At 40.7% G+C, this 72089-nt stretch overlaps 1 protein-coding gene, 2 pseudogenes and 1 gene segment (V, D, J or C); 3 read left to right on the top strand and 1 right to left on the bottom strand.

Annotated features, from left to right (window-relative positions):
* Nucleotides 1-27559: 27559 nt before the first annotated feature.
* LOC110496328 (Ig kappa chain V-III region MOPC 63-like) lies at nt 27560-40841 on the top strand. The segment is given in 4 exon segments: nt 27560-27635; nt 27801-28104; nt 38941-38978; nt 40280-40841. Coding segments are annotated over 4 exon segments (717 nt in total).
* A 685-nt stretch (nt 40842-41526) lies between these two features.
* Nucleotides 41527-47603, top strand: LOC149975557 (uncharacterized; annotated as a pseudogene).
* A 1990-nt stretch (nt 47604-49593) lies between these two features.
* LOC110496326 (uncharacterized) lies at nt 49594-55707 on the top strand. The gene is made up of 2 exons (XM_090206813.1): nt 49594-51359; nt 51457-55707. Exon 1 carries the CDS (start codon nt 49662-49664, stop codon nt 51357-51359), a length of 1698 nt encoding a protein of 565 aa, XP_090062939.1. The 5' UTR covers nt 49594-49661; the 3' UTR covers nt 51457-55707.
* Nucleotides 55708-67090: 11383 nt separating this feature from the next.
* Nucleotides 67091-68111, bottom strand: LOC149975556 (free fatty acid receptor 3-like; annotated as a pseudogene).
* Between the last annotated feature and the right edge of the window lie 3978 nt (nt 68112-72089).

Here is a 72089-nt window from a genome sequence, read left to right as displayed (position 1 = left end):
ACTTTACCTAGCAGGGTCTTGTAGATGACCTGTAGCCAGTGGGTTTGGCGACGAGTATGAAGCGAGGGCCAGCCAACGAGAGCGTACTATCTTCATCCATCCTTTATGTTTTATGACTTAGGAAGCTTTGTTATTTCATGCTGTTTCAAATCAAATCAAATCAAATCAAATTTTATTTGTCACATACACATGGTTAGCAGATGTTAATGCGAGTGTAGCGAAATGCTTGTGCTTCTAGTTCCGACAATGCAGTAATAACAAGTAATCTAACTAACAATTCCAAAACTACTGTCTTGTACACAGTGTAAGGGGATAAAGAAAATGTACATAAGGATATATGAATGAGTGATGGTACAGAGCAGCATAGGCAAGATACAGTAGATGGTATCGGGTACAGTATGTACAAATGAGATGAGTATGTAAACAAAGTGGCATAGTATAGTATAAAGTGGCTAGTGATACATGTATTACATAAGGATACCGTCGATGATATAGAGTACAGTATATACGTATGCATATGAGATGAATAATGTAGGGTAAGTAACATTTATATAAGGTAGCATTGTTTAAAGTGGCTAGTGATATATTTACATCATTTCCCATCAATTCCCATTATTAAAGTGGCTGGAGTTGAGTCAGTGTCAGTGTGTTGGCAGCAGCCACTCAGTGTTAGTGGTGGCTGTTTAACAGTCTGATGGCCTTGAGATAGAAGCTGTTTTTCAGTCTCTCGGTCCCAGCTTTGATGCACCTGTACTGACCTCGCCTTCTGGATGATAGCGGGGTGAACAGGCAGTGGCTCGGGTGGTTGATGTCCTTGATGATCTTTATGGCCTTCCTGTGACATCGGGTGGTGTAGGTGTCCTGGAGGGCAGGTAGTTTGCCCCCGGTGATGCGTTGTGCAGACCTCACTACCCTCTGGAGAGCCTTACGGTTGAGGGCGGTGCAGTTGCCATACCAGGCGGTGATACAGCCCGCCAGGATGCTCTCGATTGTGCATCTGTAGAAGTTTGTGAGTGCTTTTGGTGACAAGCCGAATTTCTTCAGCCTCCTGAGGTTGAAGAGGCGCTACTGCGCCTTCTTCACGATGCTGTCTGTGTGAGTGGACCAATTCAGTTTGTCTGTGATGTGTATGCCGAGGAACTTAAAACTTGCTACCCTCTCCACTACTGTTCCATCGATGTGGATAGGGGGGTGTTCCCTCTGCTGTTTCCTGAAGTCCACAATCATCTCCTTAGTTTTGTTGACGTTGAGTGTGAGGTTGTTTTCCTGACACCACACTCCGAGGGCCCTCACCTCCTCCCTGTAGGCCGTCTCATCGTTGTTGGTAATCAAGCCTACCACTGTTGTGTCGTCCGCAAACTTGATGATTGAGTTGGAGGCGTGCGTGGCCACGCAGTCGTGGGTGAACAGGGAGTACAGGAGAGGGCTCAGAACGCAACCTTGTGGGGCCCCAGTGTTGAGGATCAGCGGGGAGGAGATGTTGTTGCCTACCCTCACCACCTGGGGGCGGCCCGTCAGGAAGTCCAGTACCCAGTTGCACAGGGCGGGGTCGAGACCCAGGGTCTCGAGCTTGATGACGAGCTTGGAGGGTACTATGGTGTTGAATGCCGAGCTGTAGTCGATGAACAGCATTCTCACATAGGTATTCCTCTTGTCCAGATGGGTTAGGGCAGTGTGTAGTGTGGTTGAGATTGCATCGTCTGTGGACCTATTTGGGCGGTAAGCAAATTGGAGTGGGTCTAGGGTGTCAGGTAGGGTGGAGGTGATATGGTCCTTGACTAGTCTCTCAAAGCACTTCATGATGACGGATGTGAGTGCTACGGGGCGGTAGTCATTTAGCTCAGTTACCTTAGCTTTCTTGGGAACAGGAACAATGGTGGCCCTCTTGAAGCATGTGGGAACAGCAGACTGGTATAGGGATTGATTGAATATGTCCGTAAACACACCGGCCAGCTGGTCTGCGCATGCTCTGAGGGCGCGGCTGGGGATGCCATCTGGGCCTGCAGCCTTGCGAGGGTTAACACGTTTAAATGTCTTACTCACCTCTGCTGCAGTGAAGGAGAGACCGCATGTTTTCGTTGCAGGCCGTGTCAGTGGCACTGTATTGTCCTCAAAGCGGGCAAAAAAGTTATTTAGTCTGCCTGGGAGCAAGACATCCTGGTCCGTGACTGGGCTGGGTTTCTTCCTGTAGTCCGTGATTGACTGTAGACCCTGCCACATGCCTCTTGTGTCTGAGCCGTTGAATTGAGATTCTACTTTGTCTCTGTACTGGCGCTTAGCTTGTTTGATAGCCTTGCGGAGGGAATAGCTGCACTGTTTGTATTCGGTCATGTTACCAGACACCTTGCCCTGATTAAAAGCAGTGGTTCGCGCTTTCAGTTTCACACGAATGCTGCCATCAATCCACGGTTTCTGGTTAGGGAATGTTTTAATCGTTGCTATGGGAACGACATCTTCAACGCACGTTCTAATGAACAATGTGCGCGTAAAAATCCTGGTAGTGCGGCCATTTCTGAGATACTGGATCCGTTGCGCCTGGAACTGATGATCATACCATACACAAAGTTGCTTAGGTCACTCATTTGGACATTCTAACTTTCAATCGAACAGTAGCCTAATGCCTCAGTGCCTGTCTGCCTGCTTAATATAACAAGCATTGGCCATGTGCTTCACTGTCTGCATGAGCAATCCATTTTAGTGAAGTGGGTAGTTTACCTAATAAACTGGTCGGTGAATGTATATCCCAAATAATGTCAATTTTTTGTTCTCTCAATCTGATTGGGTGGGCACGCGCCCACCCGTGCCTACATCCCTGTTGTAGAGCGTAGTTTTGCAGCTGTATATCTGACACTACATTGAGACTCATATGGAGAGTCCATTACTGTATCTACTACAATATCAGTAGTATGTAGATAGTGTAGTAACTCTAATGGTTTGTAGCATGTCATAAATGTACATCAGTTTAGGTGCATGTGTCCATATATTTTTCAGTTTTGTTTTCTCTATTTTTCCCAACAGATCTGGATATCAATCCTACATAATCAGTAGCAATGTAGGAAATGTAGTTACTCTTTGAATGTTATGTAACATGTCAGTTTGCATATTCGTTTAGAAACATTTGGTCTTGTTTTTTCATGTCTCACTTTTTTTTTCAACAGATGCCCACATGGAAGTTCAGGGCTTTTTGAAGATACATGGAGGAAGCTGGTCCTCGTTGGGGGAGGGGCAGTAGCTATAACCCCCATCACATTTCTCTGTCTCTTTCTTTCTTTCTCTGTCTCTCTCTCTCACTCACTCACACACAGACAGAAACACACACACACACACAGCGGGGTTAGGTTGAATTGGTCACACCCCACAGGATGTAGAATTTGAGTTCTAGTGACAGGAAGTAGAATTGAATTCAGTGCAATTCAAATAAATTCCACTCAGTCATAGAACATGAGAGTTTCACTGTATCTGACAGTTCACACTTCCAGATACCAAAGAATATATCACTTTTCTCTGGAAACAATGTTCATATACTCTTTTAACCTTAGTGCTTAGAATAGCCAATTGCTGTACTTTATATTCCCAATAACCACATGATTTGTTTGGCTTCTTTTTGAAGGACTAAGGGTCAACTTGAGGGTTAAGCTAATGCATTCTGGGAAAAGTACTATTTTCCCCATATTGAACAAAATGTAAGTGATTAACATTAAACAACATGATCATGCTGTTTAATCAGCTTCTTGATATGCCAATCCTGTCAGGTGGATGGATTATCTTGGCAAAGGATAAATGCTTACTAACATGGATGTAAGCAAATTTGTGCACAACATTGAAGATAAATAAGCTTTTTGTGCATATGGAACATTTCTGGGATGTTTTATTTCAGCTGATGAAAAATGGGTCCAACACTTTACATGTTGCATTTATATTTTTGTTCAAGTTAATATAGAATAGAAGAGGCATTTGAATTTCACTGAATTCAATTCTATTTCTTTTCATTCCAATTCGAATTGCAATTCTGTATCCTGTTTACTACTCCAATTCAAATTCATGAATGTAATGAAAATGTATGAGGCATTCTCAATTCAATTCTAACTGAGACCAACCTTGACACACACATGCCTGGAATCTGGGCACAATATGTAATCAACCAAACTTGATCTGTTGCTCCTCTCCAACAGAAGCAAGCCCCTTATCGCCCAACCAGATGCATTTCCCTGGAAGGTAGTTTTGTGAGAACAAGAAAGATTGCATGGATGCAGAACAGTGTTCTTTAGGGATAAGCTTTCATTGGCAAATCTCTTAGGAAAAAATTGAAAAAAGGGACCATGGGGGAAGTGATCATCACTCAAAAGAGTAATATGTCCTCATGTTTATTTAATTATCTCCTCTGATGACTTTCCTAGCCTGAGGACTTGTCACAATACATTTACATTTTTACATTTTAGTCATTTAGCACACAATCTTATCCAGAGCGACTTAAAGTTAGTGCATTCATCTTAAGATATCTAGGAAATGCAAAAATGCTTCTAAATTTTGCAATTTCCATGTTGAAATTTCAGACCTGATTGTTATAACAAAAAAAGTATTGTCTATAAAAATGTCTATTAATTTTAATCCACATAATAATTCACATTTCCTGTCATTGCAGGACTCCTTTCCTCCTGTAGCAAACTGGCTCAAATTAAGATCCTACATTTGTACTTACTTTTTACTAATAAATCTGTGTTTATACACTGAATGTACAAAACATTAGGAACACCTTCATAGTATTGAGTAGCACTCCCTTTTGCCCTCAGAACAGCCTCAATTCGCCAGGACAGGACTGTACAACGTGTTCCACAGGAATGCTGGCCCATGTTGACTCCAATGCTTCCCACTGTTGTGTCAAATTGGCTGGATGTCCTTTGGGTGGTGGACCATTCTTGATACACACGGGAAACTGTTGAGATCGGAAAACCTTGCAGCGTTTCAGTTCTTGACACACTCAAACCGGTGTGCCTGGCACCTACTACCATACCCCATTCAAAGACACTTAAATATTTTGTCTTGCCCATTCACCCTCTGAATGGCACACATACACAATACATGTCTCTATTGTCTCAAGGCTTAAAAATCCTTATTTAATCTGTCCCCTCCCCTTCATCTACACTGATTGAAGTGGATTTGCAATTTCCATGTGACATGGAAATGACATCAATATGGGATCGTAGCTTTCACCTGGATTCACCTGGTCAGTCTATGTCATGGAAAGAGCAGGTGTCCCTAATATTTTTTACAGTGTTTATCAGTGTTATAAAGTACTTTGAGATTGTTGGCTGTTTGTTGACCAGAGGCTATAACCCATGCACCAGCCGGTTGAACTATATACTGGCTGGCTTATCTGCTCATAACAGTTGAAAAATCTTGTATTCGGGAGTTCACACTACTACAGACACACACTGGCTTTATTTATTCAAGGATCATCTGGGTGATTGTGACCCAGATCTCTGTTCTGCTAGTATCAAAGTTAAAACTCTGAAGAAGTGAGTGTCAAATTTTCACTTTAGTTTTTTAGACAACAACCATATCAAGAGTAAAATACTCCATCATTTAGTTCTAACATTATTCATTCTGAAATGGAAATGTCTAATTACAAAATTATACTTTGGTTTCCTTATCCTTTAAGCAGTCTATGGACAGGATATGACAGCAGTCAATTCTTTATGAAGGTTAAATAAATAAAATAAAATAATATTTGGTGATATTTATCTGGCATTGTTTTCAAAAGCTAATGTTTTAGCATTTTTGGCAAAAATTCCATTCAAGTCCTGGTACTGATATTAGCATTTTTCACGCATCATGTCCAAAAGGTATTTAAAATTGATTGTGAAGCGCAACAAAGTCATTATAGATTATTTTAACATGGATGCATGAAAAATAATAATATCGATAACAGGACTTGAATGGGATTTGTGCCATAAAATCCTAAAACTTTTACATTTGGAAAGTGACAGGGAAACTAAACCAAAGCATGGATTGATGTCATACCTTCTCCATAGCTCACGTGGCAAGGAAACCAATATGTTATTTTGTCATTTGGTTGAACTATACTATCCAAAAGTATTCACTCCCCTGGCATTTTTCCTATTTTGTTGCCTTACAACCTAGAATTAAAAATGATTTTGGGGAGGGGGGGGGTTGTATAATTGGATTTACACAACATGCCTACCACTTTGAAGATGCAAATATATTTTATTGTGAAACAAACAAAAAAGAAAACTTGAGTGTGCACAACTATTCACCCCCCCAAAGTCAATACTTTGTAGAGCCACCTCTTGCGGCAATTACAGCTGCAAGTCTCTTGGGGTATGTCTCTATAAGCTTGGCACATCTAGCCACTGGGATTTTTGCCCATTCTTCAAGGCAAAACTGCTCCAGATCCTTCAAGTTGGATGGGTTCCGCTGGTGTACAGCAATCTTTAAGTCATACCACAGATTCTCAATTGAATTGAGATCTGGGCTTTAACTAGGCCATTCCAAGACATTTAAATGTTTACCCTTAAACCACTCGAGTGTTGCTTTAGCAGTGTGCTTAGGGTCATTGTCCTGCTGGAAGGTGAACCTCTGTCCCAGTCTCAAATCTCTGGAAGACTGAAACCGGTTTCCCTCAAGAATTGCCCTATATTGAGCGCCATTCATCATTCCTTCAATTCTGACCAGTTTCCGAGTCCCTGCCGATGAAAAACATCTCCACAGCATGATGCTGCCACCACCATGCTTCACTGTGGGGATGCTGTTCTCGGGGTGATGAGAGGTGTTGGGTTTGCGCTAGACATAGCATTTTCCTTGATGGCCAAAAAGCTCAATTCTACTCTCATCTGACCAGAGTGCCTTCTTCCATATGTTTGGGGAGTCTCCCACATGCGTTTTGGCGAACACCAAACATGTTTGCTCCTTTTCTTCTTTAAGCAATGGCTTTTTTTCTGGCCACTCTTCCGCAAAGCCCAGCTCTGTGGAGTGTACTGCTTAAAGTGGTCCTATGGACAGATACAGATACACAGATCTCAGCTATGGGGCTTTGCAGCTCCTTCAGGGTTATCTTTGGTCTCTTTGTTGCCTCTCTGATTACTGCTCTCCTTGCATGGTCCATGAGTTTTGGTTGGCGGCCCTCTCTTGGCAGGTTTGTTGTGGTGCCATATTCTTTTCATTTTTAAATAATGGATTGAATGGTGCTCCGTGTGACGTTCAAAGTTTCTGATATTTTCTATAAACCTGATCTGTACTTCTCCACAACTTTTCCCTGACCTGTTTGGAGAGTAACTTAGTTTTCATAGTGCTGCTTGCTTGGTGGTGCCCCTTGCTTAGTGGTATTGCAGACTCTGGGGCCTTTCAGAGCAGGCGTATATATACTGAGATCATGTGACAGATAATGTGACACTTCGATTGCACACAGGTGAACTTTATTCAACTAATTATGTGACTTCTGAAGGTAATTGGTTGCACCAGATCTTATTTAGGGGCTTCATAGCAAAGGGGGTGAATACATATGCACGTACCACTTTTCCGTTTTAAATTTTTTTTAATGTCATGTTTTTCTTTTCACTTCACCAATTTGGACTATTTTGTGTATGTCCCTTACATGACATCCAAATATAAATCCATTTACATTACAGGTTGTAATGAAATAAAATAGGAAAAACGCCAAGGGGGTGAATACTTTTGCAAGTACATTCAACTGTCATCAAAACTGAACTACATTTTATTTCTCCCCTTTTGGAATGGGATTTAAATCAGAATTAAACTTTTAATTATTAGTTATATATAACTCAGCAAAAAAAGAAATGTCCTCTCACTGTTTAACTGCATTTATTTTCAGCAAACTTAACATGTGTAAATATTGGTATGAACATAACAAGATTAAACAACTGAGACATACACTGAACAAGTTCCACAGACATGTGACTAACATAAATGGAATAATGCATCCCTGAACAAGGGGGGGGGGGGGGGTATCTGTCAGTAACAGTCAGTATCTGGTGTGGCCACTGTAGTGATCTCCTCCTCATGGAATGCACCAGATTTGCCAGTTCTTGCTGTGAGATGTTACCCCACTCTTCCACCAAGGCACCTGCAAGTTCCCGGACATTTCTGGGGGGAATGGCCCTGGCCCTCACCCTCCGATCCAACAGGTCCCAGATGTGCTCAATGGGATTGAGATCCGGGCTCTTCACTGATTATGGCAGAACACGGACATGCCTGTCTTGCAGGAAATCACGCACAGAACGAGCTGTATGGCTGTGTGGCTGGTGGCATTGTCATGCTGGAGGGTCATGTCAGGATGAGCTTGCAGGAAGGGTACACATGGGGGAGGAGGATGTCTTCCCTGTATTGCACAGCATAGAGATTGCCTGCAATGACAACAAGCTCAGTCTGATGATGCTGTGACACAACGCCCCAGACCATGACGGACCCTCCACCTCCAAATCGACCCCGCTCCATAGTACAGGCCTCGGTGTAACGCTTATTCCTTCAACGATAAACACGAATCCGACCATCACCCCTGATGAGACAAAACCGCTACTCGTCAGTGAAGACCACTTTTTGCCAGTTCTGTCAGGTCCAGTGACGGTGGATTTGTGCCCATAGGCGTCGTTGCTGCTGGTGATGTCTGGTGAGGACCTGCCTTACAACAGGCCTGCAAGCCTTCAGTCCAGCCTCTCTCAGTCTATGGTGAACAGTAGGAGCGCTGATGGAGGGATTGTGCATTCCTGGTGTGACTCTGGCAGTTGTTGTTGCCATCCTGTACCTGTCCCGTAGGTGTGATGTTCGGATGTACCAATCCTGTGCAGGTGTTGTTACACGTGGTCTGCCACTGCGAGGACGATCAGCTGTCCATCCTGTCTCGCTGTAGCGATGTCTTAGGCATCTCACAGTACGGGCATTGCAATTTATTGCCCTGGCCACATCTGCAGTCCTAATGCCTCCTTGCAGCATGCCTAAGGCACGTTCACTCAGATGATCAGGGACCCTGGGCATCTTTCTTTTGGTGTTTTTCAGAGTCAGTAGAAAGGCCTCTTTAGTGTCCTAAGGTTTCATAACTGTGACATTAATTGCCTACCGTCTGTAAGCTGTTAGTGTCTTAACGACCGTTCCACAGGTGCATGTTCATTAATTGTTTATGGTTCATTGAACAAGAATGGGAAATAATGTTAAAACCATTTACAATGAAGATCTGTGAAGTTATTTGGATATTTACAAATTACCTTTGAAAGACAGGGTCCTGAAAAAGGGGCGTTTCTTTTCTTGCTGAGTTTATATATATATATATATATATATATATATACACACACACACACAGTTGAAGTCAGAAGTTTACATACACTTAGGTTGGAGTCATTAAAACTCGTTTTTCAACCACTCCACAAATGTCTTGTAGTTTTTACAAGTTGTTTAGTTCATCTACTTTGTGCTTCACACAAATAATAATTCCAACAATTGTTTACAGACAGATTATTTAACTTATAATTCACTGTATCACAATTCCAGTGGGTCAGAAGTTTACATACACTAAGTTAACTGTGCCTTTAAACAGCTTGGAAAATTCCAGATAAAGATGTCATGGCTTCTGAAGCTTCTGATAGGCTAATTAACATCATTCGAGTCAATTGGAGGTGTACCTGTGGATGTAATTCAAGGCCTACCTTCAAACTCAGTGCCTGTTTGCTTGACATCATGGAAAAATATAAAGAAATTAGCAAATATTTCAGAAAAAAATTGTAGACCTCCACAAGTCTGGTTCATCTTTGGGAGCAGATTCCAAACGCCTGAAAGTACCACGTTCATCTGTACAAACAATAGTACGCAAGTGTAAACACCATGGACCATGCAGCCATCATACCGAGATGTGTTCTGTCTCCTAGAGATGAACATACTTTGGTGCGAAAAGTGCAAATTCATCCCAGAACAACGGCAAAGGACCTTGTGAAGATGCTGGAGGAAACAGGTGCAAAGGTATCTATGTCCACTGTAAATTAGTCCTATATCGATATAACCTGAAAGGCATCTCAGTAAGGATGAAGCCACTGCTCCAAATCTGCCATACAAAAGCCAGACTACGGTTTGCAACTGCACATGGGAACAAAGATCGTACTTTTTGGAGAAATGTTCGCTGGTCTGATGAAACAAAAATGGCCATAATGGCCAAAATGACCATTGTTATGTTTGGAGGAAAAAGGGGGAGGCTTGCAAGCCGAAGAACACCATCTCAACCGTGAAGCACGGGGGTGGCAGCATCATGTTGTGGGGGTGTTTTTCTGCAGGAGGGATTGGTGCAGTTCAGAAAATAGATGGCTTCATGAGGCAGGAACATTATGCGGATATATTGAAGCAACATCTCAAGACATCAGTTAAAGTTAAAGCTTGGTCACAAATGGGTCTTCCATGTGGACGATGACCCCAAGCATACTTCCAAAGTTGTGGAAAAATGGCTTAAGGACAGCAAAGTCAAGGTATTGGAGTGGCCATCACAAAGCCCTGCCCTCAATCCTGTAGAAAATTTGTGGGCAGAACTGAAAAAGCATTTGCGAGCAAGGAGCCCTTACAAACCTGACTCAGTTACATCAGCTCTGTCAGGAGGAATGGGCCAAAATTCACCCAACTTATTATGGACAATTGTGGAAGGCTCCCAGAAACGTTTGACCCAAATTAAACAATTTAAAGGCAATGCTACCAATTACTAATTGAGTGTATTGTAACTTCTAACCCACTGGGAATGTGATGAAAGAAATTAAAGCTGAAATTAATCATTCTCTCTACTATCATTCTGTCATTTCACATTCTTAAATCAAAGTGGTGATCCTAACTGAACTAAGACAGGGAATTTGTACAAGGATTAAATGTCAGGAATTGTGAAAAACTGAATTTATATGTATTTGGCTAAGGTGTATGTAAACTTCCGACTTCAACTGTATAAATATATATACACAGTACCAGTCAAAAGTTTGGAAACACCTACTCATTCCAGGATTTTTATTTATTTGTAATATGTTCTACATTGTAGAATAATAAGGAAGACATCAAATATATGAAATAACACATATGAAATCATGTATAACCAAAAAACTATAGAATGCATTTTTTCCCTTGTTTTGCGATATCATAGATTCATCTGCAATTGCAGAAAATCTATCAATAAACAAGAAAATTAGAAAGTACACGTTCGATATTCCAAAAAGTTGAAAATATCAAAATGGTCAGAACAAATTATCTAATTAGAAATAAGATGTGGATAAACTTACTTCCAACATCCAATCTAGTACCTCCAAAAGTGAACCACAGTGATACAATCTCATTCAAAGGGCGTAAAAACCTCTAACACTACAGAGACACTACTCTTGTGCTTTGCCAATCAGATCTCAACAATAGCAGCTCACCGAATGCTGCTTTATAGCTAATGCCCTCTGCTGGTATGAAACTCCGGTAGACTGGCCACGTTCATGTTTGCTGTTGAACTTTCAACATTACGAAAGTGCTATGTTGATATCTGTAGCATGTTGTATTTTATAATGGAACAATATCAATTCAACGAATATCAGTTCCAACTCACTTGAGCAAATCAAATCATGAAAAGGAGCTTACATGTGATACTTCAAGGAGGTAATCCACATCCTTATGAAGTTTTCTGCATAAAGAGATACATCTTGTCTGTTTACATATGTTTTTTGTCATGATTTTTAGACAACACATGAAAGATGGTGGTCAAAGACGTTGTTGTCGTGGGTTTCTGTTGTCAGGAAGGACAGCTCTCAGTCATGAAGTGTTCAACTCACAGAGCTGTAAACACACCCATCTTCAAAATAGCTTCCAACACTCTACTCAGCAAACTGGATGCAGTCTATCATAGTGCCATCCGTTTTGTTACCAAATCATCTTATACCACCCACCACTGCGACCTGTATGCTCTAGTCGGCTGGCCCTCGCTATATATTCGGCGCCAGACCCACTGGCTCCAGGTCATCTATAAGTCTATGCTAGGTAAAGCTCCGCCTTATCTCAGTTCACTGGTCAAGATAACAACACCCACCCGTAGCACACGTTCCAGCAGGTATATCTCACTGATCATCCCCAAAGCCAACACCTCATTTGGCCGCCTTTCCTTCCAGTTCTCTGCTGCCAGTGACTGGAACGAACTGCAAAAATCGCTGACGTTGGAGACTTTTATTTCCCTCACCAACTTTAAACATCAACTATCTGAGCAGCTAACCGATCGCTGCAGCTGTACATAGCCCATCTGTAAATAGCCAACCCAATCTACCTACCTCATCCCCCATACTGTTTTTATTTTATTTACTTTTCTGCTCTTTTGCACACCAGTATCTCTACTTGCACATCATCATCTGCTCATTTATCACTCCAGTGTTAATCTGCTAAATTGTAGCTATTCGCTCCTATGGCCTATTTATTGCCTACCTCCTCATGCCTTTTGCACACACTGTATATAGACTTTCTTTTTTTGTACTGTGTCATTGATTTGTTTATTGTGTTATTGGCTTGTTTATTGTTTACTCCATGTGTAACTCTGTGTTGTTGTCTGTGTCACACTGCTTTATCTTGGCCAGGTCGCAGTTGCAAATGAGAACTTGTTCTCAACTAGCCTACCCGGTTAAATAAAGGTGAAATATAAAATTAAAAAATAAAAGCGGGAACGTGAACGTGTACAATTTTCTGGAGTTCCAGAGTGTACCAGTAGGGGGCATCAGTTCCATGTCTTTCTTATCATTCCCCTCTGTGTCTGTCTGAAGGTTTTTGTATAGCCAGTCAATCAGACTCTATCACTGTGGTGGACTTTTGGTGGAGGGACTAAACTGGCTCTAAGTATTCAATTCAAGATCTTGACCTCTTGACCTCTGTTACAACTACCTCAAATAGAAAGTCGAAATGTAGGCTCCATTTATTTGGGGAGAATTTGTGTTGCCTTTATTTACCTTCAGAATAGTACACTTAAAAATAAAATGTATATTAAAGATATAATATATCAAAAAGTGCTTATACAGTGCGTTCATTTCAACAGTTATTGTTGAACTCAGAGTGGTTTGGCTAAATGTATCTTTTCAAAGAGCTAGAGCTGTGTCTCTACAGTGTGAGGGTTTTTCGTATGGCCGCTGAATGACATTGTATCACTGTGGTATACTTTTGGGTGAGGAATTTGGCTGGATCTTGGAAGTACAGTGCATTTGGAGAGTATTTGGACCCCTTGACTTTTTCCACAATTTGTTGTGTTACAGCCTTATTCTAAAATGTATTCAATTGTTTTATGTTTCATCATCAATCTACACACTATACCTCACAATGAAAAAGCAAAAACACTTTTTATACATTTTTGCAAATGTATAAAAAATCTTTAAAAAACATCACATTTATGTAAGTATTCAGACACTTTACTCAGTACTTTGTTGAAGCACCTTTGGCAGCGATTACAGCCTCGAGTCTTCTTGGGTAAGACGCCACAAGCTTGGCACACCTGTATTTGGGGAGTTTCTCCCATTCTTCTCTGCAGATCTTCTCAAGCGCTGTCAGGTTGGATGGGGAGCGTCGCTGCACAGCTATTTTCAGGTATCTCCAGAGATGTTTGATCGTGTTCAAGTCCGGGCTCTGTCTGGGCCACACAAGGACATTCAGACACTTGTCCTGAAGCCACTCCTGCATTGTCTTGGCTGTGTGCTTAGGGTTGTTGTCCTCTTGGAAGGTGAACCTTCATCCCCAGTCTGAGGTCCTGAGTGGTCTGGAGCAGGTTTTTATCAAGGATCTCTCTGTACTTTGTTCCATTCATCTTTCCCTCAATCCTGACTTGTCTCCCAGTCCCTGGCACTGAAAAAGATCCCCACTGCATGACGCAGCCACAATCATGCTTCACCGTAGGGATGTTGCCAGGTTTCTTCCAGACGTGACGCTTGGCATTCAGGCTAAAGAGTTCAATCTTGGTTTCATCAGACCAGAGAATCTTGTTTCTCATGGTCTGAGAGTCCTTTAGGTGTCATGTGCTTTTTAACGAGAAGTTTATCTTTAAAATGGTGTAAAATACTTGTATGTTTGAGGAATTTTAATGATGAGATTTCTGTTGTTTTGAATTTGGAGCCCTGCACTTTCACTGGCTGTTGTTGACGTGGGACGCTACCGTCCCGAATATCCCAGAGTGGTTCAATCTCTGCACCAAGACAGTATGGTCCACAGTGTCAAACGCCTTTGACAAGTGCATGAATACAAATACGCAATGCGGCTTTCTATCCAGGGCACAGTGAACATCATTCAAAACCTTCACATTTGATGTGACAGTGCTGTGGCCAGACCTGAATCCTGATTGCACACCACTCAAAACATTGTTTTCCTGGAGATAGGCCTTAAGCTGCTTATTGACTAGGGACTCCAATATCTTTGCCAGAATAGACAATTTAGATATGGGCCGATAGTTATTCAGTAAAGTGGGATCACGTCATTTCAAAAGAAGTAGGACAAATGATGATTTCTCACAATCTGGAGATTTCATTACATTCTAGAGTGAGGTTCAAGATGCATGTTAAAAGAGGGTAGCAGCTAATTGTAGGGGTCTAGATTATCAGGGCCAGGGGATTTTCTTTTTTTTTTTTCAGTCAATTGCTTTCAGGGTTCTACGCACCTCTGAGACAGTGCTTGGGAGTGTCAGGTAATTTCACAGGGGGCTCATGTTGAGCTTTAACCCTATCAAATAATCAGCCTGCATCAAGAAAATGTTGATTAAAAGAGTTCAGAATAGAGGTTATCTCAGTTACTACCTGTGAGTCAACCAGCAGTTGTTTAGAGAGCTGTGCATTTTTTGTGGGGCACTCTAAACCTTTCACAACATGCCAAAATATTGAAGGATTATTCTGATTATCAGCAGTAGATTTGAGGTGGTGGTCTGCTTTCAGGTTATCGGCACACCCTGAATCTGAAGGCATTTAAAAGCCATACAATCAACTGAGTCAGACCTTCTTGCTTTAGCCTACATAGCAATCCTTATGATTTCAGCTAGTTCATCTGAGAACCAAGAGTTGTCTCTGCCCTTAATTCTGTATTGTTTGAAAGGGGCATGCTTGTTGCATACATCCTGGAAGGCTATATGGAAGTAAAGAAAAGCTAATTCAACATCAGGGATGAATTCAACTTTATTCCAGGCAATGTTAAAAACGTAATGTAACAAACCCTGAGTATCAAACTGCTTCAGTTTTCGTGGTGATGCGTGGAGATAATGTAGTTTAGGAGTTTTACCATTCCCTCACTTATATGATTTGCAAAAACACCAGAAGCATTAAAACGACGTGGAGTGTTCGTTAAAATAAGACCAATCAAAGAGGATTTTAGAGGACACTTTGCATTCAACCTTGTTACATTGTTTACAATCTTAGTAAGAGTGTATTGAGTTGATCAGAGTTGGTTGTCAACAAGTCTAGGTTCAGGTTACCCATAAGCACAAATTCAGATTTGACATTCTGTGATAATAATTAAAAAACACCATCCAGAGTGCCAGCAATAGCAGATGGGGGTCTATAATTACAGGATTCAAGGATGCACAGAGATTTATATTCAAAGCCAGATATTCAAATTGCTTGGGTTCGGTAACTGAAGTCAGAATGGTTGATAAAAACATGTATTTTATACATACAGCAACACCACCACCCTTAGATTTGCGATCTGACCGAAAAACGTTGTAACCATCAAGGCCAATGTCTTTGTCAGTGATAGATTTTTTTGAGCTAGGTTTCAGAAAGCATAAATGCGTCCGGGGTCTGCGGTTTTTATCCACTCACTGGTCTTTATCATGGTACTAATACTGAACCCATGTGCTCTAAACTCACTGGTCTTTATCATGGTACTAATACTGAACCCATGTGCTCTAAACTCACTGGTCTTTATCATGGTACTACTACTGAAGCCATGTGCTGTAAAATCATTGGTCATTGTGATGTTACCAGAGCCATGTATTTAGAGAGTTAGGACATTGAGGTTTCTGCTAACTCTCTAAATATATGTCTCTGGATGTTTCTAATACTGAAGACATGTGCTCGAAACTCAGTGGAACTCTCTGGGAACAGGTGAACATCTGGCCATGGTACTGCTGTATTCTGGGAGTGTTGTGGTCACCCTGCCCATGTAAATCTGAGTTTCAACCCAACCAGAGTTCACATTCACTCAGCCTCAAATCCTCTGGGACTGGGGCAGCTGTGTGTCTGACTAAAGAACTGAACATGGGCTGGGGAAGCAGAATTTACACTTAAAAAAAAGTTTTCCAAAATGAATCTTCAACTGTCCCCATAGGATAACCTTTTTTGGTTCCATGTAGAACCCTCTGTGTATACAGTATACAGTATGTAAACTACATTTGTTTGTGACATATATGTAGAATAATGATATCAAAGGGGTACTTCTTGAATGGAATCGATATGACAGTATTCACTTTCAGAGTTGGGGGGTATAGAAGTAGGCCATGAATATTTTGGAAGATGTGTTTGGACAGGTTCAACATTCATTCTGTTGTGTACTGAAACGGGTGCTCCTTATAATAAGAAAATAAATATCTAAAAAAACATATATATATATATATAAACCTTTTCTGAATTTTGTTCAACATGTCCTTTAAAAGAAAGCATTTTCTACAGTTCTGTATCATTACTGGTCAAAGTGTGTTTACAAAGATTTTTGCAGAATATATTGAGAGATATTGTAGGGACAGTATCATAGTCTATAGGCAAGTCTAGCCAATAAGCTACATTATTGTATTGTAGTCATATTGGAGTCATATTGTGAAGAATTGGTGTTTAGAATACCTTAGAATACGGGGGACTCTGTATATCTGCAGCTGTTGAGTCAGAGCAGTTCCTCTTTAGCTGAGGGAGGTTTTTGTACAATGCTCTAACACTGTGTGAATGGAAAGCTGGCACCCTGCTGACAGTAGTAATCTGATGCATCTTCAGCCTGGACTCCACTGATGGTCAGAGTGTAATGAGTGTTTGAACTACCAGATCCACTCCCACTGAAACGACCTGGAATCCCAGACTGACGGGTTGTAGCATAATAAACCAGGAGTTTAGGAGCTTCTCCAGGTTTCTGCAGGTACCAGTGGAGATAATTACTAGTACTTGAACTGGCTGTACAGCTGATAGAGACAGTCTCTCCTGGACTAACAGACTGAGATTTAGGAGACTGTCATTATTATATCTGCTGATGAGTCTGAAAAATAAAATATAAGTGAAGAAGGAATGATTCATAAGGTTATCACAACAAATAGACATTGCAAATATTCCACATTCTATCATGAAACATGATAAAACCAGATGATTAATTTAAACCAGATGAATTAAAACCAGATTATTTGTTTTTATTATTTTCTTCAATATTCACAAATTAAGTTGAATTCTGAAGCCAAATCAGCCAAATCATGAATCCAAGTTGGTCAAAGTGTCTCTCACCCTGAACAAGGAGCCCCAGTGTTACCCAGCAGTAGAATCAGTGACATCATCATTGTGCTGCGTGTCAGTGGCTCTGAAAGGAGTGAACTGTCACTGATCAACACTGGGGTTTTAAAAGTATGTGGAGCAATGAGGCAGGACAGCTATGCTATGTATTTTATGCAAATACACGCACCGCGCTGGCGCACACACACAGATGAATGAAGTCCGCGGTTTCCAAAGGTAGATCTACTGTATATCACATTTGAGAATACAAAAATCACAAACCACATATTGTAACAGCTATATCTTAAATGATGCATAGTTTGACCCACCTACATAGTGGTTTATGTCCCTCAACAGTGGTTGTCAGTCCCAGGAGAAGGTAAATGAAGCTGAACAGTAGAATTGCTGCTTCTGCAGTGCTTTCACAAAGTGTTCACACCCCTTGACTTTTTCCACATTTTGTTGTGTTACAAGTTGGGATTAAAATGGATTTCTAATTCTAACACGTGTTAAAAGAAATACATAAGTATTCAACCCTTTGAGTCAATACTTGTTAGAATCACCTTTGGTAGTGATTATAGCTGTGAGTCTTTCTGGGTAAGTCTCTAAGAGCTTTGCACACCTGGATTGTACAATATTTGCACATTATAAGTTTTTAAAATTCTTCAAGCTCTGTTAAAATTATTATCGATCATTGCTAGACAGCCATGTTCAAGTCTTGCCATAGATTTTCAAGCCGATTTAAGTAGAATATTTAACCAGGCCACACAGGAACATTGGATGTCGTCTTTATAAGAAACTCCAATGTATATTTGACCTTATATTTTAGGTTATTGTCTTGCTGAAAGGCGAATTTGCCTCCCAGTGTCTGGTGGAAAGCGGAGGACATGAACATTATGGGTTTTCCCTGGGTCAAACACTTTCTAACAATTAGCTAGTCATGTACTACAGAATGTATCAGATTGTTGGGTTTGTGGATTATTACCAGACAGTGCTGAGACTATGCCATTACTAGCTATACCCCTCGGTTCTTATGAAATATTGCTGTGGACCAAAGCAGGAAGTCTTACAGACATGGAGTTTGATTGGGTAGAGGACGAGGTGTTTTACATCAGAAGATTTGATTTGAATAATCCCACTTCTCTGCCCAAGCAAACCGTCACCATGGCCTACGTTTCCCCAGGTTATTTGTGTAATATAGCAAATGGAACCGGTCTCCAGTTGCGGGAAAAGTCACTGTAAGTATAACCTTTCTGTCTACAATAACATAACTCTGCCTTTACTGTTGAGAAATGGAACATTCCACACTAACATGTCGTTGGGAATACGTTATCAACTCAAGAATCACAATGTGTATGCTTAACCTACTTCCTCGGTAAGTGGAACTACGTTACAGCTACAACACCAGGCAAAAGTTTGCACACACCAACTCATTCAAGAGTTTTTCTTTATTTGTACTATTCTCTACATTGTAGAATAATAGTGAAGACATCAAAACTATGAAATAACACATAAGGAATAAGGAATAATGTAGTGACCAAAAAAAAGTGTTAAACAAATCAAAATATATCTGATGCAGCACTCCATCACTCTCCTTGGTCAAATAGACCTTACACAGCCAGGAGGTGTGTTGAGTCATTGTCCTGTCGAAAAACAAATGATGGGATGTGCAAACCAGATGGGATGGCGTATCGCTGCAGAATGTTGTTGTAGCCATGCTGGTTAAGTGTGCCTTGAATTCTAAATAAATCACAAACAGTGTCACCAGCAAAGCACCCCCACACTATCACACCACTTCCTCCATGCTTCACGGTGGGGAACATACATGCGGAGATCATCCGTTCACCTACTCTGCATCTTACAATGGTACAGCGGTTGGAACCAAACATCTCAAATTTGGACTCATCAGACCAAAGGACAGACTTCCAACTGCTCGTCCATTGCTCGTGTTTCTTGGCCCAAGCAAGTTATTATTATTATTGGTGTCCTTTAGTAGTGGTTTCTTTGCAGCAATTCGACCATGAAGGCCTGATTCACGCAGTCTCATCTGAACAGTTGATGTTGAGATGTATCTGTTGCTTGAACTCTGTGAAGCATTTATTTGGTCTGCAATTTCTGAGGCTGGTTACCCTAATTAACTTATCCTCTGCAGCAGAGGTAACTCTGGGTCTTCCTTTCCTGTGGCGGTCCTTATGATAGCCAGTTTCATCATAGCGCTTGATGGTTTTTGTGACTGCACTTGAAGAAACTTTCCATTTTCTTGAAAGTTTCCAGATTGACTGACCTTCATGTCTTAAAGTAATGATGGACTGTCATTTCTCTTTGCTTATTTGAGTTGTTCTTGCAGTAATATGGACTTGGTCTTTTACCAAAAATGGGTAAAACTGTTAATTGAAATGCATTCCAGGTGACTACCTCATTAACTTGTTTGAGAGAATGCAAAGCTGTCATCAAGGCAGAGGGTGGCTACTTTGAAGAATCTCAAATATAAAATATATTTAGATTTGTTTAACACTTTTTTGGTTACTACATGATTCCGCACACTGCATACCATCTGGATAGATGGGTCTCGATCAGTGGCTGGCTGTCAGTGCCGTTTAAGATGAGGGAGGACAATTTGTTTTTCATGAGCATGGCGTTATTACCTCAAATTGGATGACTGTCAATGCAACAGCGATAGGTTTAGGCTACGATATGATACTCAAATTGTCCCTATACCCATCATGAGGTTGCTACAACCTAGCCTATGAATGACAGTTTACAACGTAGGTGCATACAGGTCGAGAGACAAATTTGAGGTGACAGACAGTGACCTTCAATACCGCCTTGCACACTCTTGCCTGCATCTAGCTGATTGAGGGTGTAATCATTAGTCTAACGAGTTTCTATTGGACAAATTCAGGTAGGTTTATCCCTGTTTTGTTCCATTTGCTTCTGTTTTTAAGAAACGTTTTTCAACAGAATCGGTGGAATGAATACATCCTGATCTCACGCCTAAACACAGTTCACTTTCATAGCAGCCATGTTGTATTCCTTCTCGCATCTATGTGCTCTCCTCCTCTCATCGCTTCCCTTCTCTTGTGGACTTCAATGCACAACACATCTGCTGTATGTGACCAGGCGAAAGAAAACGTTCCAAGCCAAACCGCTACACACTGCCTACATAGTTGTCACCATATTAGAAAGTCACCTCATAGTCAGCATAGCTAATAGAACTAAGGCATTAGTAAACCCACTACAATCATGCAGTAATGTTACAGTGTACAGTCAGTAAACAGTTACAAATTAGTCAAACCAAAAGCTTACCTTGACTTGGTAGAGTTCCAGTGTTGTGTTGGAAAGTCATAGCCAGCTAGTTAACATAGCGTCCCTCAGTTTGAGCAGGGTGTTTCAGTTGGCTAAACTAGCTAACGTTCACTGCATTTGTTAGCTAAGTAAGTGACACTTACTTCTCTCTTCCTTCTCTTTCATTTTGGAAAAATGTATTTTGTTCAAAACTGTTCAACTACTGTCTTTCTCTATCTTTGAGTCAATTACCCACCACAATTTATGCACTGCAGTGCTAGCTAGCTGTAGTTTCTGCTTTCACTACTAGATTCATTCTCTGATCCTTTGATTGCGTGGACAACATGTCAGTTCATGCTGCAAGAGTTCTGATAGGTTGGAGGACGTCTTCTGGAAGTTGCCATAGTAGCTGTGTAAGTCTATTGAGGGGGGTGAGAACCATGAGCCTCCTATGTTTTGTAATGAAGTCAATATACCCAGAAGAGGATGGAAGATAGCTGTCCTCCGGCTACACCATGGTGCTACCCTACAGAGTGTTGTTGGGGCTACTGTAGACCTTCTTTACAAAATAGTGTGTTTTAATCAATTATTTGGTGAAGTATAGCTTTATCTTAAAAGTAACTATTTTTTTATGCTTTACAATTTTATTTTTAAGAAATTCACTGAGGAGGATGGTCCTCCCCTTCCTCCTCTGAGGAGGCTCCACTGGTCTCGATTGACCGTGACCAGTATTGACAGACCCACCCGCCCACATTGTGAAATCTGATTGGAAAGAACGGACTGGCTGTTTGAGATGGTGACAGTGACTGTAAAAGGTTAAGATTTTAACTGACAAAAGATAATACTTGGACAGTGAAACTAATTCAAACATGAAATAAAGGACAGAATTATAGAGGGATAGAAGAAGGAAAGGTCAATGAAGTGATGAAGGAGAATTCCGGTAGGCTACATATGAGAACTCGCTAAGTGTATCTACAAATAAATGTGATTTATACAAATGACCAGTTATTGTCAATAGCTTCCAAATGAAGATAACATCAGATAGCAGTCATCATGGTAGATTTATGCTGGAATCTGTGGCGGGGAGGAAATTAAACGTGCAATCATCCCACTGGGCACAAATGTCAAATCAACGTCTATTCCACGTTGGTTAAACATAGTTTCATTGAAATTACATGTAAACAACGTTGATTCAACCAGTGAGTGCCAAGTGGCATGTTTGAAATGTTCTTCTACCCGTATCACCCTTATTTTACCACTAGATGGCAGCACCGTAGCATGTCCATACATTCACAGACATGGATTAAATGCATGAAGAATCCGTTACTCCTCCATTTATCCTTCAAAAGTTTGAATCAACTTTTTACACATAGTTAAAATCACTGAACATTTTAGATTTTTCTATGGGGGTAAAAAATATTTAAAAATAAACTGAGAGGCTGGCCCCTAGAGACATCTGCAGTATAAGTTTTGCCTATGTCAGTGTTTCCCAAATTTGGTCCTTGGGACACCAAGGGTTGCACGTTTTGGTTTTTGCCCTAGCACTACACAGTTGATTCAAATAATCAACTAATCATCAAGCTTTCATAATTTGACTGTTTAGTGTTAGTGCAAAAACCGAAATGTGCACCTCTTGGAGGGGTCTCAGTGTCGTGTGCTACATTTTAAAATATCTATTTGTGAGAATCGGGTTGGCCGTAGCCTGAATGACAAAATAGGACGCATCTAACTGTTTATGGTTAGATACCAAACACATCTCTCTCTCTCTCTCTGTCACACACACACACCTCATTGAAAGAAAGTTGTCCAGAGGCAGTTAAACCATATCATTCCTATGGTAAGAGAAGAGAAGAAACTTGAGAGGATTTCAAGCAGTGCATAGACTGTTTTAACTGTATTTATTTTGGGGTGTCAAGCACCTGCAAAAAAATGGGAAACAAATAATTAGATGTCTAAAGTCTACTGTCTTCCAGATAGCCCTTGGATCTTTTATTTTTTTATTTCACAGACCGTGGAGAACCATAACTCCTCTAACACCTCCAGCTTGGACACCACCACCCCAGATTAGGGCCATCTGATTTTGAGCCTGGGGCTGTGCTGTGCACTGGTCCTCCCTGGTAACATAGTTGTCCTGGTTGTCATTCTGCTCTGCTCGTCCCGACGCCCCAACTTTACCCTGTGCCTCACGCCGAACCTGGTGTCTTCCGACATCCTGTGGCCTGGCCACGGTGCCCGTGTGGATCTATACTGAGTGTATAAAAAACATTAGGATCACTTTTCTAAAATTGAGTTGCACCCCCTTTTCCATCACAATCACCTCAATTCGTCGGGGCATGGACTCTATAAGGTGTTCGAAAGCGTTCCACACGGATGCTGGCTCATGTTGACTCTAATGCTTCACAGAGTTGTGTCAAGTCGGCTGTAATGGATCCCAAATCCGAATAGCTCGCTCCAACTCATCCCACAGAATCTCAACCTGATTGAGATCTGGTGACTGGGCAGGCCACTGCAGTAAGATGAATTCAGTGTCATGTTCATGGAGCCATTCCTGGACAATCCTAGCTTTGTGACATGGGAAATTATCCTGCTTAAAAAATACATTTGCAGATAGATACACTTCTGCCATGAAGGGATGCACCTGAATGGCAATGATGTTCAGATATCGTGAGGCATTAAAACATTGCTCCACTTTTATCAAGGGGCCCAATGTGTGCCATGAAAACACACCGCACACCATCACACCACCAGCAGCCTGTAATGTTGACAAGCGGCATGATGGATGCATGTATTCATGTGGTTTTATCCATATTCTAGTCCTCCCATCAGAGTGAAACAGCAGTTTTTCCACTTCTCCAGTGTTTTCATTCCTCAGCCCACTACTACTGCAGTTTCTTGTTTTGAGCTGAAAGAAGTGGATCTCTGTAATGTCGTCGGCTGCCATACTCCATTCGTGTCATGGTACGACGAGTTGTGCATTCTTTTATGGGTCTTTGGGCACCATTGTTGTACTGGACAGTCAGTTGACTGACTGTAGCCCGTCTGTTGCTCTGCACAATTCGTGTCAGCCTCCTTTATCCCCTTTCATCAATTACCATATTCGACCACTGGCCTGCCGTTGGATGGATGTCCTTTGGGTGGTGGACCATTCTTTATACACACAGGAAACTGTTTAGCGTGAAAAACCCAGTACTTGACACAATCAATCTGGTGCGCCTGTCACCAACTACTATACCCCGTTCAAAGGCACTTAAATCTTTTGTCTTGCCCATTCACCCTCTGAATGATACTAATATGCAATCCATGTCTCAATTGTCTCATGACTTAAAAATCCTTCTTTATCCTGTCTCCTCCCCTTCATCAACACTGATTGAAGTGGATTTAACAGGTGATAAAGTATCATAGCACCTGGATTCACATGGTCAGTCTAAGTCAAAGAAAGAGCAGGTTTCCTTAATGTTTTGTACACTCGGTATATACAGTGCCTTCGGAAAGTATTCAGACTCCTTGACTTTTTCCACATTTTGTTATGTTACAGACTTATTCTAAAATGGATTACATATAATATTTTTCTCAGCAATTACACATAATTAAAACATATGTAATATTTGAGCTTATACAAAGTAGCCACCCTTTGCATTGATGACAGCTTTGCACACTCTTGACATTCTCTCAACCAGCTTCATGAGGTAGTCACCTGGAATGCATTTCAATTAACAGGTGTGCCTTGTTAAAAGTTCATTTGTGGAATTTCTTTCCTTAATGTGTTTGAACCAATCAGCTGTGTTGTGTCAAGGTAGTGGTGGTATACAGAAGATAGCCTTATTTGGTGAAAGACCATGTCCATATCATGGCAAAAACAGCTCAAATAAGCAAAGAGAAACGCCAGTCCATCATTACTTTAATTAAGACATGAAGGTCAGTCAATGAGGAACATTTCAAGAACTTTGAAAGTTTCTTCAAGTGCAGTCGCAAAAACCATCAAGCGGCATCATGAAACTGGCTCTCATGAGGACCGCCACAGGAAAGGAGGACCCAGAATTACCTCTGCTGCAGAGGATAAGATCATTACAAATTGCAGCCCAAATAAATGCTTCACAGAGTTCAAGTAACACACATCTCAACATCAACTGTTCAGAGGAGACTGCGTGAATCAGGCCTTCATGGTCGAATTGCTGTGAAGAAACCACTACTGAAGGACACCAATAAGAAGAAGAGACTTCCTTGGGCCAAGAAACATGAGCAATGGGCATTAGACCGGTGGAAATCCTTCCTTTGGTCTGATGAGTCCAAATTTGAGATGTTTGGCTCCAACCGCCGTGTCTTTGTGAGACGCAGAGTAGGTGAACAGATGCTCTCCTCATGTGTGGTTCTCACCGTGAAGCATGGAGGAGGAGGTGTGATGGTGTGGGGGTGCTTTTCTGGTGACACTGTCTGTGATTTATTTAGAATTCAAGGCACACTTAACCAGCATGGCTACCACAGCATTCTGCCACAATACATCATCCCATCTGGTTTGCGCTTAGTGGGACTATCATTTGTTTTTCAACAAGACAATGACCCAACACATCTCCAGGCTGTGTAAGGGCTATTTGACCAAGAAGGAGAGTGATGGAGTGCTGCATCAGATGACCTGGCCTCCACAATCACCCGACCTCAACCGAACTGTACAATCACCCGGCCTCAACACAACGGAAATGGTTTGGGATGAGTTGGATCGCAGAGTGAAAGAAAAGCAGCCAACAAGTGCTCAGCATATGTTGGAACTCCTTCAAGACTGTTGGAAAAGCATTCCTCATGAAGATGGTTGAGAGAATGCCAAGAGTGTGCAAAGCTGTCATCAAGGCAAAGGGTGGCTACTTTGAAGAATCTCAAATATAAAATATATTTTGATTTGTTTAACACTTTTTTGGTTATACATGAATTCATGTGTTATTTCATAGTTTTGATATCTTCCTTATTATTCTACAATGTGAAAAATAGTCAAAGTAAAGAAAACCCATTGAATGAGTAGGTATGTCCAAACCTTTGACTGGTACTGTATATAAATATGAACATAAAATAGGATTTCATTGGTACCAGACAGGATGACATTGATTCTGCCTTACATATGTATAGTAGTAATTTTAAATATTATTTGAAACCTTTATACCATAACTGCAACACAGACTACATCATTGTAATCATATTAGCTATTGTCATAGTTAACTAAACTACTTAGTAAACCCACAATCCAATCCATGTGTACAATCACGCAGTACAGCAAGCAGTTTAGCAGTTACACCGGCGGGCCCCGGTGGCGATACATTTATAAAACCTAAAGCTTACCTTGACTTGGAAGAGTTGCAGTGTTGGATAGCCTTAGCCACCTAGATAACATAAATAGCATCCCTCTCTATTTAAGTAAGGTTGTTAAGTAGGCCAAATTAGCTGCATTAGCTAGCTAAGTAACTGAAAGGTAAACTACAACTACAGACAAATATAGCTATCTTTCTCTCGCTTGCTCACTCGCTCTCTCTCTCTGTTTCTGCTTCTCCTTAATTTTGAAGAGATTTATTTAAAAACTGTTAAACTATTGTCTTTCTCTCTCTTTGAGTCAACTACTCACCACACTTTATGCACTGCAGTGCTAACTAGCTGTAGCTTATAATGTCAATACTATATTCATTCTCTGATTCTTTGATTAGATGGTCGTAGTGTCAATTCATGCTGCAGGAGCTCTGATTGGTTGGAGGACGTCCTCCGGAAGGAGGCGAGAACCATGAGCCTCCTAGGTTTTATATTGAAGTCTATGTACCCAGAGGAGGACAGAAAATAGCCGTCCTTCGGCTACACCATGGTGCTGTTGAGGCTACTGTAGACCATTGCAAAACAGCTTGTTTTAATCAGTTATTTGGTGATATTTAGTAGAGTTTTATCTAAAAATGAAAACTTTCTAAATGTTGACTCGTTGACAAAGCCAAGTTTCATTAGAACATTGTGTGAAATATTTGTTATGACATAGGTCTACACTTCTCAGGGTAAACATTTGTGATCCAACTTGCAAAAAAAGGCCATTTGAGATCATGAGAATGTAGATGAGGTGAAAATATCATACTGTCGATTTATAGGTGTCTCAAAAAGCACAAGTAAACCCCAAGCTGATCTTCTGCTCTTAGATTTTTTTAAGGACCCAATCTGGAACATATTTAAAGGTCCATTTATATTGGAGAAACATGGGACTATTCAGAACCATAGTTTATATGTGAACAAGAGTTTGGAGCAGTCTAACTGTGAGTCGAATGCCTTTGTATCCGATTCCCCTGGAGAATTTTGAATCCTCCATCAGCTGACCTGCTATTATGCTACATTTGCCTGTGCCACAGGTGAACGCCGGTCTCCGGCTCAGGGACAATATGAGGACTAGAGTTGTGGTGTTAACGACTCAGCTGCACTGTATCTGTTTCCTAACACAAACACACTTAAAATAAACAGTGTAAACAAGTGCTGCATTCTCACTGAGTCCAATTGGTTGTGGCTTTACAAACTCATGAAAAATCTATGTTAAAACACATTTTAAATAACCTCTATATACAAGGTTAAAGATTGACCGAATGGACCTATGCTAGAGAGGTAGCTCAAGGGCGAGGCAACATTAAGTGGCCCGCTTCATAACTCTGTCTGGCCTTGCTTTGCTCAAATCAAGAAAGCTGCATATGCAACCACATGAAGGCATTAGAGTGTGTGCATGAATGCATGTGCGCATTTGTGTAAAAGATGGGACATTTGCATAGCTGTCCTGCCTGACTGCTCCACATACATTTAAAACCCCAGTGTTGATCAGTGACTGTTCACTCCTTTCAGATCCACTGACACGCAGCACAATGATGATGTCACTGATTCTAATGCTGGGAACACTGGGACTCCTTGTTCAGGGTGAGAGACACCTTGACCAACTTTTATTCATGTTTGGTTTAGCTTCATATTTAATCATTTGGTTTTGACTGATATGTTTCATGATAGGCTTCGGAAGATTAGCAATGTCTATTTCTTGTGATAACCTTACTAATCAGCTTTCTTCACTTTTATTTTATTTTTCAGAATCAGCAGCAGATATAATTTTGACTCAGTCTCCTAAATCTCAGTCTGTTAGTCCAGGAGAGGTTGTCACTATCAGCTGTACAGCCAGTTCAGGTACTAGTAATTATCTCCACTGGTACCTGCAGAAACCTGGAGAAGCTCCTAAACTCCTGGTTTATGATGCTACAACCCGTCAGTCTGGGATTCCAGGTCGTTTCAGTGGGAGTGGATCTGGTAGTCCTTATACTCATTACACTCTGACCATCAGTGGAGTCCAGGCTGAAGATGCAGGAGATTACTACTGTCAGCAGGGTTTGAGCACTCCGTTCACACAGTGTTAGAGCGTCGTACAAAAACCTCCTTCAGCTAAAGAGGAACTGCTCTGACTCAACAGCTGCAGAGCTACTAAAACTTTAGAGAACTTTATCAAAATATGACACATTATCAATCATACTATATAACTTGTAACTTGTATAACGTACTATATAACAAGATATTATGCAAAGAAATGGAAACCATTGCAATCAGGCTAAGTGTCCGTTTATTTTCATAGATTCAATAATTGTATAATTTGATCAATTAATATGAATACTGCACATCTCATGAATTTAATTGTTTTTTATTTTAAATTATAAAATGTAAATGAATGTTGCATTTAATACGTAGAAATCTATTTGACCCCAACCCAGATAGGTCCAACACATTGAATCAATATTTGAATTTGAAAACAAAACAAGGCTTTTATGTTTTTGTATTCACAACTAAAGTCAGTTATGAGATACATTTATCTCCTAATGTTAACACACGTCCTAACTGTGAGTCATAAAGTGTGTTTTTGTCTCTTTCTGTGTGTTTCTATCTCCTATTGGAGGTTGTGTTCATGGCTGGGGCTCCTCTGATCTCTGGTCAGTATGAGTAAGGGAGACTTCCAGTAGAATCCTGCTGGATTGCAACTCTAGTTTGGAACACTCTTCTCTCTGGAGCTTCATTCACAAACACACTGGGACCCGGAGGATACTGAGTTGTAGAGGATGCTTCTCTTTTGAAGACGATGCTGAACAAAGTGTTAGAAGTAAAGATTGGGATGTGTTTCCTGTTATGTTCAGGACATCAGGTTCTGATTTTACACCTCTGTTTATGATTGATCTCTGAAGGTTTAACCTGTCTGACCAAATTCAACTACTCATCTCACAGTCCATATTCAACTTCTATACCCCTTCAACCCTGAAAGAGTGAAGGAAGTCATATTGATTCCAATTTAAGAAGCACCCCTTTCATATGATTAAACAGTACATACATAAATGCACATAGCTAACCATACCGTATTAAACCCATCAAAATAACCTTTGAGTAAAGTTCCCCATTTCAGCATTATACAAAGTCCAGTGTAAAGTCTGCTTCGACAGCCCATGTTCAGTTCTCTAGTCAAATATACAGCTGCCCCAGTCCGAGAGGAGTTGACTTCAGGGGATTGTGGTGGAGTGGAAACTCAAATTTGCATGGCCAAAGTGACTGCCACACTCCCAGAATAAAGCAGTACCATGGCCTGATGTTCACCTGTCCCCAGAGAGTAATCAGTGAATTCTTCAGTGTAGGTATCAACCATGGCTTCTGTATTTGTAAAATCATGAAGACTAGTGAGTTTAAAGCACATGGCTTCAGTTTTGGTATAATCATGACCATTGAGTGTAGAGCACATAGCTTTACTATCGCTGCAGATATCATTTTGAGGGGTACCAAATTTGGCCCAATAAGCCATGCATTCTTTGAGAGAGGTTCATAGACTGAAATGTATTAGTCAAATAATTTACTATTGGTCATGAATATCTCCATGTGTAATGGTAAAACTCATTTGATAAGGATATCCAGGCAACAATATTAAGGATGGACAAAGTATTTATTATCTCAACATGTCAGAACCAACAGCATTACAGAAAAGCTAATTATTTTTTTTGTATTTTTGTCCATTAAAATAAAATCAAATTGATCAGAAATACAGTGTAGACATTGTTAATGTTGTAAATGACTATTGTAGCTAGAAACTGGATATTTTTGGAATAATGGAATATCTACATGGGCGTACAGAGGCCCATTATCAGCAACCATCACTCCTGTGTTCCAATGGCACGTTGTGTTAGCTAATCCAAGTTTATAATGTTAATAAATCATTAGAAAACCCTTTTGCAATTATGTTAGGACAGCTGAAAACTGTTGACCTGATTAAAGAAGCAATAAAACTGGCCTTCTTTAGACTAGTTGAGTATCTGGAGTATCAGCTTCCAGTCTGAGGGGATGCCATTGTTGGCCAGGCAGAACCCCAAGCAGGCTGTCATGTGCCTTTTACTGAGGAGTGGGTTCCGTCTGGCCACTCTACCATAATGGCCTGATTGGTGGAGTGCCACAAAGATGATTGTCCTTCTGGAAGGTTCTCCCATCTCCACAGAGGAATTCTGGAGGTCTGTCAGAGTGACCATTGGTTTCTTGGTCACCCTGACCAAGGCCCTTCTCCCACGATTGCTCAGTATTGTTATTGTGAAGTGGACAAGTCTAGGAGTAGCAACAGCTCATCCGGGAAGTGTTAGGCCACACAAGCTCACAGAACGGAACCGCCGAGTGCTGAAGCGCGTAAAAAATCGTCTTTTCCTCGGTTGCAACACCGACTACCGAATTCTAAACTGCCTCAGGAAGCAATGCCAGCAAAATAACTGTTTGTTGGGAGATTCAAGAAATGGGTTTCCTTGGCTGAGCAGCCACACACAAGCATAAGATCACCTTGCGCAATTCCAAGCGTTCTCTGGAGTGATGACTCACACTTCACCATCTGGCAGTCTACGAATCTACAGCATACAATGACATCTAGACGATTCTGTGATTCCAACTTTGTGGCAAAACGTTGGGGAACGCCCTTTCCTGTTTCAGCATGACAATGCCCTTGTGCACAAAGTGAGGTCCATACAGAAATGGTTTGTTGAGATTGGTGTGGAAGAACTTGACTGGCCTGCACAGAGCCCTGACCTCAACCCCATCGAACACTTTTGGGATGAATTGGAAGGAATGGTCTGTTCCATATCTTCAATCAAATTAAACATGTACAACTGTGACATTACAATGTTTAATGCTATTTTTCATCAGTTGTTTTATATGAAATGTAATTTCCACCACACTCTGTCATTGCCACAATGCTAATTCATCACCATCACAGTACATATTTTTGAGGCAAAGGTGTATTAAAATACAATTGATATTGACTATTTTTCCCATATGTGGACCGTTTATGCGTGTTCTTAAGATAACTCCTAAAATAATCTAAAATAATACAATTTTAATGTGGTAAATTCAGGTTTCTAAGTATCATTAAGGCACATATGGACATTTGACATGACAATGATGAATACATTTAATTAAGAGAACTTCCAAATAGTAAAGTAATACATGAAAAAAAATCTAATTTGTGTGAAATGTTATACAAAATACCTTAGGCACAATTTCTGTAAATTCCTTTTCAGCTAAAATAGAAAATGTTATGACGTGGTGGTAATGACATTTCCCCTCTGGTATTTGGGGAAACTGATTAAAAGCTTTATATTCTTTAATAGTATGGTCTTAGCCACTAGTAGATCTTGTTTCCAGACAGAGTGACGAACATTTTCAGAAAGATAAAAAGCAGTTTCAATATGTTTAATTTTCAAAAACATTTAACATCCAAACGTGCCCGTATTCGTAAAATCAACCGGCTGTGAAACGAAACAGCAGAAATACTTTGAAAAGAGCTACTGCAGTATTTTTCTGACCCTAACATAAGGCGTGTCATGCCAAATAGTGTCCCCTTGCCAAATAGTGTCCCCCTCTACGTCACAATGGGATTCAATGAGTTCTGGCTTCTGCTGCTAGGGCTGTTGCTTGAATTTGAAACATTCTGACCGGATTACGTAATGAATCAAAGCGTCCGTTGCTATGCTGGTTGCCTGGTTACCTCGTAGCGGTCGCGAAGGAAGGAGGACGCGGACAGTTCTAGTTCTATTTCACCTCAGAAGCACTCGCTTAGTCCGCGCAAAAATGATTACCTCCGAATTGCTCTCCAAGGACGGTGTTTTTGACGGTGACAACCTGCTGACTACCTGCTGCTTCAGTGGACCGAAGAGACTGGAAAGAGAACACTATTTCTTTACCATATATTTGTTTTTATATAAATAAGTACATATTGTTTAATAGGAATAAAGCTGTTTTTTAAGGTGTTTTATATAGATTTTATAGTGACATTGCTAGCTACTTATTTACCTCAGCCAGACAGTTTTATTTAGCTAAAGTCGTTATCTAAATTAGCTATCTAGCTGTTATTGTAGCTGCTTTCTGTTTTGTCTAGCTAGCTAACTTTTTTTTCTTTTTCTAGCTAGCTAACTGTTATTGTAGCTGCTTTCGGTTTGTATGTAGCTTGTACTTTAATGGCATCCTCGAAAATATTGTATCTTTCCAACCAGACACGCATCATTCGTAGGGGGGGGGCAGAGAAATTCACAATTCAGTGTAACGTTAAGCAGTTCATTTCTGTTACTGTTAGATAACTGGAAGTATTTATGAACAACCATTTAACAACAATGTATTTTTCATCTAGCTAACGTTAGTTGGTCATCTACATGTTGCTAGCTATACATTTAGTTATATGTCAGTCAGATTTAGGTATCTAGCTATAAGTTAACCCTGATCAATCAAATGGATAGGTGTAAACAATTACTCCAACTGCCCTTAACTAAATTTAGGTGTCTTTGTTTGACAGAGCGAGACCCATACAGAAAGAGGGAGAGGAAGAACGTGACAGAGGGAGAGAGGGAGGTGGGAAGAGAGTGAAAAACAGAGAGAGAAATGAAGAGCGAGAGAAACAGAAAGAGAAAGACATCAGTGCAAACTTACTTAGACTTTAGTATTTCAACAACTCTTCTCTTCCAATTTGTTAGGCAATCACATGTACCTACCGGGGAAGGATGGCCAGCCACACAGGAGAGTGATTTTCACCAAGGAGGAAATGGAGGCCGTGTTGACAGAGATGCATGCTGGACATTTCGGAGTGAATCGCATGATTGCCAAAATCAAAGGTCAACCACTGAAATCCCTGACGCCTTACACTTCGGTGAAGCCCGTGAGACAAAGTATGTTAAGCCTTGGTTGACATTTGAGAAAGCAATAAATGGTTGTTATGCTGAGCTCATGAAAAAAGACAAGCCAGTGTATGAATCAAACGGATTTGCGTATGAATGGAGTGGAAATTAACTGATTTTGTGATCTGCTAGGTAAGCAACTTTAATGTGTCAAGCAGATTACACGTTTTCATTGCCATTTCCGGAACGTAGCAACGTGTTTAAGACATGGATTTCATGTTGTAATGTTAACAAGGTACCAAAATGTGGTTCGAATGAATGTTTTCATTTTATTAGCTAAACAAACTTGTTTAAACAGTGAATAAATCAGCCTTGATTGCATAGCGATGATGAAAAGAACGTCATTTAGGCTGTAATGATCTCCAAAATTTGAATCATTAGGTAATCACACCTTTGATATAGCAACGGACGCTAATAGTTTGTCAAATCCCATCGTGACGTTTTGGCTGGGGGACATTATTTGGCATGACAGGCCCAACAAATTAACCACCAGCCAATGTGACTGGTGAAATACACATTCTTGCGTTACTCTACCCACATTTGGCAGGTGGCTGGTGTTCATTTTATGCCCTACATAGGACACTGAGAAGATTGTATATATAGCTTGAAACTCTGAACAAAAACATTAACGCAACATGCAACAATTTCAAAGATTTTACTGAGTTACAGTTCATATAAGGAAATCAGTCAATTGAAATAAATAAATTAGACCCTAATCTAGGGATACAGATGCATCTGCTGGTCACAGATACCTTTAAAAAAAGTAGGGGAGTGGATCAGAAAACCAGTCCGTATGTGGTAAAAAATTAAATTTGCCTCATCCAGCATGACACATCTCCTTCACATAGAGTTGATCAGGCTGTTGATTGTGGCCTGTTGAATGTTGTCCCACTCCTCTTCAATGACTGTACAAAGTTGCTGGATATTGGTGGGAACACGCTGTCATACACGTCAATCCAGAGCATCCCAAACATGCTCAATAGGTGACCTGTTTGGTGAATGAGTATGCAGGCCATGGAAGAACTGGAACATTTTCAGCTTCCAGAAAATGTGTATAGATCCTTGCGTCATGGGGTCGTGCATTATCATGCTGAAACATGAGGTGATGTTGGCAGATGACTGGCAAGACAATGGGCCTCAGGATTTCATCACGATATCTCTGTGCATTCAAATGCCCATTGATACAATGCAATTGTGTTTGTTGTCCGTAGCTTATGCCTTCCCACACCATAAACCCACTGCCACCATGGGGCACTCTGTTCACAAAGTTGACAGCAACAAACCGCTCGCCCACATGACACCATACACATGGTCTGCAGTTGTGAGGCTGGTTGGAAGTACTGCCAAATTCTCTGAAACTACATTGGATGCGGCTTATGGTAGAGACAGGAACATTTAATTATCTGGTGGACATTCCTGCAGTCAGAATGCCAAATGCACGGTCCCCCAAACTTGAGACATTTGGTTGTGTGACAAAACTTCACATTTTAGAGTGGCCTTTTATTTCCCCCAGCAAACGCTGCACCTGTGTAATGATCATTCTGTTTAATCAGCTTATTTATATGCCACACCTGTCAGGTGGATAGATTCTCTTGGTAAAGTAGAAATGCTCATTAACTAGGATGTAAACAAATTTGTGCACAACGTTTGAGAGAAATAAGCTTTTTGTGCTTATGGACAATTTCTGTAATCCTTTAATTCAGCTCATTAAACATGGGACCAGGACTTTGTGTGTTGCGTTTATATTTTTGTTCAGTATACAGTATATGGGCAAAACGTCTACTGCAGATTGTGGGTGTGTCTAGAGGCCAGCCTCTACGTTTTGTATATTTTACCACCATTATGAATTCATAATTTTCCTTTGACTTTAACAGTGTGTAAAAAGTTGATCTGAACTTTTGACAGATAAATGGATGAGTAATGAATTCTTCATGCGTTTCATCCGCCTGTGTCCGTGAATATATGGACATGTTTCAATGCTGCCATCTAGTGGTAAGATAAGGGTGATAAGGGTAGAAGAACATTTCAAACATGCCACTTGTCACTCACTGGTTGAATCAACGTTGTTTCCACGTCATTTCAATGACATTATGTTGAACCAATGTGGAACAGACATTGAATTGACATCTGTGCCCAGTATACAATATGGATGGGTGGGTCTGTCGTTCTAGGCTAACAATGCAGAAGACAGAAAAGAGAACATTTGCGTGTTCTAGGGGATCACTTTTGTGATCTCGGTTGACCATCCAAAGTCTGTTGTATTATGGGGATAAAAAAAATCTGATTTCCTCCTACATGACAACTGCGTAAACTTTACAAAAACCATGTGATCAAAGGTCATGAAGTTTTGACTGTAGTTGACTGCAAGTTTCTGCAGTTTCTCCTCACCAGTTGCAAATTGCAGCCATCGCCTGCGTTGTGGGAGGCTCTATTGTCAACCAATCATTAGGGTGTTGTTTGACCCATATGAACGTGACCAAAGACATGACTGAAACAGCATTTCCAAAATTCATGTGATATTTGAGTCTCTCACACCAATTGATTGTACATTTTCAGGTTGTGACTGTATGATATGTGGGTTAGAGACATTATGTTTATTTTGACATTATGAAGAAAAACTTTTGCAGATGCACCTCTCCCCAACTTACAGTGCCTTGCGAAAGTATTCGGCCCCCTTGAACTTTGCGACCTTTTGCCACATTTCAGGCTTCAAACATGAAGATATAAAACTGTATTTTTTTGTGAAGAATCAACAACAAGTGGGACACAATCATGAAGTGGAACGACATTTATTGGATATTTCAAACTTTTTTAACAAATCAAAAACTGAAAAATTGGGCGTGCAAAATTATTCAGCCCCCTTAAGTTAATACTTTGTAGCGCCACCTTTTGCTGCGATTACAGCTGTAAGTCACTTGGGGTATGTCTCTATCAGTTTTGCACATCGAGAGACTGACATTTTTTCCCATTCCTCTTTGCAAAACAGCTCGAGCTCAGTGAGGTTGGATGGAGAGCATTTGTGAACAGCAGTTTTCAGTTCTTTCCACAGATTCTCGATTGGATTCAGGTCTGAACTTTGACTTGGCCATTCTAACACCTGGATATGTTTATTTTTGAACCATTCCATTGTAGATTTTGCTTTATGTTTTGGATCATTGTCTTGTTGGAAGACAAATCTCCGTCCCAGTCTCAGGTCTTTTGCAGACTCCATCAGGTTTTCTTCCAGAATGGTCCTGTATTTGGCTCCATCCATCTTCCCATCAATTTTAACCATCTTCCCTGTCCCTGCTGAAGAAAAGCAGGCCCAAACCATGATGCTGCCACCACCATGTTTGACAGTGGGGATGGGGTGATGAGCTGTGTTGCTTTTACGCCAAACATAACGTTTTGCATTGTTGCCAAAAAGTTCAATTTTGGTTTCATCTGACCAGAGCACCTTCTTCCACATGTTTGGTGTGTCTCCCAGGTGGCTTGTGGCAAACTTTAAACAACACTTTTTATGGATATCTTTAAGAAATGGCTTTCTTCTTGCCACTCTTCCATAAAGGCCAGATTTGTGCAATATACGACTGATTGTTGTCCTATGGACAGAGTCTCCCACCTCAGCTGTAGATCTCTGCAGTTCATCCAGAGTGATCATGGGCCTCTTGGCTGCATCTCTGATCAGTCTTCTCCTTGTATGAGCTGAAAGTTTAGAGGGACGGCCAGGTCTTGGTAGATTAGCAGTGGTCTGATGCTCCTTCCATTTCAATATTATCGCTTGCACAGTGCTCCTTGGGATGTTAAAAGCTTGGGAAATCTTTTTGTATCCAAATCCGGCTTTAAACTTCTTCACAACAGTATCTCGGACCTGCCTGGTGTGTTCCTTGTTCTTCATGATGCTCTCTGCGCTTTTAACGGACCTCTGAGACTATCACAGTGCAGGTGCATTTATACGGAGACTTGATTACACACAGGTGGATTGTATTTATCATCATTAGTCATTTAGGTCAACATTGGATCATTCAGAGATCCTCACTGAACTTCTGGAGAGAGTTTGCTGCACTGAAAGTAAAGGGGCTGAATATTTTTGCACGCCCAATTTTTCAGTTTTTGATTTGTTAAAAAAGTTTGAAATATCCAATAAATGTCGTTCCACTTCATGATTGTGTCCCACTTGTTGTTGATTCTTCACAAAAAAATACAGTTTTATATCTTTATGTTTGAAGCCTTAAATGTGGCAAAATGTCGCAAAGTTCAAGGGGGCCGAATACTTTCCCAAGGCACTGTAACTCCTTGGGCTTGTTTGACATTTAGGCGACTGCCAACTGACTGATCTACAAATCACCTTCCATCATAAATAATGTCTCATTATTATTTGTAGGTCAGTCAGTCACAATTTACCCATGATACATTACGGTTTTGATCCTCTCGAACAATCCCCTTGACTTTTGTTTACAGTTGGTTGCTTTTGCCTTACTGTTCAATATTAGGAAATTGTCCTTAATGTTTTGTACACTCAGTGTATAGTGTCATAACCCAAGAGTTAAAGCAATTCTAATGTCCAGCAACCTTGCCAGTAGGCATGCCAGCTAAAATAGTAAGATTAGCTGCTCTAACTTCATTGATACTGCCTGAACTGGCTTGGTAGCTAATTATGAGGTTGGGAGATTAGGAACCCATGAAGCTGGCTAGCTGAAGCTAACTTAATAAAATTGATAGGTGGCTAGTATTACCAAGAAACAATACAACATTTTAGTTGTATTTATTAATCCATGAAGGCTACATAGCTTGATCAAATTCATTTACAAACATATATCCTGCGAGTCCTGCCCATCACAGGAGAGCTAAAATCGAATAAAATTATGATGATACTGTTTTCACGCCGTAGAGAATCTAGGGTCCTGCCTAGCATATGTGTGCTCCGTGGTGCAGGAACAACTTACTAGGGACAGTGGTGGGGGGGGGACTATTTGGCTGTTGCAGTCAGAGTGCCTCCTCCACAATACCGCTGACAGATCTTTTTTATAAATAACTATGTAAGAATTTGGGCTTGTGACATTTTCCACATTTTGTTGTGTAACAAGGTGGGACTCAGATGGATTTAATTGTCCATTTTTGTCAACAATCTAAGTGAAAAATGGATTTAATTGTCATTTTAAGTAAAATCTGTAATTATATGTAGGCCACTCGGGAACATTCAATGTTGTCTTGGTAAGCAACTCCAGTGTATATTTGGCCTTGTGTTTTAGGTTATTGTCCTGCTGAAAGGGGAATTTGTCTCCCAGTGTCTATTGGAAAGCAGGCTGAACCAGGTTTTCCTCTAGGATTTTGCTTGTGCTTAGCGCCATTCCATTTCATTTATCCCCACAAAAACTCCCTAGTCCTTACCGATGACGAGCATACCCATAACATGATGCAGCCACCACCATGCTTGAAATTATGAAGTGTGGTACTCAGTGATGTGTTTTGTTGGATTTTCCCCAAACATAACGCTTTGTATTCAGGACATAAAATTAGAGAGGAGCTTGTCATTCAAAAAACATTTGAAACACTATTATAACTTGTCATGTGACTTGTTAAGCACATTTTTACTGCCAAACTTATTTAGGCTTGTCATAACAAAGGGGTTGAATACTTATTGACTCACGCCATTTCAGCTTTTCATTTTTAAATCATTTGTAAAAAATAAAATAAAAAAATCTTTTTTTTTTTATTTAAAAATAAAAATACATGATAATATGGGGTATTTTGTGTAGTTCCACAAAATCTCTATGTATTCAACTGTTAAACAACAAAATGTGGAAAAAGTCAAAGGGTGTGAATACATTCTGGAGGCACTGTGTATCAACATAGTCCAAAGCAGTTTTCAAAATGTAGATAGTTCAATGGGGAACGTGAATGTGTCCAGTCTACTGAAGTTCCAGAGTGTACCAGTGGGGGGCATCAGTTCCATCCTCTGTTACCATTCCCCTCTGTGTCTGTCTAGAGGTTTTTGTACAGCCAGTCAATCAGAATCTATCACTGTGGTGGACTTTCGGTGGAGGGACCAAACTGAGTGTTGGCAGTAAGTAATCAAATCTAGACCTTGACCTCTGAAATCAAAATCTAATAAATTGTATTAACAGTATTACAACTCCCTTAAATAGAAAGTAGACATTTCTATTTATTTTTTCAGATTTTTTGTTGCATTTGTTTTCCTTAGATGTAAATATCGTTAAATTAAAAAGTCTATTCAAGATGTAATATATCAAACACGGTGTGTATTCATTTGGAACAGGGATACTGTTCAAATCAGAGTGGTTTAGATGAATGTAGCTTTACAAAGAGCAAAAGCAGTGTCTCTATAGTGTCAGAGGTTTTTGTACGGCCGCTGAATGAGATTGTATCACTGTGGTACACTTTTGGTGGAGGCACTAGACTGGAGTTTGGAAGTAAGTTTACCTACCTCTAATAAAGAAAATGTTCTGACCTTGCATATATATGCACTGATGATCTTGTGAGAAAGATTAAAATTGAAAGAAATGCTATGCATAGTTATGTTTGAAGTAAAATAGTTATTCTCTTCATACGAGTCACCAAATAACTTTAGGTTAGACCTCAAATATTAAGCTATTGTTTTTGGTTAAGTAACCCTTTCTCGTAAATAATATAACTATTCATTTTATTTGAATGTGTCTTTTAAATGTATATGATTGTTGTAAGATGGTTATACTCTACTTAAATTGACTCCTTCAGCATTCAGCTGCAAGGTATTGCTTAGCGTTGCTATCTATTTGCTATCCATTGAAACGTCTTGCTATTTTGCGAAGTCCGGCTGTTCTGCTGTTCATATGAATGTACATTTATTTTACATTTGTGTTTGAATATCTAGTAAATGACACAACTTCATTCACGTACTTTCGATAAATTAAATCTTAAATGTTTTAGTGTGTCTTTTAAATTAAATGTATGTCATTGTTAGATGGTTGCAGTCAAGTAGGCATATTTTAAACTAATTTTAAATACATTCATAATTTAAGAATTGTTCTTTAAAATAATCATTAATATTGAAATGCGGTTTGATTCTTAAGAGTTTATTCCATTACAATGAGGGAGAAGTATACTGAAATATTCCACATTTTAAATCGTTACATTTTGAAGATATTTGAATGTATTTTCAGTCATCTCACGTAGTTATAATATGCTTCAGTAGCTACTCAAAGGGAAGTGTGATGAACTGACTGTCTGTTTGAGGAACAGAAACCTACTGATGGAAAAAAAATGTAATTTACAGCTAAGATGTTAAACTGCTGCATCATTATTGTCATATCAGTCTGATGATTGATTGATAGTTCCCCTCTCCCTAACTTCCCACCTGTCTCCTAGGTGACCTTCGTCCCACCCTGACAGTCCTGCCCCCCTCCAGTGTGGAGCTGCAGCAGGGGAAGGCCACTCTCATGTGCCTGGCCAACAAGGGCTTCCCCTCAGACTGGAAGCTGAGCTGGAAGGTGGACGGCAGCAGCAGCAACACCTGGGAGGTGACCGGGAGCCCCGGGGTCCTGGAGAAGGACGGCCACTACAGCTGGAGCAGCACCCTGACCCTCCCTGTCGACCAGTGGAAGAAGGTGGGCTCTGTGACCTGTGAGGCCACCCAGGGCTCCCAGTCTCCTCTCTCTGAGACACTGAGGAGAGACCAGTGTTCTGATTAATGAGCTCCCCCCTCTGACTACACTTTTTTTACTCTGTTCTGCACTCAGCATCTCTCCTTCTTACTGATCCAGCACTACTACCACACTGGTCTGGTTCTGGGCTGGGCCTTACTCCAGAATATCTGTCTGATTCTGATGTCAAAGTTCTGCTTGGCTTTCTTACATTTGTTATAATCTTTATTCCTGTAATGCTGTTGGTTCTGACATGCTGAGATAATAAATACTTTTCCCATCCTTAATATTGTTGCCTGGATATCCTTATAATGGTTTTACCATTATATATGGATATATTTATGTATAATGTATATTATGTATAAAGAAAATCCTTATACATTTCAGTCAATGAACCTCTCTCATAGGGTGCATGGCAATAGGGCCAATTGTGTTACCTGTCAAAGTGATACCTGCAGTGATACTGAAGTCATGTGCTCTAAACTCACTGGTCTTAATTATAATATAAATACTGAAGCCATGGGCTTTAAACTCACTGGTCTTCATGGTGATACTAATACTGAAGCCATCATTGATACTAATACTGAAAAAATCACTGAAACTCTCTGGGGACACGTGAACATCTGGCCTTGTTCACGGTACTGCTCTATTCTGGGAGTGTGGAAATCACTCTGGTCATGCAAATCTGAGTTCCACTCCACCACAGCTCACAATGTCCTGAAGACAAATCCTCTGGGACTGGGGCAGCTGTGAACATGGGTGGGGGAAGCAGACTTTACATTGGACTTTGCATAACGTTCAAATGGGGAATTCTACTCAAGGGGATTTTTATGGGTTTTACACTGTGTGGTTAACTGTGTATTTATGACTACTACTATGCACTGTTAAGTCGAATGAAAAGGGGGCTTCTTAAATTGGAATCAATATGACTTACTTCACTCTTTCAGGGTTGAAGGGGTATAGAAGTTGAATATGGACTGTGAGATGAGTAGTTGAATTTGGTCAGACAGGTTAAACCTTCAGAGATCAGTCATGAACAGCGGTAAATCAGTACCTGATGTCCTGAACATAACAGGAAACACATCCCAATCTTTACTTCTAACACTTTGTTCAGCATCGTCTTCAAAAGAGAAGCATCCTCTACAACTCAGTATCCTCCGGGTCCCAGTGTGTTTGTGAATGAAGCTCCAGAGATGAAACAAAAGTGAAGAATGACTGATTAGGAAGGTTATCACAAAAAATAGACATTGCCACTTTTCCAACGCCCATCAAGAAACATATCAGGCAAAATCACGATTTATGTTTTTTATTCAGCAATATTCACAAACTAAGTTTAAATTGGAGGCTAAACCAAACATAAATCAAAGTTGGTCGAAGTGTCTCTCACCCTGAACAAGGAGCCCGAGTGTTACCCAGCATTAGAATCAGTGACATCATCATTGTGCTGCGTGTCAGTGGCTCTGAAAGGAGTGAACTGTCACTGATCAACACTGGGGTTTTAAAAGTATGTGGAGCAATGAGTCAAAACACATTTTTCATGCCCTACCTGGATGTTTGAGCTAAAAAGTCATGTGGAGGGATATCTTATCTCTCCTGTAGGTAGATGGATTGATGGTATGACAGTAAACACTAAAGTGTTTTCTCATTCTCTGCTTCTCACGTTATGCGGGTCAATTTTTGACAGGATAGAACAAAGATGATAAGCGGGACTCACTGGACCTGACCAGATTCAGAGTGTTTAATAGTCAAATGTACAGGGTTGCAGGTGTGATTGTGGGGTACAGTAAAAAAAATATTAGGCTCTGAGCTTCAACATGCAGGACTAAGTGAAATGTAAAAAATTAAAATGGTAATAAAATATAAAATGCACTAAATACAGTCGTGGCCAAAAGTTTTGAGAATGACACAAATATTCATTTTCGCAAAGTCTGCTGCCTCAATTTGTATGATGGCAATTTGCATATACTCCAGAATGTTATGAAGAGTGATCAGATGAATTGCAATTCATTGCAAAGTCCCTCTGCCATGCAAATGAACTGAATCCCCAAAAAACATTTCCACTGCATTTCTGCAGAAGTCTTCAGGGTGCCCAAGACCGTCTCATAAAGTTTATTCAGCTGCGGGATCAGGGCAACACCAGTACAGAGATTGCTCAGGAATGGCAGCAGGCAGGTGTAAGTGCATCTATCTACATTGAGGCGAAGACTTTTGGAGGATGGCCTGGTGTCAAGTAGGGCAGCAAAGAAGCCACTTCTCTCCAGGAAAAACATCAGGGACAGACTGATATTCTGCAAAAGGTACAGGGATTGGACTGCTGAGGACTGGGGTAAGTCATTTTCTCTGATGAATCCCCATTTCGATTGTTTGGGGCATCTGGAAAAAAGCTTGTTCGGAGATTACAAGGTGAGCGCTACCATCAGTCCTGTGTCATGCCAACAGTAAAGCATCCTGAGACCATTCATGTGTGGGGTTGATTCTCAGCCAAGGGCGTGGGCTCACTCACAATTTTGCCTAAGAACACAGCCATGAATGAAGAATGGTACCAACACATCCTCCGAGAGCAACTTCTCCCAACCATCCAGGAACAGTTTGGTGACAAATAATTCCTTTTCCAGCATGATGGAGCACCTTGCCAAGGCAAAAGTGATAACTAAGTGGCTCGGGGAACAAAACATCGCCAGTGGCAAATTTGCCAATCTTGGTGTTCTCTGGCAAATGAAAAACGTCCTGCACGGTGTTGGGCTGTAAGCACAACCCCCACCTGTGGACGTTGGGCCCTCATACCACCCTCATGGAGTCTGTTTCTGACCGTTTGAGCAGACACATGCACATTTGTGGCCTGCTGGAGGTCATTTTGTAGGGCTCTGGCAGTGCTCCTCCTGCTCCTCCTTGCACAAAGGCGGAGGTAGCGGTCCTGCTGCTGGGTTGTTGCCCTCCTACGGCCTCCTCCACATCTCCTGATGTACTGGCCTGTCTCCTGGTAGCGCCTCCATGCTCTGGACACTACGCTGACAGATACAGCAAACCTTCTTGCCACAGCTCGCATTGATGTGCCATCCTGGATGAGCTGCACTACCTGAGCCACTTGTGTGGGTTGTAGACTCCGTCTCATACTACTACTAGAGTGAAAGCACCGCCAGCATTCAAAAGTGACCAAAACATCAGCCAGGAAGCATAGGAAATGAGAAGTGGTCTGTGGTCACCACCTGCAGAATCACTCCTTTATTGGGGGTATCTTGCTAATTGCCTATAATTTCCACCTGTTGTCTATTCCATTTGCACAACAGCATGTAACATTTATTGTCAATCAGTGTTGCTTCCTAAGTGGACAGTTTGATTTCACAGAAGTGTGATTGACTTGGAGTTACATTGTGTTGTTTAAGTGTTCCCTTTATGTTTTTGAGCAGTGTATTTAGCAACGCTAGCAGGGGCGCAGCATTCACTGGGGACAGGGGGGACATGTCCCCCCCCCACATTCAGAAATTACATCACTGTCCCCCCCCCAGTTTTGTCATTGGAATGTGATACAAAATGAGGCAATGGTCTGCTTTAGGACAGTTGGGTAGGCTGTTTGGAGTCTTACATTTTTTTACAAAAAAACTGTTGTGCCAGTGAATGCTAGTAATCATTAGTATTTTAATCAGCCCTTGCATTAGCAAAGAAAATTATGTCAGATGTTTTATGAATACTTTTTACAATGGCAGCCACAGTCACTGCCCGATGAGTCACTCAGCTTACCTTCCTGTCTTCACAAAACAGTTTTTTTGCTGGCTGCACACCTGTCACGGCCGTCCTCCTCTTCATCTGAAGAGGAGAGACGAGATGGATCTGAGGACCAATACGCGGCGTGGTAAGTGTCCATGGTAAATCTTTAATCAAGAAAGACTGAACACTATACAAACGAGTAACAAAAACAATAAACCAAATTCGACCGTGAAGCTACAAAATGAGACCTGTGCTGAAACAAGCCATCAACATAGACAATCACCCACAAACAAACAGTGCAACCCAGGCTACCTAAGTATGATTCTCAATCAGAGACAACTAATGACACCTGCCTCTGATTGAGAACCATACTAGGCCGAAAACATAGAAATGCCCCAAAACATAGAAAAACAAACATAGACTGCCTACCCAACTCACGCCCTGACCATACTAAATAAATACAAAACAACGGAAATAAAGGTCAGAACGTGACAACACCTAATTAGGGTGAAACCTGTAAAATCTAGAATATGTTCTAAGAGAAAGTAACATTATGTGACTATATTCAGGTTTATTAGGGCTCCCGAATGGCACAGTGGTCTAAGGCACTGCATCTCAGTGCTTGAGGCATCACTACAGACACCCTGGTTTGATTCCAGTCTGTATCACAACTGGCCGTGATTGGGAGTTCCATAGGGCAGTGCACAATTGGCCCAGTGTCATCCAGGTTTGGCCGGTGTCGGCAGGCATTGTAAATAATAATTTATCCTTAACAGACTTACCTTATTAAAGAAAGTTATCAAGTCAGTATATTGACATATTCACGTAAAGTACCAGTCAAAAGATTGGACACACATTCAAGGATTTTTCTTTATTTTTTACTATTTTCAACATTGTAGAATAATAGTGAAGACATCAAAACTATGAAATAACACATATAGAATCATGTACAGTAGTAACCGAAAACCTGTTAAACAAATATATTTTATATTTGAGATTCTTCAAAGTAGCCACCCTTTGCCTTGAGGACAGCTTTGCACACTCTTGGCATTCTAGTTGTGATGTCTTCACTATTATTCTACAATGTAGAAAATAGTACAAATAAGAAAAACCCTTGAATGAGTAGGTATGTCCAAACGTTTGATTGTTATAGCATGTCAAATGTTGCACCTCCCACAGTTGCACCTCTCACACAGAAAACTTTCACACAGAAACTGTCATTGGATAATGAAACAAAACAACGAGTCAAAAATTCCACAGCTGCACCTCTCACACAGAAACGGTCATTGGATAATGAAACAAAACGATGCCCATCCTTAAAATATGTGTTTCCGACAATGATATGCCAAGTTGAAACAACAAAACTCACTATACTTTGCTCCACGATTTGTGTTGTAATGATTATACAAACTTTGATACACTTTTTCTCAATAACCATTTTAGATACAGGAGAAGAAGTCTGATATTAATTAAAGATCTTTCATCTAAATTATATGTTTTTGTACTGTATTTCAGAAAAATCTAAAATGTTCTGAAAATATATGTTTCATTATCACGTGGAATGACCCAAATTCCTTATGAAGTTGGCACAGGGTATGGTTGTATGAGTTTCCATGGTGACAATACTTTTCTCCTGATTGATAGTCTTGTATGTATATTCTCATTACAGGGCCACAAGCGGTATCACTGGATCAAATGTAGACCCTTCGCTAACTAAACACCAGGCGATTGAAATTCATCCATTGGATAATATCAAAGTTGACCTGAATGAGGAGGGAACAGTTAGAAGATGGACAGTAGGCAAACATAATCTGAAGGCAAACAAAACAGTGTTACTCATGGGAGCGACTGGAGTGGGAAAATCAACTCTCATCAATTATATTGCCAACTACATCCTTGGGGTCAATTTCGAGGACAACAAAAGATTCCAATCAATCACAGATGAAAAAAAGAGTCAAACTGCATCTCAAACTACTGCCATCACTGTGTATGACATCTTTGGCCATGAAGGGGACCGTGTTCCTTTTACAGTTACAATCATCGACACTCCAGGATTTGGAGACACAAATGGGATTGAACAAGATCAACTCATTACTAAAAACCTTCAAGAATAGTTTGAGTCCAAAAATGGAGTGCACCAAATTGATGCCGTCTGTTTTGTTGTTAGAGAGGATGAGGTTCGTCTCACCCTCACCCAACGCTACATCTTTGAGTCCATCCTTTCCATATTTGGAAAAGACATTGAAAACAATATCCTTGCACTCATCACATTTGCAAGAGGAGGCAATCATCCTCCCCCTGCTCTTAAAGCCATTAAGGAAGCAGGGATTCCATGTTCAAAAGAGAAACTGAAATTCAACATGACATCATTCACAAACAGATCAGCTGATCCACAAATAATAACAGATAACAAAAGAAGTTGGGCAATGGGAGAGAAAAGCATGACAAAGTTCATCAACCTACTAACAACGCTGGAAACAAGAAGCTTGCAGCTGACCCAAGAAGTGCTAGCGGAACGCAGACATCTTGAGGCTTGTATTGATGGGATAGAAGATCAGCTAAAGGTAACCCTTGACAAACAGATCGAACTTAAAGACATTCAGAATGTCTTGAAAGAAAACAAGGAAATGATAGATGCTCAAAGGGATTTTGAATTTCTGGTCACCACTACTGAGCTTGTAAGGGTTGATTCTGAAAAGATGGCAACCAACTGCAACAACTGTGAAATGACTTGTCGTCTAAGGTGTCCGTTAGCCCCACAGAAGCTGTTATTTCTTTGTGAAGCCATGAGAAACCGCCAGTGTAAAATTTGCCCTGGAAAATGTTCCTGGAAAGATCATGTCAAAGAAAAGGTGGTATACCAGATGACTCCAAAAGTAGTGAAGAAAACATACAATAATGTAAAAGTTGAGTATGGACAGGGACTAGGTGGAAATATCACAGCGGAGGATGTGGAGGAAAAGATTCAGTCTGAGATACAAGAATCAGAAGACAAAGGAAACAAACTGCTTGAGACTTCATACAAATGTGTGGCAAGGCTGGAGGAGATTGCACTAAGGCCCAATCCATTGACAGCAGAGGAATACATTGATCTTCTGATTCATAGAGAAACAGTAAATAGCAACAGGGTAAAGAAACTTCAGGAAATGAAGGCAAAAGCTCTGCTGATATCTTCAATGACCAAGGAAAAACTTGAACAAGGCACGGGATGGGCTCTTAAAAAAATGAAAGGATGTACATCGCATGATTAGCTATACAAACCAGTAAGATTGTGTAAGGATTGATGGAATCATCTGGCCCAGCACATTGTCTGTTGTCAGGCCATCATGATAGAGAACCAATTCAAAAGTATTTTTTGACAGAAGAGGTCCTCAAACAAAAGCTGACATAGACACTGAGTGCACAAAACATTAGGAACATCTGCTCTTCACATGACATTACCTGACCAGGGGAATCCAGCTGTGATCCCTTATTGATGTAACCTGTTAAACCCACTTCAATCAGTGTAGATGAACGGGAGGAGACAGGTTAAAGAAGGATATTTCAGCCTTGAGACAATTGAGTGAATGGCAAGACTGCAACGCTGACACTGCAATGCTGACACTGCAACGCTGCTTAGTTTTTCATGCTCAGCAGTGTGTATCAAGAATGGTCCACCACGCAAAGGACACCCATCCAACTTAACATAACTGTGGGAAGCATTGGAGTCAGCATGGGCCAGCATCCCTGTGGAACACTTTTGACACCTTGTAGAGTCCATGCCCCGACGATTTGAAGCTGTTCTGAGGGCAAACGTGGGTGCAACTCAACTTATTTACAAGATGCACTATGTCGAGGGACATCTTTACTGCAACGTGATTATGTGATTATGCTCATAATGAAAATATCCAATAGGAGCATATTGGACTGCAACAATAGGTTAACAGTTGACAATGATTTGTGTATCAAACATCATTAGTTAGTTAGATACTAAGTCACAAAATGTATCTTGAAACTATTAAGTTGGTTCCTATACTGTAGTAGTAATGTTGATTGTGCAATACTTTTTACTTTATATTTAACAGTCAAACAGAATGTAGAGCAGTGGTGATGGGGAGACATTGCAATGTAATGGTCATTGTATGTTTTGTTTCAGTAGGTGTTTTTTTAGCCAGTTGTTTTCATTTCCATGTATTGAGAACATGCATAACAATTAAAGGCACTGTAATGGAACATAACTGTTGAGGTGTCTTGTGAAGACAGGCTTTAGAATCAGCGCTGTTATTGCACAAACAATTTTAGTAAACTTAAAATAGAATTTGAAGTGATTTCAAATTAGATCACCAAGGCTGCGGTTACAAAGGCAGCACAATCTTTTTTTTCACTAATTGGTCTATTGAACAATCAGATCAGCTCTGAAAAATATCTGATGGAAAGATCTGATGTGATTGGTCAAAAGATCAATTAGTGGAAAAAATATCAGAATTGGGCTGTCAGTGTAAATGCAGCCTAAGATCCGGGTGGATTACATCCACATCTATCCACATCATGGAATGTTGTCTTTTTTTGTTTTCACATGTATAGCAATGCATCAGTCCAGGTATGTCATGACTATGTTCTATTAAAAATGGTTTTATTTTCAACCAACATTATATCTAATTTGCATATGAGCATCTTGCATATTGCAAGTGAAGTTTGACTGATAATGCCTCGCAAGTGTCTGCATCTAATCGCAGGGGACCACCTGTTTGGAAGGTCTAATGGACAGCCTAACAGTCCAGGAAAATTAAGAATGCTTTTACACTACATTTTGCTGAGGTCTACAGCGATCGATCTGGATCCCATTTTCTTAACGCGACGAAAGCACTTTTAGGTTGTCAAGCCCAGTGGGGATTGAAATCATTTTACTTTATATTACTTTAAAATGTTACTTTATAATTTTACTTTATTTTAATAATTTACTTTTCCTTTGGAATTGCTTAAAACAATATAAGCACCGCAAGCACTTCTGAACCGTTCCGATTTCAGATAGGGACTAAACAAGGCTGACCACTCTCCCCACTCTTATTTTCCATGAGTCATCATGCTAGCAGAGATAATTCGAAAAGATAAAGACATAACAGGGGTCACCATACACCAACAGAAATTTAAACTTTTTCTATTTGAATATTTAACAGCTTTGGTAGTGATTCTCGGATGTTTCTTGAATATCAGATAGCACTGTTGTTTTACTCAAAATACTCAGGGTTTAATTTGTACTTTTAGAAAAAAGATTATACGAATCAAGATTAATGTAGAAGGCGTCCCACAATCCCTAAATGTAGTTAAATCCTTAATTAGCATTCAAATTTTTAGGATGCAATACCAGGAAGAATAAAACACAGCTCTACCATAAGCGCAATATAGTGTGTTCTGTATTAAATATGTGTAGGCCTACTACATACCATTTTTGCCCTGGTATTTCATGTTTAATTTATATTTGTATATATATATATTTTTACAGGCAATCAGCAAGCGCAATGAGTTCAGAATATAAACCCAGATCCAAGCTTCTGCATGCTGACATTATCAAAGATTGTAAACAAACCAGTCCAGGACCTCCAACAAAGTATCTGCTAATGACAGAGAAAGAGATTCTGCATGACAGTGAAAATATCAGGCGATGGACTTTTGGTAAAAAGGACCCGAGCAAAATGAACCGAACGATATTGATGATGGGAGAAACAGGAGCAGGGAAATCAACCCTCATCAATGTGATGGTGAACTACATCCTTGGCGTTGATTGGGAGGATAAATACAGATTTGAAATCATTGCTGATGAGAGTCAAAGTCAAACTAGTTCACAAACAACTGCCATCACTGTGTATGAGATCTTTGGTCACGAAAGTGATCACATTCCATTTTCTTTAACCATCATCGACACTCCAGGATTTGGTGACACAAGCGGAATAGAGCAAGACAAACTCATCACAAAAAATCTACAGGAGCTGTTTCAATCTCCAAAAGGAGTCCACCACATTGATGCAGTGTGCTTTGTTGTAAAAGCTGCACAAGTGCGCCTCACACCTACACAGCGGTACATTTTTGATTCTGTCCTCTCAATTTTTGGAAAGGACATAGAAAATAACATTGTGGCACTCAGTACTTTTGCAGATAGTGGGGAGCCTTTAGTCCTTCAAGCACTGGTAATGGCAGAAGTTCCATGTGTCAGAAATGAACTTGGTACCCCTGTTTACTTCAAATTCAACAATGTGTTTGCTGGTTTACAAATGGATGAAGATGATGAAGAACAAAACGATGAAGAGGATGAAGAGGAGGAGGAGGAGGAAAATGATGAGGTGTGTCAATCATCTTGGAAAATGAGCATGAAAAACATGGCCATGTTTTTTGAATCACTATGTACAATGGAAGCAAAAAGCTTGGTATTAACACGTCAAGTTTTAGAGAAACGCAAACAACTGGAAATGGAAATCCAGACATTAACAAAGCAGCTACAAGTTGCAATGCAGCGGGCAGAAGCACTGAGGAGGGTCAGCGACCAATTAGAACAACATGAAGAGGACATGGAAGCCAACAGAAACTTCTCCATTCTTTTAGATGTAAGTCTGAAGGAGAAATGTGCCGTAAACAAGAAGGCAACAAATTGTAATTCTTGCAGGGAAACTTGCCATCACCCTTGCACAGAATATTTTGGGTGTACACGCATGCAGCAAGACAGATGCACCGTCTGCATAAAGAAATGCAGCTGGAACGATCATTGTAAAGAGAAGTTCATTTATGTCTTTAAAACAGAAGGTGAATCAACGTACCTAGACCTAAAGAGAAAGTATGAAGAATTGGAATGGCAATCGCTGACAGCAAAGATGTTCCTCATCATCTTTATGAATGAACTTCACCTGCAACTCATTGCCAGCTTAATCTTAATTCTTAAAATAAACAGCATTGTTCAAAAACTGGATCAGATCGCTCTGAGACCAAATCCAATGAGCGCAGCCAAATACCTTGACCTCCTGATTGAAAAAGCGCAAAGGAATCACAACCCCGAGAGAGTCAAGACACTGACAGATATGAAAGAGCAAGAAAAGCTGAAGAATAACTTCGCCAATCTGGTTCATGAATAAGTGAGTAAATATTGCATTTAATGTCTTCTCCAATACCTCCGTGATTGGCAAACATATGGTTAACATGCATTTTGTTCTGCTTTCCTGTCTTCTACAGGGGTGTATCCTGTTAGTAACCACCACAGGAAGAGCTGAGAGTTAAGCCTGCATAATGAATAATTATTAAGACATGTTTATAGTGCTAATGTCAAACTAAATTTACCATTACATAGTTGGGTCATCCATTCATTGGATCCTCTGCTCAACATACAATTTATGTATAGTTAAAGAAAATGATTAATTTCCATTACTCTTGTAAGTTTTCTGTAATGTGTGAAATATTTTTGTGTGAGATAATCCATTGATACTTTTATTCTATTGATGTAATATTTGTTCGAAAAATCGACATTCCGGTTTAGCATGTGAATGGAGAAGAATCTCGTAGACAAGGCGTTCATTTTGCCAAATTTGTACTTTGCATTCTACTTTCTTACATATCAGATTTGATTGGTGAGTTCGTAAATTACCTTTTTTGACGCAAATGTCACACGACTTGAGGAGCAGAAGACCTGTAACTAAAGTTTCAACCGCGATGGCAAACGTGAATGGTAATGGCGTCGACTCCAGTCGGCAATGGTAATGGCGTCGACTCCAGTCGGTAATGGTAATGGCTCCGACTCCAGTCTGGAAGTAGTCTTACCAGGACTCATATCACAGGAACAAACCATCTTTATAAAGGACAGATATTCATTTTTTAACATTCGGACACTGTTTAACATGATTTATTCTAAACAATTCTCCAACTCCCCTAGACGTCCATTTGACAGAATTGAAAGGGAATAGCTATTTGCTGTTCTTAAAAAAAAATTGAATTTGGGGAAAAATTTTGCTCATGGATCCGTTTCTTGTAAACATCTCCCTAGGCCAGTGTCTGTACCAATGACACCCGTTCTGATGATTTTGCTCTGGAACATTTTGCCCACTGTCCCCTTTATTATTTACCGTCGCCATTGAGCCCCTTTCAGTAGCTTTACGGACATCTTCCTCTTTCCAAGGTGTAACACGGGAAGGAGTTGAACATAGGTTATCATTATATGCAGATGATTTGTTACTCTATGTCAGTAGCCCTGTAACCTGTTTGCCTTCTATCCTTTCTATTCTGGAGAACTTTGTCTCCTTCTCCGGTTACAACCTGAATCTCCAGAAAAGTGAGTGCTTCCCAGTCAATCCAGCAGCGCTGCAGCTCCAGCAGATAGATTTGCTCTTTTAGGTTTGCCGCTCTGGTTTCAAATACCTTGGATTGAAATTCATTATATGCTCTTTTGTTCTGCAAACATTCCTCCCCTTCTTGCACAAATGAAAACTGATTTTCAGAGATGGGGTAGCTTACCACGATCACTTATAGGAAGGATTAATGCTGTAAAAATTAACAGTTTACCCAAATTCTATTTCAATCTATCCCATTGTTTTTACCAAAGTGTTGTTTTATTTTTTTAAGTCAATTAATCAGGCGGTTACCACATTTATCTGGGGAGGAAAGGTACCCAGAGTCAATAGATCTTTACTTCAGAGATTCAAGTTTAGTGGAGGGCTGGCACTACCCAGCGTTTTATACTATTACTGGGCAGCCAGCTTTCAGAAATTGCCATTCTGGTTACATGCTCCAGATACCTCAGGGTGCCACCTAAAGGCACATTCTTGTATTTTTGCTTCTCTTCTTGCGTTACTCTGCTTTTCTCGACCAACATCCCCCTCTCTCTATACTCGCAAACCTGTAGTGCTTTCCACACTTAAGATTTGGTACCAGTTTCGACTGTATTTTAAATTCTCCTCTGCATCTACTATGGGTCCTATTGACAGGAATCACTTCTTCCCCGCTTCTCTAATAGATAATGCTTTCTTTCACTGGACGAGGAAAGGTAATAAAGTCCTTCCAAGACTTATATGTACATTTATTTTTTTCTAGTTTTCCCAACCTGGCCTCTAAATACTATTTGCCTCCATCTCACCTTCAAATTAGGCATTGTGTCCAATTTTCTGGCTTCCCTGCTCCACCCCCTTGCTAACCCTGGGATGGTATATTGACTCTATTACCTCGACAGAAAGCAGTCATTTCTCAGATCTATCTGTGTATTTTGTCATTGGACAAACACTCCACCAACAAAACTAAATCTGCTTGGCAGTGGGAAATGGGTGTTGAATTTACACAGGAGTGGTGGGACGAGGCTATTGATAGGGAACGCTCCATTGCATCTTGAGCTCATCTTGGTCTCATACAATGTAAGGTTTTACATAGAGTGCATTTTTCCAAATCCAGATTGTCTGAAATATATCCAAATGTAAATGATGAGTGTGATAGATGTCATGTCTCACCATATGACCTTAGTCACATGTTCATTCAATGCTTTAAACTACAAACTTTATCTGGGGTGCTTGAAATGAACCTGCAGCAATGTACCTTGATAGCTGTTTTTGGTATTCCAGGAGACTTGTTCTCCTTGGATCCCAAACATGGCGATGTTGTTGCTTTTTACATCCTTATTAGCTCACCGTGGAATTCTTCTCCAGTGGAAGTCTGCTCAGTCCCCCTCTACTTCTCAATGGCTCAACGATGTAATGTTCTTCCTAAAGCTTTAGAAAGTATTATCTTAGGGGATCCAATGATACATTGGAACCCCTAAGAGAAACTCACTGGTCTTCATGATGTTACTAATACTGAAACCATGAACTCTAAACACATTGGTCTTCATGATGTTACTAATACTGAAGCAATGTGTTCTAAACCCACTGGTCTTCATGATGCTACTAATACTGAAGACATGTGTTCTAAACCCACTGGTCTTCATGATGTTACTGATACTGAATACATGTGCTCTAAACCCACTGGTCTTCATGATGTTACTGATACTGAAGACATGTGCTCTAAACCCACTGGTCTTCATGATGTTACTGATACTGAAGACATGTGTTCTAAATCCCCTGGTCTTCATGATGAAGACATGTGCTCTAAACCCACTGGTCTTATGATGTTACTGATACTGAAGACATGTGCTCTAAACCCACTGGTCTTCATGATGTTACTAATACTGAAGCCATGTGCTCTAAACCCACTGGTCTTCATGATGTTACTAAAACTGAAGACATGTGTTCTAAACCCACTGGTCTTCATGATGTTACTGATACTGAAGACATGTGTTCTAAATCCATTGGTCTTCATGATGTTACTAATACTGAAGACATTATAGACCCATTGATCTTCATGATTTTACTAATACTGAAGTCATGTGTTCTAAACTCACTGGAACTCTCTGGGGAAATGTGAACATCTGGCTACTGTGCTGCTCTATTCTGGGAGTGTTGCAGTAACCCTGCCCATGCAAATATTACGATACCACAGCTCACAATCTCCCAGCCTAAAACCCTATGGGACTGAGTCTGACTTGGGCTGACGAGGGCTGGAGAACCAGACTTCACACTGGACTTTGCATAACGTTCAAGTTGGGGACTTCACTCTCAGGTCTTTATATAGCTATGAATTTAAATCAAAGCTTAAAAAAAATCAAAACCTATTCTGAATTTTGTTCAACATGTCCTTCAAAATAATGCATTTTCTACAGCTCGATACCCTTAGTGGTCCCAGTGTGTTAACAATGATTTAACATTTTTGCAGAATATATTGAGAGATATGTACATTATCATAGTCCGTAGACAGTCTAACCAATTACATTATTGTATTGTCGTGTCATATTTCAAAGAATTTGTTATTAGAATATGGGAGACTCCGAAGCTCTGCAGCTAATGAGACAGAGCAGTTCCTCTTTAGCTGAGGGAGGTTTTTGTACGATGCTCTAACACTGTGTGAATGGAAAGCTGTTACTCTGCTGACAGTAGTAATCTCCTGCATCTTCAGCCTGGACTCCACTGATGGTCAGAGTGTAATGAGTATAAGGACTACCAGATCCACTCCCACTGAAACGACCTGGAATCCCAGACTGACGGGTTGTAGCAACATAAACCAGGAGTTTAGGAGCTTCTCCAGGTTTCTGCAGGTACCAGTGGAGATGATTACCAGTATTTGAACTGGCTGTACAGCTGATAGAGACAGTCTCTCCTGGACTAACAGACTGAGATTTAGGAGATTGAGTAAGAATGATATCTGCTGATGATTCTGAAAAATAAAACAAAATTCAAGAAAGGCTGATTTGTAAGATTATCAAAACAACAATGATATTGTAAAGCATAGCATATCAAGCTAAATGTTAAAATGTTTTTAAAAATTCTATCATGTTAAAATAACGAATGAAGTGTAAATCTGAATCCAAATCCATAATGAATCAAAGTTAGTCAAAGTGTCTCTCACCCTGAACAAGGAGCCCCAGTGTCCACAGCAGTAGAATCAGTGACATCATCATTGTGTTGTGTGTCAGTGGCTCTGAAAGGAGTGAACAGTCACTAATCAACACTGGGGTTTTAAAAGTATATGGAGCAATGAGGCAGGACAGCTATGCAAATGTCTCATATTTTACACAAATGCGCGCGTGCACACACACACACAGAGATAAAATAAGTCAGCAGTTTCCAAAACTATGCTTACTGTATTTCAAATCTGAGAATACTAAAATCATAGACAAACCACACATTATAACAACTATTTCTTAAATGGGGCCTAGTTTGACTCGCTCACACAGTCTTTGATGTCCCTCAACAGTGGTTGTCAGTCCCGGGAGAAGGTAAACCAAGCTTAACAGTAGAATTGCTGCCTCTACATGATGTCCTTCAAACCTTTTCATGGTGGACAGTAGTGGAGCTCTGTCTCTCTCCTCTCCCCACAGTGTGTAATGGCAGTTTGAGAGACGGGTAAAGTGGGTGTTTTAATTTAAGTTAAAGGTCCCCAGAACCGTATAAAAAAAGTCACACACTCTATAGAACCATTCAATTGTTAGGAGCATATGTAGTGTGCAACTTTATTTCATTACTTTTATACAGTTTACCTTCCATTAGTCAGCACCTATTCAAGCATTACTGGGATGTGCTTCAGCTCGTGGTTTCATTACCCTATCGTAACCACAAAATATGTTTTAAACTTCCGTGCCACGTCGATCTCATGGACTGTCATTCTTGGCAACTACACTGGGGACTAAAGATTAGTGGCAGAGGGAGGAGGGAAGACTGACTCAAATCAGTCATATCTGGTATCAGATGTGTTGAGGGCTTCTCATTCATATAGAAATATAGCCTATAGTGTTGAATACATGGTTTACAGTATCACTATTTAGGATTTAGCCTTTTTCTTGTTTTGAACCGAAAGGTATGATCCTTTGGGTGGGGATACATTTGCCTGTCCATGTAGCAAATGTGTTACATCTGACATATATGTGTCACGTTCTGACCTTAGTTCCTTTGTTTTTGTCTTTGTTTAGTATGGTCAGGGCGTGAGTTGGGGTGGGCAGTCTATGTTTGTTTTTCTATGTTGGTTTTCTGTGTTCAGCCTAGTATGGTTCTCAATCAGAGGCAGGTGTCGTTAGTTGTCTCTGATTGAGAATCATTCTTAGGTAGCCTTTTTCTACCTGTGTTTTTGTGGGTGTTTGTCTTCCGTGTCAGTCGCCACGCGGGACTGTTTTGTTTCTTCACGTTTATTATTTTGTTCCAGTGTTCAGTTGTGTTTTTGAATAAATCAATATGGACACTTACCATGCTGATTTTTGGTCCGATCCTTACTCCTCAGACGAAGAGGAGGAAACCATTACAATATGGCAAGTTCTACCTTTAATTTGGTATAGAAACATTTTGTTTGGTAGTGTTGGCAAGTTGTCTCACTTCTTCTTGTGGCTTAGAATGAAACGGAAATGGTTGAACCCATGTTGGGCATCAGAGTTGTGCAAGGTATGAAATGCATGTTTTTCTTGCTCTATTTAGGCAGAAATGGTGTTGCATACATCTAATGTGTTTTTCCATTGTGCTCAATGCTAAAATACCTGTCAAGATTTTGACAGAATGAGGCAACTTAACAAGTGTGATGAAGTCATTTAACACATTATGGGAAGTTGGAGCTCCTCTGAACGAAAGCAGAAGTAGCATACTGTAAGAGAAATAAAATATCTATTAATTAAAACTAAATCTATTTATTCATGCATGGGAAATATGAGAAGCAATATAATTTAGCATTTGACCAATGGAGGTCAAGCTTGAATGGGGGTTAGATCACCAAAGGACCAAATCTAGGCAACCCTATAGATCCATGGAAAGTACAGGCTATACAGACAGCTTGCAGGCGGTCCAGAATCCAGCCAGGCAGGAGAGTATACACACCGGTATCGCAGGTACCAGGTTCATCTGTACAAGATGTCGGAGGACGCCAGGTTCAGCATGAGACACAAATTTGGGGTGTTGGGAAGAGCTGCGCAGGATGACCACCAGAACAGCTAAAGTTTAAGTCGGAAGTTAGGTCGGAGTCATTAACTCGTTTTTCAATCACTCCATACATTTCTTGTGAACAAACTATAGTTTTGGCAAGTCTGTTAGGACATCTACTTTGTGCATGACACAAGTCATTTTTCCAACAATTGTTTAGACAGATTATTTCAATTATAATTCACTGTATTACATTTCCAGTGGGTCAGAAGTTTACGTACACTAAGTTGAATGTGCCATTAAACAGCTTGGAAAATTACTGAATTATGTCATGGCTTTAAAAGCTTCTGATAGGCTAATTGACATAATTTGAGTCAATTGGAGGTGTACCTGTGGATGTATTTCAAGGCCTACCTTCAGACTTGGTGCCTCTTTGCTTGACATCATGGGGAAATCTAAAGAAATCAGCTAAAACCTCAGAAAATAAATTGTAGACCTCCACAAGTCTGGTTCATCCTCGGGAGCAATTTCCAAACGCCTGAAGGTACCACGTTCATCTGTACAATCAATAGTACGCAGGTATAAACATGGAACCACGCAGCCGTCCTACTGCTCAGGAAGGAGACGTGTTCTGTCTCCTAGAGATGAATGTTCTTTGGTGCGAAAGGTGCAAGTCAATCCCAGAACAACAGCAAAGGACCTTGTGAAGATGCTGGAGGAAATGGGTACAAAATGCTCTATCTACAGTAAAACGAGTCCTATATCGACATAACCAGAAAGGCCTCTCAGCAAGGAAGAAGCCACTGCTCCGAAACCGCCAGAAAGACAGCCAGACTAGGGTTTGCATCTACACATGGGGACAAAGATGGTACTTTTTTGGAGAAATGTCCTTTGGTCTGATGAAACAAAAATAGAACTGTTTGGCCATAATGACCCTCATTATGTTTGGAGGAAAACGGGTGAGGCTTGCAAGCCGAAAAACAGCATGTTGTGGGGGTGCTTTGCTGCAGGAGGGATTGGTGCACTTCACAAAATAGATGGCATCATGAGGCAGGAACATTATGTGGATATATTGAAGCAACATCTCCTCAAGACCTCAGTCAGGAAGTTAAAGCTTGGTTACAAATGGGTCTTCCAAATGGACAATGACTCCAAGCATACTTCCAAAGTTGTGGCAAAATGGCTTAAGGACAACAACGTCAAGGTATTGGAGTGGCCATCACAAAGCCCTGACCTCAATCCTATAGAACATTTGTGGGCAGAACTGTAAAAGCATGTGCGAGCAAGCAGGCCTACAAACCTGACTCAGTTACACCAGCTCTGCCAGGAGGAATGGGCCAAAATTCACCCAACTTATTGTGGGAAGCTTGTGGAAGGCTACCTGACACGTTTGACCCAAGTTAAACAATTTAATGGCAATGCTACCAAATACTAATTGAGTGTATGTAAACTTCTGACCCACTGGGAATGTGATTAAATTAATTTAAGCTGAAATAAATCATTCTCTCTCCTATTGACATTTCACATTCTTAAAATAAAGTGGTGATCCTAATGTACATAAAACAGGGAATATTTACTAGGATTAAATGTCAGGAATTGTGGGGAAAAAAAGGAGTTGAAATGTATTTGGCTAAGGTGTATGTACATTTCCGACTTCAACTGCATGTTACCAGGGAGGCCCAGTGCACAGCCCCAGGACGATTTTCGAAAACAGGGGGCCTACATCTGGGAAGGTTGGGCCCATGCTGGAGGTGTTGGAGGAGTTCATGTGTTCCATGGTTGATGAAAAAATAAGAGATCTAAGAGCTATCTAGAAGACAGTAGACTTTAGACATCTAATTATTTGTTTCTCGAAAATAATGGATACTGTTAACAGTTTCTTCACTAGAAAAGTCTGCTTGAGTTTCTCTTCTCTTGAGCGCATGTCATAGATTGATAGTAAGTGAAAGGTGTGGGTTAACTGCCTCTGGTCAGATTCCTCCTGATGAACTGGGGGAGTTTTTTGTTGCACATTTACCCATTTTTCTCCCCAATTTGTAGTTAGTCTTTTCCCATCACTACAACTCCTCTACGGACTCAGGAGAAGCGTATGTCGAGAGACATGCTTCCTCCAAAACACCCCCCTGTCAAGCCACACTGCGTCTTGACACACTGCTCACTTAAGCCGGAAGCCAGCCGTACCAATGTGTTGGAGGAAACACCTTCCAGCTGGCGACCAGGGTCAGCTTGCAGGCTCCTGGCCCACTACAAGGAGTCGCTAGAGCGTGTTGGGTCAAGGACATTTCTGACCTTGCATACTGTATAGATGCATCGATGATCATATGAGACCAGAAACTAAGATTCACAGTTAAATAAATACTATGCATGATCATGAGTCACAATTTGTGTGAATAGCTGAATATACATTTTCTTTGGACCTCGAGCAATTAGTTTTGGTTCAAAGACCCTGTCTCGTAAATCGTCTCAGTATTCATTATATGGTAATGTGTCTTTTTGAGGGTGTATAATTGTTGAAAGATGGTTATATTCAACTTAATTTGCAGCTGAATGCTGAAGGAGAAAATGTATTGCTTAGTTTCGCTATCTATTTCCTGTTTTGCTATCTTATTTGATCTCATTTGCTATTTTATATGCTATGTTAAATGTTATTTGCTATCTGTTAAAGTCTTGCTGTCTTGCGAAGAAAGCCTGTTCTGCTGTTCATATCAATATGTTTATTTTCAATTTGTGATAGAATGTCTTGTAAATTACACTATTCATTTCCTAAAACATTTTAGTGAGTCTTTTAAATTAAATGTATAATATTGTTAGATGTTTACAGTCAACTGGAATTTACTTCCTCTTTAGCACAGGCATTTTATCAACCGGTTTTAAATCAATTCATAATTTAATAATTTTTCATACGTTCTTCAAAACAATCATATGAATTAATAGTGAAATGCAGTTTGATTCATAGGATTTTATTCCATTATAATAAAGGAAGTATGCTAACATATTTTAAATAGTAAAATTTTGAAGATAGTTGAATGTATTTTCAGTCATCTGGTGTAGTTATAATAAGCTTCAGTAGCTAGTCAAAGGGAAGTGTGATAAACTGACTGTTCTCTATGAGGAACAGAAACCTACTGATGGAAAAAAATGTAATTTACAGCTAAGATGTAAAACTGCTGCATCATTATTGTCATATCAGTCTTGTGTTTGATAGTTCCCCTCTCCATAACTTCCCACCTGTCTCCTAGGTGATGTTCTTCCCACCCTGACAGTCCTGTCCCCCTCCAGTGTGGAGCTGTAGCAGGGGAAGGCCACTCTCATGTGCCTGGCCATCAAGGGCTTCCCCTCAGACTGGAAGCTGAGCTGGAAGTTGGAAGTTAGCAGCAGTGACACCTGGGAGGTGACCGGGAGCCCCGGGGTCCTGGAGAAGGACGGCCACTACAGCTGGAGCAGCACCCTGACCCTCCCTGTCGACCAGTGGAAGAAGGTGGGCTCTGTGACCTGTGAGGCCACCCAGGTCTCCGCTCTCTGAGGAGAGACCAGTGTTCTGAAGGAGTTCCCCACTCTGAACCTCGTCTTCTTACTGTTCCAGCAATACTAGCACACTTGTCTAATGCTGGGCTGGACCCTGTATGGGAAATCTTCCTCCACCTGGATCTTGTAGCATTATGGAACAAACAACAATGAGAGATCTGTTTGGCTTTCACTAGGCAAGTCAGTTAAGAACAAATTCTTATTTTCAACGACAGCCTAGGAACAGTGGGTTATCTGCCTTGTTCAGCAGCAGAACGACATATTTTTACCTTGTCAGCTCAGGGATTTGATCTTGCAACCTTTCGGTTAAAAGTCCAACGCTCAACCCACTAGGCTACCTGCCACACGTGTTCTGAACCTAATTACTGTAATGCTGTTGGTTCTGACATGTTTAGATAATAAAGAGGTTCAATATTTTAAACTGTTTGCCTGGATATCATTATTTAATGAGTTTTACCATTAGACATTGAGATACTTTCAATTTATTGCATTTGAATAAAGAATGATGAGCTCTCTGCCCTGGAAAGAGATTTTAGAAATACATTTTACTCAATCAACCTTTTTCAAGGAATGTTTGGCTGATTGGGCCACATTTGGTACCAGTCAAAATATCTACAGTGATACTAATACTGAAGCCATGTTCTCTAGACTCCCCAGTCTTTATGATGTTACTAATACTGAAGCCATGTTCTCTAGACTCCCCAGTCTTTATGATGTTACCAGAGCCATGTATTAGAGAGGATATTGAGGTTTCTGCATTATGATGTATTTACATGACACTTCAACATCCTGTGGCAGGCTAGAATTAGAACAATACTAAACTCTAAAAGTTGGCCTAACTCTCTAAATATATGACTCTGGATGTTACCAATACTGAAGCCATGTGCTCCAAGCTCAGTGGAACTCTCTGGGAACAGGTGAACATCTGGCCATGTTACTGCTGTATTCTGGGAGTGTTGCGGTCACCCTGCCCATGTAAATCTGAGTTTCAACCCAACCAGAGCTCACAATCACTCAGCCTCAAATCCTCTGGGACTGTGGCAGCTGTGTGTCTGACTAAAGAACTGAACATGGGCTGGGGAAGCAGACTTTACACTGGACTTTGCATAACGTTCAAATCGGGGAATTCGCAGTCTTTTTATGGCTTTGTATACAGTATGTAGACTACATTTGTGACATGTATAATAATCTAAAGTAGTACTTCTTGAATGGAATCGATATGACTGTATTCACTCAAGGTTGGAGGGGTATTCAAAGTTGAGTAGGGCATAAATAGTTGGGTTCGGACAGGATCAACATTCATGCTATTGCGTAATGAAGTTAGTGCTTCTTACAATATGAAGATGAATCAAAGCGTGAAAAAAAAATCTAAACCTCTTCTGAATTTTGTTCAACGTCTTTCAAAAGAAAGCATTTTCTACAGCTCTGTATCCTTAGTGGTCCCAGTGTGTTAAACAAAGATTTAACATTTGCAGAATATTTTGAGAGATGTACAGTATCATAATCCATAGACAAGCCTAAACAATTACATTATTGTAGTGTCATATTTTGAAGAAATGTTGTTTAGAATACTTTAGAATAAGGGAGACTCTGTTCCTCTTTAGCTGAGGGAGGTTTTTGTATGACGCTCTAACACTGTGTGAATGGAAAGCTGTTACTCTGCTGACAGTAGTAATCTCCTGCATCTTCAGCCTGGACTCCACTGATGGTCAGAGTGTAATGAGTATAAGGACTACCAGATCCACTCCCACTGAAACGACCTGGAATCCCAGACTGACGGGTTGCAGCATAATAAACCAGGAGTTTAGGAGCTTCTCCAGGTGGACCAGTGGAGATTATTACCCGTACTTGAACTGGCTGTACAGCTGATAGAGACAGTCTCTCCTGGACTAACAGACTGAGATTTAGGAGACTGAGTCAGAATTATATCTGCTGATGATTCTGAAAGATAAACCAAAGTGAAAAAAGGTTGATTAATAAGGTTATCACAACAACAAGCATATCGTAAAGCATAGCCTTTTAATCAAAATGTTAAATAAAAAAACAGTAAAATAAACGAATGAAGTGTAACTCTGAAGCCAAATCCATAATGAATCAGAGTTAGTCAAAGTGTCTCTCACCCTGAACAAGGAGCCCCAGTGTTCCCAGCAGTAGAATCAGTGACATCATCATTGTGCTGCGTGTCAGTGGATCTGAAGGAGTGAACAGTCACTGATCAACACTGGGGTTTTAAAAGTATGTGGAGCAATGAGGCAGGACAGATATGCAAAGCTTTCATATTTTACGCACATACATGCACCGTGCACGTGTACACACACCGATAAATGACGTCAGCAGTTTCCAAAAGTAGGCCTAGTGTGTATCGTATTTGAGAATACTAAAATCATAAACCACACAATGTAACAACTATATCTTAAATCAGGCCTAGTTTGACCCACTTACACAGTGGTTTATGTCCATCAACAGTGGTTGTCTGCCTCAGAAGGTCAATTAAGTTTAACAGTAGAATTACTGCCTCTGTATGTTTCAAACCTTCTCAAGATGGAGAGTAGTGGTGCTCTGTCACCCTCCTCTGACCACACTGCGTAATGGCCGTTTGTGTGATGTGTAGAGCGGGTGTTTAACTTTAAGTTCAAGGTCCTCCAGATCCGTATAAAAAGAAAGTCACAGACTACATATACCCATTCAATTGTTGGCAGTATATGTAGTGTACATCTTTCATTCTTTCGTTTTATACAGTTTTCTTCATACAGTCAGCACCTCTACAAAACATTTTGGGGTGTGCGTAACCCTATCATAATCAAAATGGTTCTAGTTTCAAAATATGTTTTAAACTACAGTATCGTGTCGTTCTCATGTATGGTCAATCCTTGCATCTACACTGGGGACTAATGATAGGTGGCAGAGGGAGGAGGGTGTACTGACAGAGTCATATAAGTCATATCAAAGGTGTTGAGGGCTTCTCATTCATATATAAAAAATATAGCTCATAGTGTTGAATACAAGGTTTATAGTATCAATATTGAGGATTTAGGCTTTTTTCTCATTTTGAAAGGAAAGGCATAATCCTTTGGGTGGGGATAAAGTTGTTTGTCCATGTATCAGGTGTTTTTACATCTGAAATACAGTGTTGGCGAGTCGTCTCACTTCTTGTTGTGGCTTAAACTGAAACTAACATGGTTGAACCCATGTTGGGCATCAGAGTGGTGCAAGGTTTGAAATTCATGCTTTTATTGATCTATTTAGGCAGAAATGTTGTTGCATACATCTAGTGTGTTTTTCCATTGTGCTCACTGATAATGTACCTGTCAACATCTTGACGTAGAATGAGGCACACAGTACTGTATGTGTCACAATCGTTATAAGGAGTGGACCAAGATGCAGCGTGGTATGTTTCCATGCTTTTATTTGGAAGAGAAACTTAAAGCAGAGAAACTTAAAGCACAAAAACAATAAAGCGAATAAACGAAACGTGAAGCTACATGCAGTGCAGAAAGCAACTACACACAAACATAGTCAAGATCCCACAAATACAATGGGGGAATGGCTACCTAAACATGATCCCCAATCAGAGACAACGATAAACAGCTGCCTCTGATTGGGAACCATATCAGGCCAACATAGATATATAATTCCCCTAGATAACCCACTCTTAATCACACCCCGACCTAACCAACATAGAGAATAAACAGCTCTCTATGGTCAGGGCGTGACAGTATGATGAAATAGTCCAACACTCTGGGAAGTTAGAGCTCCTCTGAACCAAAGCAGAACTAGCCTACCTGTAGACTACTTCAAGATAAATAAAACAAATATTTATTCATGAAATCCAAATCTATTTCTTTATGTATAGGAGAGCTGAGAAGCAATAGAATATGGATTTGACCAATGGAGGTCAACCTTGAAGGGCGATAGGTCACCAAAGGAACAAATCTAGGCTACCATATGGATACATATAAAGTACAGGCTAGCCTCCCGGGTGGCGCAGTGGTTTAAGGCACTGCGCTACCTGGGAGCTGTGCCACCAGAGTCTCTGGGCTCGAGCCCAGGCTCTGTCGCGACCGGGAGGCCCATGGGGTGGCGCACAATTGGCCTAGCGTTATCCGGGTTAGGGAGGGTTTGGCCGGCAGGGATATCCTTGTCTCATCGTGCACTAGCAACTCTGGCGGGTTGGGCGCAGTGCACGCTAACCAGGTTGCTAGGTGTATGGTGTTTCCTCTTACACATTGGTGTGGCTGGCTTCTGGGTTTGATGCGTGCTGTGTTAAGAAGCAGTGTGGCTTGGTTGGGTTGTGTTTCGGAGGACGCATGGCTCTCGACCTTTGCCGCTCCCGAGTCTATAAGTGATGAGACAAGGCAGTAACTACTAAACATGTGGATAACATGCAATTGGGGAGAAAAAGGGGGTTAAACAAATGATTAAAAATAAAATAAAAGTACAGGCTATACAGACCCAGAGTCAGCGACCCAACCTTTAACCTGTCTACGATACTGGTTCCCAATTGGGGATCAACCCTCCCACGTTCAGCTGAAACGGTGGCGCATGGAACGCAAAAATATTCTTAAAAATATTTAACCTCCACACATTAACAAGTCCAATAGCTCAAACACCTTGTTCATCTAGCCAGCAAGTCAGATTTCTAAAATGTTTTACGGCGAAAACATAGCACATATATATGTAAAACCACCACCAGACACAGCTCATTTCAATAGCCAAAACATGCAATCAACAAACGCAGGATTAAAAAATAAATCGCTCACTAACCTTTTGAAAATCTTCATCAGATGACAGTAATATGACATATTACACAGTACATTTTTTTTTTTTAAATAATATGCCATTTATATCCATAAATGTCCATTTACAGTGAGTTCACCTTCAGAAATTACTCAAAAATGCCCGCAGGAAATCTATGTAGCGCGGCAAGATAACGTAAATAGACATCATAAACTTTGACTAAATATACATGTTCTACATATAGTTAGAAAGATACACTGCTTCTTCATGCAACCGCTGTGTTAGATTTATTTTTAACGTTACAGAAATCGCACACTATTCCATATGCTGAGACAGCGCTCAGTTCCAAGCTACATTTCCACGTAATGTTGGAGTCAACAGAAACACAGATTTAAGCATAAATATTCCCTTACCTTCGATGGTCTTCGTTCAGAATGTTCTGGAAGGCTTCATACTTACCCAATACATCGTTTGGTTTCAAGTCTTGCGTCTTTGTATTAGCTACTGCTAATAACATCAGCTGAAATGTCCTCTGGTCCGGATTAGTTGCGCATCAAAACTTCAAAATTACACATTATATGTCGACTAAACAGGTCAAACTAAGTGCAGAAGCAAGCTTTATGATGTTTTAGACATGCAAAACAAACTTCAATTCAATCGGCCATCGTCTGCCCTTCTCTTGAGTGCTGGAACAAAGGAATGGCTGGGACCAATTCGCGCCCATACGCACAGCCTATTCTCTCGTGGCACGCACTAATTTCGCTCCCATAGGGTCAATTCTCGGGATTTGAACGATTCAAAGCTCTAATGAAAGAGGACATCTAGCGGAAGAGATAGAAAGTGTCCCCAGAATCATAGCTGGTTGGGAAGGGTGGGGGCCATGACGTCAAAGTTGCTCCAACTTTCATGGCCACAAAAACTAGTTTGGAAGAATGCCTGCCCTGTGAGTTCTGCTATACTTACAGACATAATTCCAACGGTTTTAGAATCTTTAGAGTGTTTTCTATCCAATAATAATTTTTATTTGCATATATTAGCAATTTGACAGATTTTTTTTCCAGTTTACTAGGGCTACCCAATCTCTCCAAAGGGGGCGTATGTCTGCCATATCCTTAACAGGTTCAAATGTATATTTCGTTTTAGGAGTACCTGCATCCTGCGCTCAGACGATTACTTGGCCTCCTTTGTGAGATGAAGACGTACAAGAAGTGGTCCAGGCAGCTGTTGATAAACGTAAAGCTCCGGACGACATGTGCTGCTGCGCTCCTGTGGCACAGCAGCACTGCCGACGCCTCAATTGGGCAGTTCAACCGCCGGTGGAGGCAGAAGTAGGACATGACCACACAGAGAATGGGACCACGAACTTCAGTAGGGTCTCCAAGACAAGGACAACTGCTCTTTCAGCATCGGAGCCTGTGTGTCACCTACACTTGAGCTTGCCATCGTCTACTTTGTGAGTGGCCACATCGGGGGAAGTCAGGATGCAGGCGAGCCACCACAGGGCCAGGAGCAGCGCCGCCTCCCCTTGCTTCCCAGCCAGTTCCACTTCTGTGGGTAGAGCACGTGGAGATGGCGCTGGACGCCGATTAGAGTGGAAAATGGCTAGCTTACAGGGGACATTGCGCAGAGTCCAGCCGTGCAGGAATGTATAGATCCGCACCGGCACCGTGGCCAGGAACAGGATGTCGGGGGACGCTGGGTTCAGCATGAGGCACAGGGTGAAGTTAGGGCAATGGGATGAGCGGCGCAGGATGACCACCAGGCGAGCTATGTTAACAGGAAGGCCCAGCGCACAGCACAGCTGCAAGACGGAGTACAAAATCAAGCAGCCCGAATTTGAAAGAGACAGACTGGTCCCTTATGGCTTTGTAGGTAGAGCATGTTGATTCCCATCGGGGACCAGTACAAAAATGTGTACACTCACTACTGTAAGTCGCTCTGGATAAAAGTATCTGCTAAATTATGAAAATGAAACATTATTGACGATAACCTGGTGTTGAGAAAATATATGTGTTATGGTCAAGACAACCAATCACGGCCTTGAGAGTAACGATGCGGGAACCGTTCTCCCCCCCAGCTAGAGAACTTCAGTGCGAACCTCTCACATACTCTCTATCCCTCTCTTTTACCCTCTATCTATCCCTCTGCTGTACCTCCCATCTTCCCCCTCTCTCACTTTAATCTAATACTAACTGAATTATGTCTATGTCTCTGCCATATCATGGATTCATAGCTACCCTATCTAATAGTACTCAGATGATTTTCTTTAATGGAAGATTCTCTAATGTCAAACATGTAAAGTGTGGTGTACCGCAGGGCAGCTCTCTAGTTCCTCTACTCTTCTCTATTTTTACCAATGACCTGCCACTGGCATTAAACAAGGCATGAGTGTTCATGTATGCTGATGATTCAACCATATACGCATCAGCAACCACAGCTAATGAAGTCACTGAAACCCTTAACAAAGGGTTGCAGTCTGCTTTGGATTGGGTGGCCAGTAATAAATTGGTCCTGAACATCTCTAAAACTAAGAGCAATGTATTTGGTACAAATTATTCCCTAAGCTCTAGACCTCAGATGAATCTGTAAATGAATGGTGTGGCTGTTGAGGAGATTAAATTACTTGGTGTTACCTTAGATTGAAAACTGTCATGGCCAAAACATATATATTCAATGGTTGTAAAGATGGGGAGAGGTTGTCCGTAATAAAGAGATGCTCTGCTTTTTTGACACCACATTCCAAAAAGCAAGTCCAGCAGACACTAGTTTTGTCTTATCTTGATTAGTGTCTCGTCATGTGGTCGAGTGCTGCAAGGAAAGACCTAGGTGCTGGCCCAGAACAGAGCAGCACGTCTTGATCTTCATTTCAATCAGAGGGCTGATATGCAGCTCATTCGGAACGTATTCAGACACCTTGACTTTTTCCACAATTTGTTACATTACAGCCTTATTTTAAAACTGAGTGAATTGTTTTCCTTATCAATCTACACACAATACCCCATAATGACAAAGCAAAAAACATTTAACTTCTTATGGCTGCAGGGGCAGTATTGAGTTGCTTGGATGAAAAGGTGCCCAGAGTAAACTGCCTGTTCCTCAGTCCCAGTTACTAATATATGCATATTATTATTATTATTGGATAGAAAACACTCTGAAGTTTCTAAAACTGTTTGAATGATGTCTGAGTATATCAGAACTCATATGACAGGCAAAAACCTGAGAGAAAAATCCAACCAGGAAGTGGGAAATCTGAGCTTTGTAGGTTTTCAACTCATCGCCTATCGAATACACAGTGGGATATGGGTCCGTTTGCACTTCCTACGGCTTCCACTAGATGTCAACAGTCTTTAGAACCTTGTCTGATGCTTCTACTGTGAGGTGGGGCCGAAGCAGAAGGGAATGAGTAAGGTCTGCCATGACTTCAACATGCACTGACCATGCATGTTCATGCGAGAGCGAGCTCTGTTCCATCGGACTTCTGAAGACAATGGAATTCCCCGGTTGGAACATTATTGAAGATTTATGTTAAAAACATCCTAAAGATTGATTCAATACATCGTTTGACATGTTTCTACTAACTGTTATGGAACTTTTTAACATTTCGTCTGTTTTTAGTGAACGCGCTTCATGACTTTGGATTTGTTTACCAAATGCGCTAACAAAAGTAGCTATTTGGACATAAATTATGGACATTACCGAACAAAACTAACATTTCTTGTGGAAGTGGGAGTCCTGGGAGTGCATTCCGATGAAGATCAGCAAAGGTAATTGAAGATTTATAATGCTATTTATGACTTTTGTTGATTTCACTATTTAGCGGGTAACTGTATGGCTTGCTTTTGTGGCTGAACGCTGTTCTCAGATTATTGAATATTGTGCTTTTGCCATAAAGCTTATTTGAAATCTAACACAGCGGTTGCATTAAGAACAAGTGTATCGTTAATTCTATGTAAAAACATGTATCTTTCATCAAAGTTTATGATGAGTATTTCTGTTATTTGATGTGGCTCCGGATATTTTGGAGGCATTTCTGAACATGGCGCCAATGTAAACTGAGGTTTTTGGATATCAATATGAACTTTATCAAACAAAACATATATGTATTATGTAACATGAACTCCTATGAGTGTCATCTGATGAAGATCATCAAAGGTTAGTGATTCATTTTATCTCTATTTCTGCTTTTTGTGACTCCTGTCTTTGTCTGGAAAAATGGCTGTTTTTCTGTGATTTTGCGGTGACCTAACATAATCGTTATTGGTGCTTTCGCTGTAAATCCTTTTTGAAATCGGACACTGTTGTGGGATTAACAAGAAGTGTGTCTTTAAAATGATGTGAAATACTTGTATGCTTGAGGAATTTTAATTATGAGATTTCTGTTGTTTGAATTTGGCGCCCTGCACTTTCACTGGCTGTTGTCATATCGATCCCGTTAACGGGATTGCAGTTAAAAAAAATGTTTGCAAGTGTATTAGAAAACAATTGGAAATATCACATTTACATAAGTATTCAGACTATTTACTCAGTACTTTGTTGAAGCACCTTTGGCAGCAATTACAGTCTACAGTCTTCTTGGGTAAGACGCTATAAGCATGTCACACCTGTATTTGGGTAGTTTCTCCCATTCCTCTCTGCAGATCCTCTCAAGCTCGGTCAGGTTGGATGGGGAGCGTTGCTGCACAGCTATTTTCAGGTCTCTCCAGGGATGTTCGATCAGGTACAAGTACGGGATCTGGCTAGGCCACTCAAGGAAATTCAGAGACTTGTCCCGAAGCCACTCCTGTGTTGTCTTGGCTGTGTGCTTAGGTTTGTTGTCCTGTTCGAAGGTGAACCTTCGCCCCAGCATGAGGTCCTGAGCACCCTGGAGCAGATTTTCATCAACGATCTCTCTGTGCTTTGCTCCATTCATCTTTGCGTCGATCCTGACTAGTCTCCCAGTCCTTGCAACTGAAAATCATCCACACACCATGATGCCGCCACCACCATGCTTCACCGTAGGGATGGTGCCAGGTTTCCTCCAAACGTGACGCTTGGCATTCAAGAGAAACCGTTCAATCTTGGTTTCATCAGACCAGAGAATCTTGTTTCTCAAGGTCTGAGAGTCTTTAGGTGCCTTTTGGCATACTCCAAGCGGGCTGTAATGTGCCTTTTACTGAGATGCTTCCGTCACTGAACCATAACGGCCTGATTGGTGGAGTGCTTCAGAGATGGTGGTCCTTCTGGAAGGGTCTCTCATCTCCACAGAGGAACTCTAGAGCTCTGTCAGAGTAACCATCGGGTTCTTGGTCACTTCCCTGACCAAGGCCCTTCTCCCCCCGATTGCTCAGTTTAAACAGCTCTAGGAATAGTCATGGTGGCTGAAAACTTTTTCAATTAAAAAATGATGGAGGCCACTGTGTTCTTGGGGACCATCAATGCTGCAGAAATGTTTTGGTACCCTTCCCCCTGTCTCTTTCACGACACAATCCTGTCTTGGTGCTCTACGGACAATTCCTACGACCTCAAGGCTTGGTTTTTGCTCTGACATGCACTGTCAACTGTGGGATCTTATATAGACAGGTGTGTGCCTTTCCAAATCATGTCCAATCAATTGAATTTACCACAGGTGGACTCCAATCAAGTTGTAGAAACATCTCAAGGATGATCAATGGAAACAGGATGCACCTCAGCTCAATTTCGAGTCTCATAGCAAAGAGTGTGAATACTTATGTAAATAAGGTATTTCTGTTTTTTGTTTTAATAAAGGTATACAAATTCTAAAAACCTGTTTTGCTTTGTCATGGGGTAGATTGCTGAGAAAAAAAAAATATTTAATCAATTTTAGAAGAAGGATGTAATGTAACAAAACATGGAAAAAGTCAAGGGGTCTGAATTCTTTCCGAAGGCACTGTAAATACTATGCATGCCAGTCTCTCTTGGCTAAGAGTTGAGGAGAGACTATCTGCATTACTTCTTCTTTGTATAAGAAACATTAATGTGTTGAAAATTCCTAATTGTTGGCTTCATCAACTTACACAGAGCTCTGACACACACACATACCAAGTTGTTCACGTAGTTCTGCCTTTGAGCTGTTCTTGTCTATTAATGTTCTGTATTATGTCATGTTTCATGTGGACCCCAGGAAGAGTAGCTTCTGCT

Source organism: Oncorhynchus mykiss, chromosome 18, assembly GCF_057628025.1.
Source record: "Oncorhynchus mykiss isolate SJ-2025 chromosome 18, ASM5762802v1, whole genome shotgun sequence".
NCBI lineage: Eukaryota > Metazoa > Chordata > Actinopteri > Salmoniformes > Salmonidae > Oncorhynchus > Oncorhynchus mykiss.
The sequence above is the reverse complement of the archived record's forward strand: the minus strand, read 5'-3'. Positions and strand labels throughout refer to the sequence as shown.

Bases quoted from the DNA above. Each gene is read 5' to 3' on its own strand.
- LOC110496326 (XM_090206813.1), top strand. From the start codon at position 49,662: ATGTGTAGGCCTACTACATACCATTTTTGCCCTGGTATTTCATGTTTA.